This window comes from Amblyomma maculatum, chromosome 3 (assembly GCF_055883805.1).
Source record: "Amblyomma maculatum isolate TAMU_Amacu chromosome 3, ASM5588380v1, whole genome shotgun sequence".
Lineage (NCBI taxonomy): Eukaryota > Metazoa > Arthropoda > Arachnida > Ixodida > Ixodidae > Amblyomma > Amblyomma maculatum.
In genome coordinates, this window is record NC_139346.1 from 66943394 (window position 1) to 67015482 (window position 72089).

Here is a 72089-nt window from a genome sequence, read left to right on the forward strand (position 1 = left end):
TACACCAGACGTCAAGCCACAGCGTGATTGAGCAATTGCAAGAGAAATATGAACGAGTATTCTCAATAGAAATTCCAGGAAATGAAGGACCTCCAGACACACTGGAGTTGTTAAGCGGTGCGCAACCGAAGTTTTTGAAGGCCAGGCCGGTGCCCTTTGCTCTCCGAGCTCCAGTTGAAAGGGAGTTGGACAAACTGGAGCAGCAAGGTGTCATCGAGCCGACACAGCATTCACAATGGGCCACACCACTGGTTGTAGTTCGCAAGAAGAATGGAACCATATGCCTCTGCGGAGACTACCTGAGCACCATAAATCTTGAGACTAAAGCGTCGTCCTATCCTCTGCCGACACCTGGAAAAGTGTTCAGTGTGCTACGCGGCGCAAGAGTCTTCAGCACTCTAGACCTCACCCAGGCCTGTGAACAGCTGAAGGTGAGCGAACCGACTTCAGAATTACTGACAGTTACACACTGAAAGCCCTGTACAAAGTCAAGCGACTGCCCTTTGGCGTAGCTGCAGCCCCGGCCATATTTCAGAAGTTCATGAAAACAGTACTTCAGGTAATCCCTGGAGTTTGCGTCTACCTGGAGGACGTCATCATCAGTGGCGCTTCCCCAGAAGAGCATGCAGCGCGCCTAGAGCACGTTCTTGAAAGGATAACGCAAATTTGCGTTTAAGCAAAGAGAAATGCTGTTTTACGGTGTCAACCGGTGCAAGTTCTGGGACACTGAATTGATGCAGACGGCATCCACCCGACTGAAGACAAAGTGCGAGCGATCACCGAAGCACGGGCACCAACAAACAAACGAGCTACAGGCGTTTCTCGGATTCTTAACATTCTTCGATTGTGTCTTGGAACGAAGAGCTACTGTAGCCAACAAGTTATACCAGCTGCTGCGCAAAAATGTGAAATGAACATGGTCACCACGCCAGCAGCAAGCATTTCACACCCTAAAAGACCCGATTCAAAGGTGTACAGTGCTCAGCCACTACGACGAAAGGAAGCCCCTGCTTTTGTCTCGCGACGCATCTCTGTACGGAGTCGGAGCAGTTCTGTCGCAGACTTACGACCAAGGAAAGGAGGCCCCGATTGCCCTCGCTTCAATTACGTTGTCACAAGTGGAGTGCAACTACGTGCAACTGGACAAAGAAGGGCTAGCCATCAGCTATGCAGTGACACACTTTCACCAGTACATTGCCGGCGGAAAAGTGGCATTTATAACGGATCACCGACTACTACTGGGCATTTTGGGGCCACAAAAGCCTATGCCACCGACGTCTCCGCGAATGGCACGTTGGTGCATCAAGCTCTCAGCGTACGACTACGATCTGGTCTACCGCAATGGGACTAAACATCACAATGCCAACGCGCTAAGCTGCCTGCCACTGAACAAAACAGCTGACGAACCGCCTCCGCTCAGAGACATTGTTATGTTCGAAGCACTGCCAGAACCTCCGCTTGCAGCAGGCACAGTTGCAGCATCTACACAGAAGTGCGCAACTCTCCGGCAAGCTTACACAGCTGTTCAACAAGGCCAACGTGCACAAACTCGAAAGGAACAACTTCGATGCTTACCGCAGGCAAGCTATATCGTTGAGCACCCACCACGACTGCATCCTATTTGGATCCCGAGTTGTGATTCCGAGAGAGCTACACGCACTAGCTGTCACTCATCCATGGCGGACACAGGGGCATCGCTGCCATGAAAACGTGTGCCAGAAGCTACATGCGGTGGCCTAACATAGATCACGACACTGAAACGACAGTCCGAAATTGCAAGCCTTGGCAAAGCAGCCGGATCAATCCGCCGAGAGCTCCTCTTCCAGAATGAGAAAAGCCACACACACCTTGGCACACCCTGCAAATTGATTTTGCAAGCCCAATTGAAGGCTGCACATTCCTTGTGCTCTTAGATGCCTACACAAAATGGCTTGAGATAAGGGAAATGCGACAAACGACTTCAGCAGCAGTCATTGACAACCTTCAATCACTGCTCGCAACGTTCTGAATTCTCCGCAAGGTAGTGCCGGACAACGGAACACTATATATGTCTGCGGAGATTCTCAAGTTTTATCGCAACAACGGGATCTCATCAGTCACATCGGCCCCCTACCACCCAGCGACAAACGGACATGTCGAGCACTACATGGCAGAGCTAAAACGTGCCCTTGAAAGAGACTAGACAGGGTTGCTGCAGTGCCGCCTTGCACGTTTTCTTTTCAAGCAGCACACGACAGTTCAAAACTTGACAGGCTAGACCCCAGCAAAAATGATGTTCGAATGCGAAATGCGAACGCAGCTTACAGCTGTTCTCACTGAGCCAGAAACAGAGCTGACCCGGGAAGAAAAACCGATTCCGGAACACTTGTTGAGGGGCAGCGCGTCCTCGCCCGCCAGTTTCTCAGAAAACCACGCTAGGAGGAAGCTACTGTTGTGAGACGCATAGGCCTGCGGTCTTTGCTCATCAACATACATGGAACAGTGATGCGCCGACACCTCAACCAGCTGCGTGGATTTATGGCGCATTCCGAGAGCGGTCCAGCAGCAGCGAGGACATCTGAACCATCCTCCCACATAGCCACCATCCTCCTCAGGCACCCAGGGCAGACCTAGAAAGCACAGTGGACAACAACCAGTCTACAAATGGTTCTTCCCTGTGCGCCCAGAGCCAGCGCATCTCCACGCGTCCTCACCGACGCCCTGCATGCTATCAGGGAACTTTGTAAGGGGGAAGGAAGTGTTGTGTTTGAAGTGTTGTGTTCTCATTCTTTCTTTGACTAGAGCAGTGCGTGTTAATGGACAGACCCTGGAACCCCTCTCCGCACCGCGAGAACATGCCCCCTGTCCGCGCCCAGCAGGACAGCCCCACGGCAGGCTCCCTCACCCTCCCGTTGTTCGGGGAAGCAAGTCCCATTTGTGGACGTGCGTTCCCTCCGTTCTTCGGCCAACCAGTTCGGCTTTTGCTTCGGCCGACGCTGGTCACACCCTCTTGTCTGGTTAATAAACAAAGTTAACAGTAGCGCATATGTCTTTTCTACATTGACAACACGCGAACACGACACATACTTTGATGCAAACAGGAAACATGCCATTCATCACAGAAGGTGGCCCCGAGGAAATAGCAGGAGTGCTAGTCCAAGAAATGACAAGAGAAAGAGCATCCAATAGTAGAGCATTAACGCCATCTTAGAGGATTATCTAACCAATTTTCCTAACTATATTGCCATTTTTACAGACGCCTCCCTGCAAAATAAAAACACATGTATTGGCACATACTCCCGGACTCCCGATAGTAGTTATTCATTTTGGGCATGACTATACCCCTATTTCTGTCGCAGAGTTTCTTACCACTGAGTTGGGCGTAAAACGTTTTCATGCAATATCTCTAAAGTTACTATACTTTCAGACAGTCTGTCTCGACAGTGCAAAAGCATTCCGAGGGATACACCTCTCAGCCGTTACGGTCATATTTTTTTTTTATTCCACCACATAGACGTTCGCTTTCACTGGGCCCCTGGGCACTGTGGTATTGCGCCTAAGGAGAAGGCAGACTTTTTAGCAAAGTCTGCCGTTGGTGAACCTATTGTCCCGGGACAACCCAAAAACAGTATATCTACCTATAGCAAACTTAACGCTTCCAACATCTCCACTACCTGAGCCATGAGCCTCTCCGTGCTGCATCTGATTTGAAACCTGAAATTTTCTTACAGTGTGCGAATGTACAGTTCAAGGTAATGTGAGGTATCATGGCCCTCTTGCACTGCAGAATACTTATTTATGCCGTTCTGGGCTATCTATGACCGACCTTTGCGAGTTGTGGGAGAATCGAGTCCATACATCAAGTTTTCCTCTCCCGCTGGAGATTCACTTCTCTCCGCAGATTTTACTTGGAGGTTCCTCTCGCTTGTGTAGTGCCTGTTCTGTCCCGATTCTTTGCTCCTTCGAGGCAAGTGCCAAGAGACACACCCTAAAAGCAGTGTGTGATTCTGTTCATGACTATATAATTAGACAAGGTAGATTGCTACAATGAGAATTCACTGCCTTTTCGTTTTTTTTTAAAAATAAAATTCTAGTTTAAAACTCGTAATTATCAAAATAGTCAATTCCTTGTCCGCGAGCATTTTGCATCAGCTATATACCATGGCCTATTTCCAACCGTGGGTATGTGCCATTACGGCTGAATACATCATCAACGGGTATGATACATATGTGCATTCACAGGAGGAGACTGCTGTACTTCTGTGCCATATATGGTGCTGGCCTTTGGGGTGGGCGACCAGTGCGGTCGCATAGGGCGCCAGCATGAAGGGGGTGCCGATCTGCAGTTAGAGCTCCCCTTCCCCCCTCCATCTCCTCATCTTCCCCTTGTCTTTCGTCCTTCACAAGCGACATTAGCCGTGTGCTCTTTAAAAAGAGGAAAGGGGATAGTCTTGCAAGCAGTTCGCATAGTTGCATAGGGCGCCAAATAAGGTAAGACCAGCCCTGGCTATATAGAGGTATGCCATATGCCCAGATGTTCCATGAATAATTATGTGCATAGTTATTCACTGCAATACCAACTGTAGAGATTTTAAAAACCTCCAGCTTCCTCATAATGGCTTCACTTGTACAATAATTTCTGCAAACATTACGCCTTTTTATTGCAGGAAGGAAGAAGAATACAACACTAAAGTTGTATGCAGCACATGGTGACAAACACTGCCCCTTCAAGCTGAACTTGGACATGTGAAGATCAGCTGGTGAAATCTTTGCAATCAGTTGACAAGATACTGACTGCACTGATGAAAGAATGAAAGTTATGTTGGTACTATACCACATTGCAGGTAGCACCAGTTTATTTTCTCCAAAACTTTCGACCATGTTCAATTTGCCAATAAACCCAGATACATTTTGCAACACAAATGCTGTCAATCTGTTTCTGTTCTTGCATTTTATGGTGCATAAGTAGCTGAGGCCACAGTTTGGCAAACACAGGTATAAAACTATCTGCAATAGGCATTACAAAACATTCCATTTTCAATTACACATTTTAAAAAATATTTGCATTCTTATAATTGAAAACATACACAATGATTCAAAACAAAAATATGTACACAACCTTGCTCAAAACTCAGCCTCAGCTACAATGTTGAAAACACCGTTAGAGGCCTGTGGCCACTGCTTCACCAAAAGGAATTCAAAGTCGTGCCACATAGTGGTAAATGCTATGAGCATATCAGAGGCCAGTGTTTCTCAAATAGGGGCCTGTGAAGCGATTTTCAGGTTGCGTAAAACCCACAGCCGCAAAAAAAAAACAAAAAAAAACGATAGTTCCGGCCTGGCTATACAGTTTTGCAGGGTTAAAATTCGAGACACTCAAAGGAGACTTTCATTCATGGAAATTAAAAAAAGGAATGCAGAAACAGAGGGAGGAGCATCTATGGCACTGATGCCATGTTGGTGAAACTCGAGCTCTGGCTGCACTACTGGATGGGGCCGCAATGCAAAGCAACTCGGGCATGACATCTGCAGTTACGGGTGTGCGATAAGCGGGGAAGAAATTAAGAAGAAATGGGCATGGGCAGGACATGTAGTGCGAAGAGAGGATAACCGATGGTCGCTTAGGGTAACAAACTGGATTCCAAGAAAAGGAAAGCGTAGCAGGGGGCGGCAGAAAGTTAGGTTGGCGGATGAGGTAAAGTTCGCGGGGGTCAAGTGGATGCAGCTGGCACAGAACCGGGTTAAGTGGAGAAATATGGGACAGGCCTTCGCCCTGCAGTGGGTATAGTCAGGCTGATGATGATGATAAGCGGGTGGCACGGTGTTGGAAGAAGTCTAATCCCTTTTAACAACATGCATACCAATGCAGAGATGTAGCCTCTTCCCCACGTCCTCACCAGGCCGTGGTGCGCTTCTGGCTTATTGGGTGCATTTTTTACTCTCAATTCTGCGACGTGTTCTCGGTACTGCAGCAGCACAGCAAACCTCACAAATCCCATCCCCCCTCCCTCCCCCTGTTTGAAGAGGTTCTTCAGCACTTCTACTGGTCCACAAGTGGGGAGAAGTGGTTTTCATTGAGGGGCGCACTGACTGGGCAGAGCAGGAACTGTGATAGAACTTGAAGAGTACTCGTGAAAGAAAAAAAGAACGCCATGTATTTCAGAAAATCAGCAATATTTTTTAGGGTGCATTATTATCAAAAGTGGCCGAGTACTGAAGAGGACAGTAAGCAATTCTGAAGTTCTCTGAAGGCGTTTTCTTGCAATGTTTCCCATTTGAAAAAAAAAGAAAAAAATCTGCTTTTGTCAGCTATTTCAAGGACCAGTGTTGCAGGCAAATGTTTAGCGGTACGTAGAAAAGTCACACCCTAAGAAATCTGCCGATGGCTTTCTTGTTGCCAGGCATTGGTAGCGGCCTTGCCTTGCAGGGATAGACAGCCTTGCAGGTCATGTTATTCATGCAACAGTAGTTAAGCAAAATTGGATAAAGCCATCTTATTTGGTGACAATGACAACGAGGACAGCCAAAAGACTGCATTGGTTGAATGACACCTCGCTGAACCATGTCAGCCATCTGTTCGTCGATTATGATGTTCAGTCGCCGAGACGTGATTTAGGCATTGGCACAGCAGCGAGTAGGCGTCAGTGTTGATCCGATTGGTGACAATTGACGGACTGTCCAAACAATGATGCCAAGAGTCATTTCGGCATAAGCTTATCTTCAATGAAGCTGGCAAAGACAATGCGGGCTAGATGAGCGGAAGTAGTAAGCACAGCTACCGATTACGGGTAAGTGGCAAGAGTCGTCATCACTGCCGCAGTCGACCACAAAGGTGAAAGACTGAACATGTACCAGACATTTACCACAAAGAAAGAGGAGTAACTGAGGGGATTGATGATGGCTATTACACTGCAGCTAGTTTCTACAGTAAGCACGGCAAACGACAGGGGGTAAACTGTAAGGAGGTGTAAAGCCGTCAGATGACTCAAAGATGACAGGCCCTCCAAAAAGTCGCAGAAAAGAGATCATAGCAGCGTAGCAAAACATGACAGGGTCTCAGCATCATAAGTCAGAATTAATTTGGCACACATGTTAGAGGTACCAACTAACATGTTGCCAAAGGAAAGGGCTCAACTTCAGCACAAGTACAATGAAGGCCTGACACTGGTAGAAAATATCAGCCCATGTTGACATCATAACAGCTCAATGAAAGTACAATTCAGTTATGCACAGAAAAGTATGAATAATGACTCTAGCAGTGCATGCCCTCAAAGGGTATATGAGCTGTGAATTAGCGGCATGAAGTAAAAAACCATGAAATGGCATCATCACTTTTCGCATCTGGCAGCAAAAGTTCTCACTCAAGCCATCAGACAGCCTGACGATGACAGGCTGTGGTGGTTCGCCACCACGTTCGCCAAAGCAGATGCCACTTCACACACACATACACTTTTATAATTCCAATGCCACCTCTCCTTAATCTAGGCATTACACAACCGCGCACACAACTGTTTGGGTGAAGACGCAAGAGGCGGCCCATGCGGCACACTCAAGTACAGCGTTCGGACCGTTGGTTTAGTGCATATTTGCGGTCACAAGCGTCTTGTGCCACTCACGGTTCGAAGTCAGTGCTGGGAACAAGTGAAGCTGCTGGTCCAGAGCACTGCCACGGCCGCTCAATGGAGGCGCACTTGGTGCGGCCCGTCGCGTCGCGCCTCAATGGCTGGGGAAGCGCGTATTGGGAGAAGTTACAGTTTCTGCCGTCATTCTCTGCGAGGGCGCCACCACTCCATGACAACGCGCCGCCGGCACGGACGAGCAGACGGCACAGAAGGAGCGCGCTGGCTGGGTTGGCGCGTGTTATCGTTTTGACTACTCAGTATAACTGTGTGGTTCTGATAGTTCTGCATGCGTGTCATCGGTGCCTGTGTCAACAGCGTCCTAAGCGTATGCAGCACCATGCCAGGCAACTGCTGTGTGCTGCTGTGCACCACGAAAGCAGGAAAAGATCGGTTACTATGAGTTCCCGTGCGATTCACAACGTCGAGCAGCATGGCTGAAAAACATATCTCGGGGGGGCTAGGATGGAAAAGGAAACCGGTGGGAGCCGAGTGACAAGTCACTAGTATACTCACTGCCCTTCACAGATGACGATTACAGGAAGAACATAAAACTGAAGATCCTGCTTCCTTCAGCTGTCTCCTCCGTGTTCCCGAACTGCCCACATTACAAGTTAAGTTACTTACGCGGGCTCATGTTGAGCCAAACAACCTTGAAAAAATTAATGTGCGCAGGTCAATAGCTTTATTTTCCCCACTTGTTATAGCTACACTTCATTTCCTCCTGGACAACCCCCCATGTCATCCTGAAGCATGCGTGTTTCAAGATAGCTCCGCCACGATCACTTTTATGGCGATATCAAAATGGTATGCCTTGCCCAACATCGCATAAGTGTAGCCAGGGAGACACCAAGAGGAGCCGCTCTATTTGTCAGATGACAAGTGACTCTCTTGGTTAGAGTTGGACTTTGCCATATCGAAGACATTTAGGTCCAAGGAGGCACGTCGAAGCAAAGGCTAACCAAACAAACGTACGAAGCAACAATCATGACAACCAGATCCACAGTGGCGCAAATTAAGTACCATCTTGATCACATCAAGTATCTTACAACAATGTCTTCTGTGTGCCTTACTATAGTGCATTGCATTTAACTGAATCTTATTTTCAGCTTCCGATATGCCTTAAAGCAGGCTCTGAAAACGGGTCTCTAGTATCGCTTTTTAGCAGCCTAAGGCAATTCAAAGGCGGGAACGACAAAGTTGACGCAAGGGCTGCAGTTTTCACCTCGGAGAAAATAGTGAAGGTACCACTAGCGAAAAAAAATATATATATTTACTGAGATTATACACATTTTGCCATGCTTTGTGCAGGTTGGCATCTTGCAAGCATCAGTCTGCAAATGCACCTATCAACAATTAGGCAGCTATAAAACTTGGCATTCGTGATTATGAAAGTCGTACCTTGCCTGCTGCCATCACGTCTGCTGCGAGAGAGTTTCCAAAGTCAGCTTGGATTCATTCATTTGTGGTGTGAACCAGCAGTTGACATAGAGTTAGCACCGATTGGATTCTTGGCTGGTTACCTTGCACGTCCATTTGAAGAGAAAGTATCAATAGTTTTACAGAATCTCATGAAACATTCTTATTTATTCTGTTCTCAGTGCCTGCCCTGTTTTCATTATTTATATATTACCAAAGCTTCAATAACTTCTAGTGCTTACTTTAGAGTGTCAATAATTTTACTTTATTAGTCCCCATCCATTTATTAACTTTGTACCTTGTGATTCCTGCAAAATTCTTGATGATGGACGCCTAAGGTATCTGAAAATCCCCCTGCATCTTTGTTAGCAAGGTGATGAAGTGCCCGGAGGTCATAAGAAGCAGCAAGCTATGCAACATGCTAGTTTCGTCCCTTCTTCCATATTTTGTGCAATTTCCGGAGTTGATTTGCGAGAGAGAGAAGACTGCAGTCACATTAAGGACCTAACCACACTAATGCGACCACTGCTAACCTACTGGACAGGCAACATCAATCAGACAGTGGAAAAAATCACGCTTGCACATAAACCTTTTTCGAGGAAAGTTCTTCGCTTGTAAAATAAGCTTGCGTGTCTTCTGTGCATCACGCGGCTTCATAATCAAACGAGAAAAAAATTGCCTGAGCTTGCGGGCGTGCCGTTGAACTGGCTGTCTTGTGTTGTTTCTTTTGCAACAGTTTGTGTTAGTATGTTTTGGTGGTGGTACCAACTTGAATATTACTTCCAATGAAAACGGAGAAACAGGCTGAACAATAATGTTGAACGCTACGTCCTGAATTTTAAGTTTCCAGAAAAGTGCACGCTGAATAAATGCCCCAAACCGTGTCCCGATTTGAAGATTGTAATATCTAATACGTTAGTACAGTGGTTGAAACGCAACTAAATGGGTGCGCACTCAGCGAAGCACAAGACTGCCTCGTTCTCGTTGTAAACGGAAGACCACGAATGACTTGGAAAAGCCTAGTGATGATGACATGCCGCTATCACCTTATCAATAGCAAACTTGCACGTAGCATCACATAATGTGCGAAATGTCGATCATAATCATAAATTGAGCAAGCGCCGACCACGCGGACGCCGAAACGAAAGCACAGCTACGGCCACTGCGCGCAGCTCTCCGCCCGGACTCGTCCCGGAGCGGTGGCGATGAGAACTAGGCGCAATACGGCTCTTCTGGGTGACGCGACGAGCCGCACCCAAGTGCGCCTCCATTGAGCGGCCGTGGCACAGCTGTCAAAGGAGTATGGGAGACAACAGTGAACCGAAGTCGTCACATCCTTGAACTCGCCAAGTGGCGATATGGTAGACTGAAGCTGTCATATTACTACAGGGAAAGGGCTCAACTTGGGTACAAGTGCAATCAATGAGGTCATGACAGCTCAATGAACAAACAATAAATTCAGTGGTGTACAGAAAGCCCTAAATAATGACTCTAGCAGTACATGAGGCCAAAGGCTTGAGCTGTGAATTAGCAACACTAAGTGAAAAACCAGATAACGGCATCATCACTTTTTGCATCTGGCAGCACAGGTTCTCACTCAACATGGACACAGCAATACCAATATCAGAAAGGGGCAAGAGCATCAGTGCCCTCCATAGGAACTTTGATCACATTTGATGGTAAAGGCAAATCTCAACTGATCAACGAAAAGGCAATTGTTGCCTCCGGAACTGCAATCACTAGATTTCTTGTGGCAGTATCGGATGACAGTGTATGGAGGAAGCTGAGCAGCGACACATAAATATGGAACGGTGACAGACAAAGGGCACCTATGGTAGTCCAAGGGCTCAGGAGGTAAGATTCAAGTAATGTGATGAGAAGGGTCATAAGCGTATGCTCAATGGTCAGCTTTGTCAGCAGCAGGCAAGACACGGCAATGGCAGTGATGCATCACGTGTCCAGCGATGCTGAAGGCATAACACATAGGCACGTTGTCCAGAGTCCAGCATGGTTTAAAACGCTGGAGAGGTGGTAAGGCAGCAGCAATGATGGTTGCCCGAGGGGCGGTCAGAAACTGACAAATGTTGCCAGTGCCTGTTAGGCAACTTCGGCGTAAGTAAGCAGTGCAGCAACGGGAGGCGGGCTGAAAACTGACGGCAGGGCCTCAGACACTTGCTTCTGGACCATGTGCTGAAGGATCAATGCCGAGTTTAATGGTCGGCTCGGGAAGAAGCAACAGCTGCCAAGTGACCTCATGGACAAGCTGCTTTATGCGCATTCTGAGTGAAAGGGTGACCTCTGCCATCAAGTCAAGGGTGGCAAGAGCCTTGGTCTGCCCTGAGGCCAGCTATGAGAAGACACGTCAGTGCAGATCATAACCCCGACATAGACTGATTGACCAAAATGCAAATCGTAGGTTCGGGCTCATACAGCTGGTGGTGTCATCATCATTTTTAGGGCCAGCACACTGTCCCCAGGTCATCATTACACACTACTCAACAACACTGGTGCAATATTCTTGCAGTCGTCTTTACCTATCGTCATTGCACTGTCACCAGGTCATCATTACACACTACTAATGGCACTGGTGCAATATTCTTGCAATCATCTTTAACTATCGTCATGTCGTCATTGAAGCCCCTGTAGCAGATGCACCATCACCATTTGTCAGCACATCCTTATTACTTCACTGCAAATCAACCTCATCTCCATAATTTACTCACTACAGTTTCTCCTACAATGAGTGGGTACCTTCTTCAGATAGGCACAGTGTAGCTGTAGCCCAGTGACACAAATTGTGTGCTGATCGCTGATGGGGAACGGGATACATGACCTGATGACGCATGCTCTCCCCTGTGCAGGTAGTCAGCTGTATTTGGTGGCCGATGCGTGGCTTTAGGGCAGCAATGGCAGGATCAAGCATGCCTATACGTCTGTGCACAGATTCATCTGCAATGCCCCGAGGATGCCATCTAAGCATCATATTACTGGCCTACCTGTTCTGTGCCCCTCAATCTTTACGAGAAAGATAGTGGGAAATCAGAAAGCTTGGCGTCATATGGTTATAAGGTCACACAGAGTCGGACACGACTGAACAATTGAATTGAACCAATTTGTATGCAGAGGCATGACAATATGGCTGACCTCATCGCAGTGCAAGAACAAGAGGCAGTAGCTTGAAGTCCTCCATGCTTTGCATTTCCTTGGGCTTGGGCATCGCTTGTATGATAGAAGGGTGGGGCCTGGGAAGCGGCATTCTTTCAACAACTGGTTTAAGTCAAAGAGGGTCTGAAGTGCAGCTATGCGACCCAGACTGTGTACTATAGAGGCGTAAGTTATGGCTAGAGCTTCCACTGCAGTCAACGATGGCCAAGAGCTAAGTGCATGCTGGATTTCTTCACAGATGTCCATAAGCATTGCCACCTGAGGCTGTTGGAACAACAGTAGCAGCCAGTCAGCACAGCTCTTCCCGAATTATCTCACAAATACGATCCCACAGGTTATCTATCATAGTGGCTTCCAGAGCATTTGAAGTGGTTGGGTGAACTGGCGGATCCAGGCATCCATGGCCTTCTTATTAGTAGCTGCTGCTTTGAAGTTCGACACGCTTGCGTAGAAGACTCGCAAAATGTTACCCTTGGGCGCTGCGCACCAGGGAGTTCTTTCTTTTGCCATCTCTGGGCCAGCACGGCAGAGGAGAGGCTTTACCTTTTTGACATAAGAGAGAGAGGGTGAGTTGAGGAGTTCAATTTTGGATTTAAGAGACTGAACTCTCTTTTCTAACCATGGTTGAGAAAGCCTACCAAAGTTCCTTCTTGAAAGCATTCAAATTCTTGAAAAAGACTTCATGATTTTCATACCAGGTACTGGCATATCCCTGAAGTATGAAGTAAACTTGCCTCAATTTCGCTCACGCATTCAAAAAGATCAAGCCGTGTTCCGCATCAGATAGTCCACAGAAGATGGGGGAGATGAGACTGTAAAAAATCTAGATGCAGTGTCTGTGTGGCTTGCTCCATATTCAGGGGCATAAGGTACCTCAACAGGATTCAACACCACCATGCTATAGACAATCAGTTAGGAGACTGGCAGAGCTCCCAAATGAACTCCTTATTGGACTGACTTGCACCTACAAAAGACTAAACAAGTTGGCGGGAGATAATTAGGAACAAGCATGCTCAGTGGTCATCGAGCCATAGAATGCCTATGGCTCGCCGCTGTGCTCAACTTCAGACTGGCAAGAAAGCATCATGATAGAGCGTGGAGTGTTACAACAACAATCTGGAACAATGTGGACATAGTCAGGTACTGCTGCAATCATTAGAGATAAATCTTGCTGCCACCGTGCGTAAAAAAAAAATTCATAAAGCTGCATCTCGGCGGCAATGAGCATCAACAGATGAACAGCATAAATCTTTAGGCAGCATTGCTGCATGCAGTGATGCTCATCTTGGAAATGAAGTAACTGTTCCAGAAAACACGTAACAGAAACAGAAGTGGACAGGATGCACACAGGCTCACAACTGTATTTTACTAACTGAAAAATGACATATATACAGAAAGCAAAACTATAGCGTTGAGCACATGGCTTTGTCCACTCTATACGTGTCATCTTTACTTAGTTAAATCCAGTTGCGAGTTTGCGAGCCTCCTGTCCACTCGTTTTCCTAGCGCACTTACCCTATTTCTAACATGTGCATCACTGCGTGCTGCTATACTGCTGTAAGGAATACACAGATGAACTCTGCAACTAGTGACAGATGCCTTCAACTATGGAACTCGCTGCTTGCCAAGCCTGTCCATCTTTTGCTGAGAAAGGCAGCCTCAAAACATTTTTTTCCCAATTTTTTGACTGCAGGACGTAAGCTGACACTTAGGTCTGGAAAGGCACAAGGTACCCGCTCAATTGAGGTGGACACAAGTTAAAATACATAGAAACTTGGTTGCCGTACAAACATGTGCGGCAGTTTGTTAACAAAGTGGCAACTTTGTACATGCGGCCTACCTGTTGCCATCTCAACTTTTGATTTTTGAAATAATCAATAAAAGCGAAATCCCGTGCTACACTGCCGAACCCCCACTCCACGGCTTGCCTAACAGTGCTCATTGCCTTGTTGAAGGCAACGTGATGAGGCTGCAGTATGGCACCTCCAAATGGCTTGTAGAGTAGGGGCCGCAGGGGGTACGCTGGGTCACCATAAATCACATATTTCTGCCCCATGGTGAGCTTTTGAAGATTCTCATACAGCACAGTCTCCTTGAGGATCCCTAGAAGATAGCAAGAATTTAAAATATATCCAATTAGGATCCATACAGGTGCCTTTGTTTCTTTGCATAATGAGATGTAATTACAACTGCGAGTTTTTAGGTATTTTTCCCTACAAATTTATAAAATACCACATGCTAACACAACCTTGCATCACATAAGTGCCGTGTTTCTTTACACATGAAATGCCGTTTTTCATGAGGCCGGTCGTTGAGTATCCTTTTCCCAAAAACGAACTAAAAAATATAAAAGTACTTGTGGAATTTTTGTTGCAGAGATATTAGGCTTTAATCTGAAAATGCGCATCGCTGAATATGAAAAACATTATGGCTACTTACTGCAATGAAGACATGACTGAACAGGCTTACCTGCATCGTGACGCCTGCCTTTAAATGGTCCATCCAGCTGGCAGATTATGGCATTGGCACACAGAAGTGCCTGATACTTCTGCACGTGGTGCCTCTTGTGCCCTGAGAAGTTCTCCTTCTGACCTACAGAAGGTCGGCAAATTTGTCTTGCCGTTCCATCAATGAAGCCCCAGCAGTTGGGCAAAGGGGCCCCCTTTGCATGCACAGCCTGAGGAGGAAAAATTGAACTGGCTGCAAGCAATGATCGCTTACAGAGTCCCTACACAGTAGTCAGGAGAAAATAACCTTTCAGCGTGCACCTTCTTTACTCTGCCGTAGCATAATGCACTGCTCCCAAGGGAGTTCACTCGTACAGGCCCAACATTGCTAAGGCGAAATCCTTTAATGGCTCATAATGTTGGCATTCATTTGTTCGGCCATACTACAGCTGTCAATGAAATGACGTCATGATGATGCCATCAGAACAAATAAAAATCCTGTCTCCAATAGGAATCAAACCTTGATCCCTCAAATCACCAGCCGAGCGCTTTAGGCAACTGTGCCACGTCCGGGATCGCGAAACACATAATTCTCCTAGTCAAATGTAAACATGACATTAGCGATGACAATGACACTGCAATTAGTGATAATGACAATGATGGCATTAACAAAGATAATGACAGTGCAATCAGTTGATAATGATGATGAGAGCAAATGTGATGCACCGTGTGCACCAGCACCGGTTAGGCTTTAACATTTCTGCAGTGCAGATTCCATAGTCTCTTGGAATTTTTTCAATACTATCAAAGACACTTGAAGTTTTTTTATAAGCCAAATTTGTAGATCTAAACTAGCTTAACTTTTTTTTTTTAATTGGAGGATCATATATGCATCCTACCTTTGCAAACAGTTTGAGACAGTAAGGATGTCAATAAAAGCCAGGAATTGCGCAGAAATCTTGTGTGAAATAAAAAATTTGCCAGATTCTGCTGATGTGCAGATGGAAATGAGCAAAATCTATTCTATTCTTGACAGCTTTCTTTCTCAGCTTTAGCATGATAGGGTGGACTACTTTGGGTGTAAATTCAATTATTTCTTTTCCAGAGGTACTTCCTTATCAACTGCTTAGGATACGAAGAGATCAGAGCAAGATCTGAAGGCAGAAGACAAAACACCCGCAGCAGACGATGCAATTTGTGCATAAAGACAGGAAAATAACTTATAAAGACTGCATTTAGTTAAGCGTGTTGGCTGCAGCTTTCTGCATTTAGTAACATAAGCAAATAGCTGAAATTGGCAAAGAAACGAACTTGCCGCTGTCCTGTTGCTGTGCGTCCTATGTGCATCTACCATTCCCCGGCAATACAATGGTGCACTAAATTAAAATAGCTCTTCATTAAATACATTGCAGCTCATTTCTATCAATAGAAAACTGCCTCACATCTTTGCTTGAAGCCGAAGCACACTAAGCATTTGTCTGCTCACTTTAGAGCAAATGAGTATTTCAACTCTTCATCAGCTGTAATCAGAGTATGATCATTTACAGGTATTCTTTTCACAAAGAGAAACTATAAGCGGCTCTGAATTTTTTTTTTTTTTTTCAGTAAGAGTAGGGTCAAATATAGATTTTCGAGTAGACAAGGGCCCAATCCAAAATTGCTAACGATTGTTTAAATTATTGCATAAAATTTTGTTAAATTTTTGTGTTGAGTATCTGTATTATATGAAGCAAATTAAGAAATAATTTGTGCTGATAACAACCTTCTGCATATTTCTCAGTTCATGTTTTTATGGACTTGCCTCATTTTGGAAAAAAAAATGGCTTGTACATGTGATTGTGGAAGAGCTTATTGCTGCGCTAGTAGGTAAGATCAAAAAGTAGCACGGCACTGGTTGCATTAGGAACGTTGGCCAGTTTCACTAAATTCGATGTTGACACCTTCCCAGAGCTCTGCAACAGAGCTGGAGAGCAGGAGGGGTAAATGTGCTGCCTTCGCACATGTGTACCTAGGTAGATTGACGTGGGGAAAAAAAAAAAAGGAATTGAATTGAATGATTACAGCAGACGGTCGGTGACTGGCCACGGGTCAAACTGTAATCGTTTATATAAATTAGGCTGTACCGTCGTCAAAACAGCTCACCTGCTTGAAACGGCCTACACAACTAGCCTCCTGTCCTCCCTAGGAGCATGAGCTCTGATGCCTTTTGATTACGAAATTTTAACTTAGTCAAATCAAGTAGAAGGCACTGAAGCGTTTGAGCACACATGGAAGCTGATGGGGATGATGTGCAATGCACAGCGCGTGAGCGCGTTCCAGTGCGCACGCGGGGTGATACGACGTCGCGCACTCGCTTCAAACAAAGAATTTATCGCTTGGAATCCGCTCCGACTTCATTATTATTATTATTTTAATGAAAGCTCTACAGGCGGTCACAAAAGTGTCGGACTGTTTTGATAAGCTCTGAACCTTAGGATTAGCGCTAATGCGCATTCAAAGCTTTCTACTGATACGCCACAGCCAGTCAGCCTTGTTTTACATTTTTCGGCGGGCATATATATCTGAGACAGTTAAAGCACTACTGATATCATTAATTTGGTTTGTAACCGTCAAGCTACCACAGCCACATGCGCTACTTACCTCGGAGAAGCGTTGAAGGGCTTGCAGATCAAGCCACTTGTGGACTGTCAGATCGTACAGTAGGTGGCCGAAGTAAAACTCCAGATGTGCCAAGGTCTTGGACACGACGCTCGAAATGACCGAGCTGTGCCGATTAAACATATTTTCTAAATCGCACAGCCGATTAGGGTACGCAAGTCGGCGCAAGGTCATGCAAAGTGCCTCGGAGCCGGAGACCTTGACCCGCTGCGCACTGGTGACCTCACTTGGAATGAGAAGGCCTGACTGCAGCTCTCCAAGATCCTCTTTTTGAAATCTGAAATTTCTGAAGAAGACTGTGCTGTCGATGGCGTCGATGTTGAGGATGCCACGTTCACGCAGATTCCTCCGAGGCTTCGGAACGTCGCGCTCCCGCTGAAATCTCTGCATCTCCTCAATTTCTTCCCACGATAGCGTGCTTAGAAGTTGCCGGTCGTTAAGGACGCTGTAAGGCATGGTGTAGCGTGGACAAGTTGCACGGGTTGCACCGACCGCAAGATCAAGCTAGCACACAACCGCACACCAGTACACGAGCACAAAAAAGAACCTCAACGGTTTTAACGCAACGCGGCTTGGATTCTTCGGGCTTGCTGCAGGCGGCAAAGTGGTTAAAAGCGAGCTCAAATTAATAATTATTCGAAACACAGCCAAAACGCCAACATAATGACTTCGGGGGATCTGCATGTGTCATTTTTGTGGCATTATATGAAGTATTTATTACAAATAGCTTCTATTTTTTTTTATTGGATAGCCGTCATCATCATCCGCATGTACGTCTAGCGATACGTCTTACGTATGGGCGATACGTACAGCTAAAACGTGTTTTGCCCGGTGTCAGCCGAATACGTCTACATCAATTTTCACGCATGCGCAGTAGGCGTCCGATACGTCTACGTCTGTACGTCTCCGGGAGACGTAATACGTCTCCGGTAAGCTAAATCTCTCTAATAACGCGTTACCTGATGCTGCGTTTTTTATTCTTGCTTGCTCCTCAATATTTTTGCGGCGGCAACATGTTCATTGTATAACATTTAAGTTGTCCTCTGCAGCATGCTGAATATTCTGCGAGGCTCCATCCTTTAACACGCTGTCGACTTCTGTACAGTCAGAAATAGGGCACTATTATCTGCTTTTTGCTGTCAGAGATAACTGGAAAATTACAGTCTCTCGATTGCATTTGTCGCGATTATGCTAGGATCCCTGGCCTCCTTCACTAAAAATCAAAATTCGGGCTTGTAGAGGAGCTAGCCTTTCCAGCTTGTACTTGTAGTGTGCGTCGGTTACTTGGGAGCAATGAATGCTGGCCCTGAAAAACTCTGGCAAGTAAACCCGAGGTATTGCGGGTAATCTGCACTAGTTAGGTCGTACGGCATTTTTTTTTTCAATGCTTGAATGTGTCTTGCCGTGCTTCGACGCACGCGTGGGTTAAAAAATATGCGTTCGTTTTATCAGGGATACGGCCAATGTGCAGGAGGTGTTCATATGATCACACACGCTTCACTTTGACTATGACTACTAGGCGTTGGCAGGTTACCTTCGCTTTGAAAGCTGGAGCTCTAAAACCGCGATTCCGCGTATTCATTTATTGCGAGAAAAGTTATCCCATCGATGTCAAATCAGCCGGAATCATTGCATCAATTTTCTGTATTTACGAAACTTAAACAATCAATAATGATTATAGTTATGATGTAAAAATATGGGAACATTTTGCGAGCAACAATTCTTAACACTGTAACATATTACTCATTTCAATTGTATCCAAGAAGATTTTTTTTCACCTAGCCTGAGTGATTAACTTATCGCTCTATGTTCTAGCTACATTTCACTGAAGACCAGTTTGAGCCGCCAATATTACACGAACTCGAAAAAAAAAACAGGCCAAACGCAGTTCCATCAATTTTCTCTCACCGACCTGTCCTGAAGTAAAGGAAGCCTCCTCGACAGAGACATGAACCTCGCGCTGATAGTAGTCAGTTATTTCTGTGGCTTGCTCTTTTCCCACCTCCATTTTTGAGAAAACAAGAAAGTATAAGAATTAAAAGTCAATGTATAGTTGTCTCGTCAGATATAATGAGATAATAGAGATATGACTGACAACGAAGGTCAATGAAAATTGAAGTATATCAATGGGTCATGGGACGGCATCAGATTAAATAGTGATGGTTATGAATAGTGATAGGTAATGATGGTGACTGTTACGGATAATAATAGTAAATGATAGTAATAGGCCCGGATAGTGAGGTGATAGTGTTCGTTGCGGATAGTGACAGTTACGATAGGTCTCTGGCATTAGTAGATATAGTGATAGATAGGATAGCGATAGTTATTGAATTGACAGTTATATGCTTTCTCATTTCCGCACGTTGAAGACCTATGTGCACCTTGTAATTTTTTTATTTGATTGTTGCGTTCAATGAAATCAAGCTCTTTTACATAGCGCATGAGACCACAGCATGCTTGCCCCAGAACTTCAGTGTGTCGGCAATAGGGCCCACCACTTCTCCCAGTGTACCCTGCTGTCTTTTAACCACACGTGAAGTCAGTGAGGGGCCGCGTACTCAAAAAATTATTTAATTCCTCCATCAGCATCATATCAAGACTGCCGTGGCAAACCTGTTCTTTGCCTCGAAGCAGCAAGGAATAGCTCAAAATTTGGTTTTATACAAAATTAACTAATTAACTAAGTATATCGCGGATCGCTAACTAGCACAGTGCCATTACATTTGGCCTAAGCTTTCCAACGGTATACGGTTCGATGTTGCAGCTAAAATTTAAATTTTAATTGCAATTTACTAAATATCAAATTATTTGGCTCAGTAATTGATCGAAATACATGTACAATTAACCAATAATCCAATCTCATGGTTGATCACGTGACATATACTATGCTTAGAGAGATAGCTTGACAGTAGCGAAATAGACTAAGTCCTGCTTTGACCTTCTCTGATCTTGAACTTCAAAGCACCAGCCTGAATCGCTTTCTGAAGTTTTAACGCGGTGACAGATTTCACGCTCTAAAAAAACAAACACAAAGTAAGAGGCAGTACTAGATTAAGTGCACAAAGTAAAACCTTATCATGAGACTTAAAAAGTGTCTGTAGCACAGAACTCGCCTGAAAGCTTTGTTTATCAGTATTCCCCATTCAAACAGTTCTAAGAAGAAACCAATCAATTCATGAACTTTACTTTCGGCATTCTCAGTGCTTTTCTTGCAATTTTTCAAAAATTTTGTGCACTCCTAGAGCGCAGACCTGGCCCAAAAGCTCGCGCTTCACTCACTGCTGCGGCCGGCCGGCGGGCGTCAAGGAGAAAAAACGTGTCGTGCGCAACGCTTGCCGCCGCCGCGCGAGGAGAATCGAGGAGGAAAGCGCGGCGCGGAGGAGAGTGTCGCTACTTTCAAATTATCAAGGGATTTTAGTAAACTGCGGCCAGGGCGCGCGCGCGCGCGCGCAAGCAGTTTTCAACAACGCGAGCGACAAAGAACGCGAGCGCGCGCAAAGCGAGTTGCTCCAGCGTGCAGAAGCTGCAAAGACACGAAACTCTACAGGCGAGCTATTCACTCTACCCGACCAAATACATGGCGTTGCCCGGAGAGGACGCTGTTCACTGGCGCCCGCAGCGCCATTCTGCGATACTTGGGTCTCTGCGAGGGCGCGGCTGAGCGTAGGCACAGCCGGTCTCGATGGAGAGCGCGCTTCTCCCTCTAAACCGGTCGTGGCTTAGGTTTTGTAGATCCTCTCCGCTCCGCCAGAAACCAAGCTCTGGCGTCGCGGAGCAAACGCCAGCCACGGCCGGTCTCGAGGGAGATAACGCACGCTCTCGCTCGAGACCGGCCGTGCTCCAGCTTGGGTTCCCTGTACGATAGTGCAAGAAGAACACGCGGCCGGTGCGGGAGGGATCATCATTACTGTGTAATCTCTAAGTCCTCTGTAATCGTACAGATACTTAAATTATGATTAGTTTTCAGTAAAACACGCACGTACACAATCATCGTTCCGTCTGCAGCCGTTGTCGACGCGGGCTCAGACCGTTGCACGCCAGCCGCGCCAGACTGATGGTGCCCCAAGCCTTGGGTGCCCCAAGGCTTGGGGCACCCAAGGAAATAGCGTGCGGCGGCGCAAGGTGCTAGCCGAGTGCCGAGTTTTAAGGCCCCAATATAGTCCGACGTTTTCGACGCGACTCGCTGAGTCGGCTACGTCGGCCACGGCACGTCGGCTACGACGGGTGCGTCAAAAAACTGCCGCTTCTACAGTCTGGCGCGGCTGGCGTGCAACGGTCTGAGCCCGCGTCGACAACGGCTGCAGGCGGAACGATGATTGTGTACGTGCGTGTTTTACTGAAAACTAATCATAATTTAAGTATCTGTACGATTACAGAGGACTTAGAGATTACACAATAATGATGATCCCTTCATCAGTCGGCCGCAGTTCCTGTAGAATTCCATCAATTTCGCGAATTCCCTGGTTGTTGAACCGCTGACGTTCCGTGTGGCCAAATCGAGTACGGCCTTCGATTCCGGCGTGTACCAGTCACAACCCTATGCGAAGCCACTTAAGCAGTTTCTGGTATTCTTCCACTGAATGTACTGCAGATAAGGGAAACACCACCATCGTTACACCTTCTAGAGCACTGCATTTAAACGTGTATGGCACACGCACCGCAGCGAAGAACTCACAGCTGTGCACGGCCGCACTACTGACAGTTTGAATCCCAAGCATTTTTCTTTCCTCTGAACGTCTCTGTAGTGAATCCGCTTGGTATCATAGACGCAGGGCTGCCCTCGAATGCCTTCTAGCAGCTTTTCCGCAACAGTGTCTGAAATGCGCGCGCGGTCGCTGTCTACATGCAAGCCGCCATCTTCACTGCGCGTGAGGAATGCTGGGATGCGTGGCCGACGCGGCTGACGCGGTCGACGAGAAATAGGCGAGATTCTATTTGCGCGTCGGTGACGTTGGGCCGCGTCGGCTCGCGCTCGCTACGTCCATCACGCCGTGACGTAGGACTATAGATCTCGGTTTTTCGCCGACGTAACGTCGCGGAGGCCGACGTGCGTGCGCGCGTGCGTGTGATGTTATATATGGGCCCAGGTCCGTTCAGGAGCTCTGGGCAGGTAGCAGGGCAGGTTCACAGACACACGGACGCTTTTCTTTTCTTGACCAATTAACGTAACTGGCAACAGACATGCATACAGCCTAGCTTATCCTAATAGGATATGTCCCAACACAAAACCGTCCTACTTCTGGTTTTCCGCTCGTTGACTAGATGCCGGTGCAGGCGAGTCCGGTTGAGGCAAGACCAGCCAGTCGCCCGAGGACTCGGTAGCGCGGCAGGCCACGCTCCGGCGTCTGTGTCCGGCGTCTGCTTCACAGTCCGGGGTACTGCGGTGTACCGCGGGGTACCGCGTCACGCCCGGGTACTGCAAAGTGCGGCACCAGTGCGGCAGCACAAGTGCGGCGGCCAGGCACGATGTAGCGGTCGAGCTGCCTCCGCAAGCTGTTCGCCGGATGGCGAAGCGCTGGGCAGTACCAGCCCCCGGACCAGGTGCCCGGCAGGTGCTGGCGAGCCGGCCTTGTACGCCAGGCCCAGGACGATGAACTCCGCCGCCAGCGACGCCCAGGAACGTCCGACCCGTTCGCTTGCTGGAACAAACTCACGCGCACTGGCACGCCCCGCACGCGGCCACACTTCACTTCCTTTCGAGCCACCCGCCCACTCGCCACAATCACCATCATCACAACCTCCCCCCGTTCCAAGACAGTTTCTTGCAACTGTTCTGGCGCCGGGAGGGGGGAGACGTGGCGGGGAATAAATGCACAAACTACACAAATAACCACAAAGCAGAAACACACAAAAATTCGTCACAATCCACACACCATTCACAATCCACAATGCAACACACGAGTTCGTTTTTTTTTTCTAAATCCCGTTCCAGTCAGCAAAACACACTACTACACCTTTCACACACGGCTCATGTAATCGGCACCAACGTTATCGCTCCCTTTTATATAGTCTATGCTGAAGTTGTATTCCTGGAGGAATAAACTCCACCGCAACACTCGATTGTTCATATGCTTCGCGGATTGCAGGTACTGGAGCGGCTGGTGATCAGATTGGATGGTGAAATGTTTGCCATACACATAAATATGAAACTTCTGCACTGCCCAGACAAGAGCTAGACATTCTCGCTCAATCGTTGAATAGCGTGTTTCTCGGGGCAGCAGATTGCGACTAGCGTAGGCAACTGGATGTAAAATACTATTGTTGCCCGTTTGCAAGAGTACTGCTCCGAGACTTATGGTGGATGCGTCTGTACGAAGCATGAAGGTTTTCGAGAGATCAGGAGCCTGTAAAATAGGAGTCTCACTGAGTTTTGCTTTCAGGACTGTGAACGCATGTTCATGCACTGGTTGCCAAGAAATGGCATTAGGCTGTCCTTTCCTGATGAGATCTGTCAAGGGCTTGGTGATTTCGGCATAATGGGGAATAAACTTCCGGTAATAACCAGTCAATCCAAGAAAGGACTGCATAACTTTCTTTGTTGTCGGCCGTTTCGCCCCTAATATCTTGTCTAAGGTCTTTAGGAGGGGTTCTACCCTGCCGTTTCCAATACGGTGACCTAAGAAACACATAGACGGCTCTCCTATTTCACACTTGCTCGGTTTTATGGTCAAGTGTGCCCGCTTGATCCTCGCGAATACTGTTTTCAGCGTTTCCATATGTTCCTGCCATGTGTCAGTGGCGATGACAACATCATCGAAGTAGTGGTAAACGTTCTTCACATCGCCCAGCACAGTCCTCATGAGTCGCGCGAACACCGCAGGGGCAGTTTTGATTCCAAACGGCATGTATAGAAAATGGTACAGTCCTGACATGCTAGAAAACGCTGTTTTCTCACGACTGTTGTAGGCCATTGGCACTTGCCAGTACCCTTTTGTGAAGTCAAACTTGGAAAAGCAAGTCTTCGTGCCGACAAGAGTAAGAACTTCCTCAATGCGTGGTATTGGCTCGCTGTCCGAAATTAATACTTTGTTCAGCTCCCGAAAATCGATGCAGAGTCTAAGTGTCTGGTCAGGTTTCTTTACGACTACTATTGGAGCATGATAGGGGGATTTCGATTTCTCAATGATCCCCATCCTCAACATTTCCTGCACCTCTTTCTCTACACTTTCACGTAGAGAAAATGGAATAGGGTACTGCGGATTATGTATGGGTTCATTAGATGTCAATCTGAGAGCGCACTCTGTGAATGTGGTCTTTCCCGGCAAGTCTGAGAAAATCCCCTCGAATTCTTGGAGCAAGCCACGCACTTCTTCAGCTTGCAGTTCCGAGAGACTTGACGCCAACTTGACGTCCGTTGCGCACTGCGTTCGATGCAAGCTCACAGAAGGTAGTTCTACTGAGTCCTCTTCAGGTGTCTCTATGTCCAGTGAGGTGGAGTCGAGTTCAGCAGCTGCTGAGACTGGATGAATAGTCGGAGGGTTTCGTTCTTCGTACTTCTTCAACATGTTAATGTGAAAAATTTTCCTTTTATGTCCTAGGTCCACGATGTAGTCCCCATCGTTTCTACGGTCTATCACATCGTATGGACCTTTCCACTGCATGAGCAGCTTATTGGATTCAGTCGGTAACAAAATCAGAACCTTGTCACCTGGTAACAGTTTTCTGGGCCGACTTTTCCGGTTATAATACAGTTTCTGTTTCTGACGTGCTCGTGCTAGTTGTTCGTGAGCAATCTGGCACGTATCCTCCAAACGGTTTCTGAGCTGGACGAGGTAGGTGTACGTTGACCGAGTATCTCCATCGATATGCTGATTGGTCCAGAGCTCCTTCAGTACTGTTAGTGGTCCTCGCACATGACGGCCGTAAATCAACTCAAAAGGAGAAAACCCAAGGCTTGCTTGTGGAACTTCTCGGTATGCAAACAGTAACGGTGCCAGATACCGATCCCAAGACCTAGGTTTTTCTTGGCACATCCTCTTCAGCATAGTTTTCAATGTTCCATTGAACTTCTCCACAAGACCATTTGCCATGGCATGGTAAGGTGATGTCTTCAGAAGCTTGATGGAAAGAAGACGACCAACTTCACTCATGAGCTCTGAGGTGAACGTGGCTCCTTGATCGGTCACCATTTCTTTCGGTATGCCAATGCGGGAAAACATCTCAACGAGCGCTTCAGCAACATGCACAGCATCAATAGCTGGAAGGGCGACGGCGTCTGGGTACCGTGTTGCAAAGTCAATCAAGGTGAGCACATATCGGTTTCCTTCATCAGACGTAGGTGAGAAAGGTCCTATGAGATCGACGGCCACTCGTTCGAAAGGAGTGGTAATCAGTGGCATGTTGCCTAAAGGGGCAATGCCAACTTTGCCTTTCGGTGTTGTTCTCTGACACTTATCACATGACTTAACGAATCGTTTAACATCTCCATGTATGTCAGGCCAATAAAAGTCCTGAAGTATACGATCAGTAGTACGTCTGATCCCTTGATGTCCGGCCATAATACTTTCATGTGCTATTTGTAAGACTGATTGCCGGAGTTTTTGTGGAAGAACAACCTGCTTGAAGATCCTTCCCGATGTCATACAGTAATATCGATAAAGAATATCCTCTTCTTCACAAAAATTCTACGAATTACCTTTACCTGATCGGAATTCCTTATCTACCTTAAGGAAGAGCCGTTTTAAGGATACATCTTTCTGCTGCTCTTCTGCTAACTGGTCCTTTGTCATGTCACACAGAAGAATGGGTGGCACGCACAGCGGTGTTTTCTTTTCTGTTGGCTTGGCCAAGGCTGCAACACATCGTCTAAAATTCACAGGTCGCTCCTGTTCTCGGGAATCTTGCGAGGTATGAAGCTCTAGGCTGCTTGAGGTCATCCAGTCGTGATTGGGATCATCTGGGGCCCTGACACCTGGTATATTCCCAAGCACGAGATCATACAAGGGCCGCTTCATGCAAAGCGCGGTCACCTCGCCTTTGAAATATGGCGTGTCCACTGGTACTCTTGCCACCGGTAACTGGGCTACCGTACCATTGACAAGTACTATCCTCTCGGTCTGCCCTGTGAAGCAGTTCTTTGGGACCAAACCCCGGCGGACAATAACAACATTACTACCAGTGTCTGGAAGCACGCACACTTGTTTCCCCATCACAAACCCTTCTACAATGGGCATTCTTCCTGTTGAATTCTGAGGTGCGTCTTTACTGACCTGCGCCCAACTGCTAGAGTCGGATGGGCTCCGGGCCGTATGCCAGTCAAGAGGATCAGCACGTTTGGGAGCCTGAATTGCAGAGCATGCGGCACTCTGTTCTTCCTCTTGGTGTCGATTCCTGCAGTTTTCGGCCTTGTGTCCGACCTCTCCACACGAGTTGCACTTGAGCACCGGTCTAGTGGACGTGCGGCAATCGTAAGCCCGATGTCCTGGACGATTGCATAACATACACCGCAACTGGGGTTTATTCGGCAGGCTGACGGAACTCTTGGTGTGAGGTTTCTCTTCGTCAGGGACTTTACCGATGTTCGAATAGTTCTGAGCTTCCAAGTATCGATCGGTTGCGTCTGCCATGATGTCGAGTGTCTTGCACTTCCGTTCTTTCAGAAACACAACGGCAACACCGCAGGAGCTGTTCACCGATCACATGATCGCGCAGGTCTTCAAATGTCTTGGGAACACTCGCCATTTCGATCCAATGGTCGAAGTAACCCGAAAGCATGGCGGCTAACTGCCTTCCCGTCTCGCCATCTTCTGCTCGAGCTTTTCGAAATTTCTGATGGTAACCTTGAGCCGTGAATTTAAAGCGCTGCAGAAGAGCCTTTTTGACCTTTTGATAATCCAATGAATCTGCAGCTGACATCCTGCCGATCACGGTCAAAGCTTCCCCAGTTAGGCACATACTTACGGCCATCGCCCATTTATCTTGAGGCCAGTCCTGTCCCACTGCCACACGCTCAAACCGTTGCAAATAGGCATGCAGGTCATCTCGTCGCTCGTCAAATAGGGGTAGAAGTTTTTGAGGGTTGAAAAGCTGTACCTGTGGCGCTGACACTATGGGCTCGATATCATCTGTCGTGTTGCTCCTCGCTCCTTCTTGGAGTCTGAGTTTCAATTCCAAGATTTCTTTCTCTCTCTCCGCGGCTATGCGACTTTGCTCTCTTTCAGCAGCACGTTCGGCCCTTTGCTCCGCGCGTTCCTTATCTATCCAGTCTCTCAGCTCGGAGCCTGAGAAACCCAGCTGAGCGCCCAACGCGGCTAGACGCTCTAGGTCCATCCTTGCTCAAACGTCGCGATGCGTGTGAACCCGTCCTCGACTCTCTGCCCTCTCTATGAATGATTAGTTCCTTGAATCTACTAATTTCTAGGATCCTGGCAGGCTCGCCAAATTGTGATGTTATATATGGGCCCAGGTCCGTTCAGGAGCTCTGGGCAGGTAGCAGAGCAGGTTCACAGACACACGGACGCTTTTCTTTTCTTGACCAATTAACGTAACTGGCAACAGACATGCATACAGCCTAGCTTATCTTAATAGGATATGTCCCAACACAAAACCGTCCTACTTCTGGTTTTCCGCTCGTGGACTAGATGCCGGTGCAGGCGAGTCCGGTTGAGGCAAGACCAGCCAGTCGCCCGAGGACTCGGTAGCGCGGCAGGCCACGCTCCGGCGTGTGTGTCCGGCGTCTGCTTCACAGTCCGGGGTACTGCGGTGTACCGCGGGGTACCGCGTCACGCCCGGGTACTGCAAAGTGCGGCACCAGTGCGGCAGCACAAGTGCGGCGGCCAGGCACGATGTAGCGGTCGAGCTGCCTCCGCAAGCTGTTCGCCGGATGGCGAAGCGCTGGACAGTACCAGCCCCCGGACCAGGTGCCCGGCAGGTGCTGGCGAGCCGGCCTTGTACGCCAGGCCCAGGACGATGAACTCCGCCGCCAGCGACGCCCAGGAACGTCCGACCCGTTCGCTTGCTGGAACAAACTCACGCGAACTGGCACGCCCCGCACGCGGCCACACTTCACTTCATTTCGAGCCACACGCCCACTCGCCACAATCACCATCATCACAACCTCCCCCCGTTCCATTACGTCGGACTATATTGGGGCCTTTAGAATAGGGGTTTTCCCGACGCAGCGGAGCCGGGCTTGCGTTCTTCGATTGCAGTGCCACGACGGTAAACCAAGGAAAAGCGTTTAAATACATAAAAGCTAACAACGCTATTTTATTCATCAAAAAGTACTATTATTGTCAAAAACTATCTTAAAACTACCAGTTATATAAAACCGTTTTCGTCAGCCAAGCCGAAATCGGCCAGTTGTCAATCCATGCCGAGGCTGGGAAACCTCATTTGAACCTTCCGCGCTTTCCGCCGTCTGGTCCCCATGGCAACCAAAGGAGGCGAACTCGCTAAGCCTAGTAGCTCGGTAAATCCGGGAGCAATCTGAAAATATAGTGCGTTTTATCGCTAAAAGTTGGTGGTGCGGGCATCATGAGACACAGCATAAGCTTCGTTGGCCTTTCGTTTTCCATGAACGCGTGACAGCATGGAGCGGTGACGACGAATGTGTGCCGAGGCGAGTGGCCGCCGCTTGGCCGAACGCCGCCATGTTGCCGTGACCCACCGGCGGCTTCCGAAAAATAGGGGCCGCCCCTAGCATTAACCCAAGACCCCAAGCGCGGCTTACGTTCTGCGCATCCGCATTTCGACGCCCCAAGCTCCTTCGGGGCCCCAAAGCTTGGCACCCCCTATTCTAATCTGGCGGTTGGTAAGTGCGCTCTGCGCACCCCGTGACCCCCGTCGTCGAATCCTGTTTTGTCTTTATTTGCTTTTAAGCGCGCAGCGCCATCTATCGTGATAGCAGTGCACTATGGTCAAAAATGTGCTTGCAGCGAACTTCTTGATTGCTTTCATTTTCTGAAGTCGGCACCACTTGCAGTAAGTGTTTGCGGCTTGCTTTTTCTGTCAGTCTTGAACATGATTCAGTGATTGTCTGCAGCTGAAGGTGCACTGTGAGCAGGACGAACCATGTTCACGGTACTCAGAGTGATTAGGGCATGGGCACAGAAGTGGCCATACGCATTTGGAACGGTTATATGGTTTTGGTCATCTCTTCTGCATCGCCACTTTCCTCATCCTCTTGCCATCTTCCTCATCCCCTTGAATCTAGCGAAACGATGAGTGTTTGAATAATCCCGTTGTGTTTCTTTTTGAAATTTACCAATCTTGTGCTGATTGTTCACCATAAGCGAAAAGAATCGTACGTCTTGTGCTGCTTTGAGTCTCCCATCTGCTCGTGCTTCTACACTGTGTTGTGGCAGTGTGTCCTTTTTCCACCCTTCCATGTGTCACCGCTGCTATTTCTGCCCAGATCTGATAGACTGTAATTTTGTATAAGTGGAGCCAGGTGGGTATTCGTCTTTTTTTACCTGGTCTGAACATGCTTTTAGTGAAGATCCCCTGACCAGCATGCCGCTAGTGGACTGTCTGTCACTGTGCAAATGCATCAAGCGCTCCTAAGATGTGTTCATCAGCAGCATCAAATGCATCCTTGTTGTGACATTACACAGACATGTTCCTCAGCCTGTTCGCTGCATTATGTTGCCTTGTTTTTGGTGTGTTGAATGAAGTATCTTGATGTGTGTGAGAGGGCTCTGGCATCTTATCCAACTGTTCTGGGCTTGTCTCAGGGCTGATTTGAACACTGATCACCTGTTCAGGCAACCTCATAAATCCCGTCTTGAACATGATTCAGTAATTGTCTGCAGCTGAAGCGGGACTGTGCGCAGGGCCAACCATGTTCGCGGTAATCAGAGTGATTAGAGCATGGGCACAGGAGTGGCCATACGCATTTGGAACGGTTGTTGGACAAAAGTGTTTACATGGCAGTTTGTACTTTTTGAATTCTGTACATCTGGAGCTTGGTACAATATTGTTTATAGCGTCATATTGATCATATATGCTAGAGCTGTAACCATATTATTCTCACAAAATAGTTTATATCAGTTTTCCTGTAGTGCTGGCCAGTGTCCAGTCTTTGCATAATGTATTCTATCACTTGTGGTTGTCTGTTGTGCAAGAGTGGGCACGGCAAGCAGGCAGAGGCATGTGGCTTTATCACCCTTCTTCTGTCTGACCCAGGTGTCTGACCCAGGTGCCGAGTCCGTGGTCCCCTGGCAGGAGCTGCCAACTTGGACCTCTCGTTTCACATGGGACGGTTATGTCAGAATCAGCCTGCCAGCCTTCACGTTACCTCTATAGGCCACTAAAGCACGTTCATAAGGCTTGGTTGAAGCGGGGCTTTATATGTGGGCTGGGGAAGAAGAAAAAGACGAAGAACGCTCGGTCAGCCGCAGCTAATGCTTTCGCTCCATATTCGGTTCAGCAGCGTTGAACCCTTCTAATTTTTGCTGCTTGGTCACGCCGGAGCATGTTATCAGAACAATCTTCATCCCGAACTTTAGACGTCCCACTCCTGCCTACGTGGCCACAGCGCCACCGTACCAGCTTGTGACCACACCGGGGATAGCTTACCACAAACATTTCCCTTCAGTGAGTACGGCAGACCAAGCAGAGGCATGCGGCTTTTGCACCCTTCTTCTGTCTGATCTAGGCTGGTGCCTACTATCATACGCTCAAAAGTGACTGTCGTGGTGTCCTGGTTCTACCTTCTCCCGTCAGTGCTTTCTAATTGCATGTGGAGTGTACCTAGTATTCCAGTTACTGTTATGTGGAGTTGTCGAGCTTAATAACGACCGCGATGGTCTCGGGCAGTGTGAACACGCAGGGATCGTCGAAGCAACTACTTCTTGGACAGCAAAAAATTGACCGAATAAATGGCTGCATTAAGGACGCAAGATAGAAAAAAAGCTTTGAGCGTATATACCCTATAGCTTGAGCTTTTGAAAGAGCAATCAGCCCGTGCTGATAACTTGGAGAAAATAACCACGTTCTTTCGAGGAAAAAATCACCAACTTCGAGGATTGTAGTACGCCTTCTAACTTGGTTATCTGTGGTATACCAGTAGGTCCTGATTAACTAGATTCCGACCTTAGGAACAAAGTTATATCCGACGTTTTTCTATCTAAGCTTGGGGTGACGTGTAACTCAGTCGCCCGATCCATTGCATCCGCAAACCTGGAAAAAAGCGACCTGCCACACTAGTTTTTCATGATTTTAACTGAAAGCAAGAAGTCATGCGGAATGTTCACAAGCTCAAAGGTACAAATGCTTCCGTCCAAAACGTTTATTCACGGCCCACTCTGACAATAAGAAAGCTTTTATGGGAGAGTAATAAAATAGATACGGATCAAGGCTCTTAAGCAACCCAATCTACTACATAAAAATCTAAAAGTGGAGGCACAGTTTTGTGTGGGATGTGGCCAACTTATACAGGGTCAAGAGATGCGCGATAAAATGGGTAAAGAGTGACTCGGACTTCCATGTACAAGGAACTCGGGCTTCTGAACATAAATGCACGCAGCGTGGTTAATAAGAGCGATCGTCTTGATGCCGTACTTTGAGGTTATCAGCCCCACATCGTTGTTATTACCGAGACTTGGTTGTGAGAGGAAATTGACCATGAAGATGTCGAATTCCCTCCACTTTACCGGGTGTTCCCTCGCAACAAGCTGTCGAGAGGAGGTGGTGTTGCCATCTTAATAAAACATGAAATTTACGGGTCTTTTGGGTTCAAATCGAAAATTATAAAAGCCTCGCAATAAAGTTTCCTTTCTGGGGACGGTTCTTGTTACTAATCACAGTGTATAGAGCTCCTGATTCCCCACAGCAGTTTTTGCGTGAACTTTCCGATTTTATGAACAGTATACACCATAAAAGAATCTTATTACCTGCGGACTTCAACCACCATCAATCAACTGGGACAAGTTTGAAGTTTATTCTTAGTTTATTCGTACAGAAACTAAAGGATCCCGAACGAAAGGTGCGTACTTGCACCTGACTAGGTTCAGAGCCTCAGACAATCTGTACACAGGGGAGACAGCGCGGTACAGATGAAATTTTCTCCACTCAAAGATGCAAATAAACAATAGAAAATACAACAGTATTAAGTACTCAAAAAGTTGAACAAATTAAAAATAAAAAAAACATTAACAGGCACTCAAAAAGCTAAAGATTTTTTACATCGACGACATTTTTATTTAAAACACTTAGTTCCACATCTCGATCAGTGTACGTTTAAATACACCCAGTGATGCATGCAGTTCAAAAATTGTAGAGCACTGCAGAACCTGCATTGGAGTAATGCGAAAGCACGATTGCGTATTGCCAGTCCCCTAAAACTGCAGCAACGGAAGTGCCGGGTGGCGTTACTAAAAAATAAAACACCACAAAAAGGAAGTCAATAAAGCTATATGTGTTTTAGAGTATACATTGCAGTGCATAAACTAGAATGCGTGCACAATAAAATAGTTTGCTGTATTAAAATTACTTGCAGTAATCCTCTGATAATGCCAATTGCGTCCGTCGCGCCATATTCAGTACGTTGAATCAAAACGAATAAAAGTGCATTTAAAGACCGCACTACCCGTCGCTTCTGCTGCGCAATGGATTAACACTGCGCATCGGATTGCAAGACATGTGTTCGATTCCTGTAGGTACGTACAATTTTTTTTTAAAATTCACAACATTCAAATAAATTACTACTGAAAGGGGGTTTTTACAGTGTTTTAACAGGGATAATAGCCCTCTCGAAGTTACACGGCGAACCACACAAGAAAACAGCAGTCTAGGTATCCACAAGTGAGCTCGAGCAGCGCAGCGGCACTTCGTCGTCCTTATCCTCGTCTTCGTGATATTCTCGCCTACTTCATCCTCGTCTTCGTATATTCTCGTGTAGTTCACTACAATTTCCCCCGTAGCGAGGAGGAGCCATCCTGGCGACCTATGGTGAGGGCAAGAGGAGCGGATCGTAGTACGTTTTGAGGCGGCTCACGTGCACAGTTTCGCGGCCGCGATGACGCATGTCCGAAGAGGTAGTAAGTGGCTCCACGATGTAATTCACAGGGGAGGTTTGACGGATAATGACGGATAATGCATCCTGGTCAACATGATACGTCTCCATCTGACCTGGCACTCCAACAACATTATCCAAGATTGGCGATGTGGCCCTGAAACTATGGGCAGTGATCATTACCCTATATGGATACAGCTCCAGTCCAATCTACGCCGCCGCAAACGAAATACTCGTACCATCAATTGGAAAAACTTCCGACAAGCTTTAGACGATCATCTCGCCGAACTTCCAGTCGAAACACTCCTTCAACGCGCCCGCGATTCAGCCACTGCAATCACACAAGTAACAGAAGACGTTCCTGTACCTGACCCTCACCTGCTTAACCTATGGGAAAGCAGAAAACAAGCCGAACTCGATTATCTCCAATCTGGAAGAGAATACAAAAAGCTTCTAAAACTTCGTCGCCTCACTGCTGAGGCATGCCGCTATAGCAAACGCCTTAGCAGAAGTCGATGGCTTGACTTTTGTAGCACTTTATCATATAGGACCAACACCAGCAAGCTGTGGAGAGTATTCCGGGCCATGAACGGCAAGAGCAAATCCACAAATACCGGAGAAATCCTTCTCCTCCGCACTAGTCAGACTGCTGCCGAGCTTGAACAGGAGGCAGCCCGCACTTTCTTTCCGCAACCCGCCTCACCACCCCCCCCCTGACACCTATGCACCTGTTCCATCCACAGACTCTACTGGCATTAACGCCCCCTTTGACACATTTGAATTCGAATATGCTCTTTCACAAGTTAAAAAGAACAGCGCTCCCGGCAAAGATGGCATCACTTGGAGCTGCTCCGGAACTCCAGCACACCTACTAAGGAAAAACTGCTTGACCTCATCAACCAGCACTGGGATACGGGCTGCCTACCACCACATTGGAAACACTCGGTAGTCGTCCCCATTCCCAAGCCTGGAAAACACCCCACGCAACTTGCCAACTTGCGACCGATCTCTCTAACCTCAACCGTCTGTAAGCTAATGGAACGCATGGCCACCAATCGACTTACACATTACCTTGAGACCTCAAATTACTTTCACCCGTTCCAGACTGGCTTCCGCCCTCAGCTAGGAACACAGGACAGCCTTTATCTTCTACACACCAACCTGAACAGAGCACGCCGATGGTGCAAAGGCCGTCCTGACATACTCGTAGCTGTCGATTTACACAAGGCGTTCGATACCATCAGCCATCAAGCCATTGTCGACGCGCTCATCCACACTGGAGTTGGAGCCCGTGTCATCAACTTTGTGAAATCCTTCCTGAGTAATAGAACCTATGAAATTCAAATCCATACCAATCACACGGCACAACATTTTACAAACCGCAGGGGTGTGCCTCAGGGCTCAGTCATTTCCCCCACCTTATTTAACATCGTCATGGCGAACATCGCATGGCAACTAGACAAAATCGATGGCCTATGGTTCACAATATATGTGGACGACATCACGCTCTGGACCACGTACCGTAATACGGCTCGAGAACAAACGGAGACGCTGCAACTAGCACTAGATACAATCGAGATTGAACTTCATTCTACTGGCATGCGTCCATCCCCAGAAAAAACTAAATTTCTGGTCATACATCCACCGCCTCGCGGCGTGGACGTCAACCTTCACTTCGGCGGCCAAAACATCGCACAACCCCCGGAAGGTTATCTCCGGATACTTGGCGTTCCCATCAATCAGCATGGTACTGCTAAGGATTGGATCCAACAGCTAAAATCTCAATGGAGGCCAACGCTCCACTTAATCAAACGGCTCAGCAGCAAGAGTGGGCGCAGGGACGGAGGTAGCGCGTCGCCTCAGCGTCGCTATTCTGCTCGCTAAGCTCCGCTACGGTGCCCCTTACTTTGACTTGACCGCAGCCAATTACAAGACACTTGGCTTATAGGGTTATAACTGGTCTACCCGTACACACGCGCATCACGGCGCTCCACAGATTCGCTCAGCTCCCACCAGTGGATGCACTTATTGCTACGCACCGAGCCAATCATGAAACTCGCCTGCGTCACACACCCAACGGGCATCGCCTCCTCACTCGAATCTTTGACGAAGCTAACCTACACTTGCCCATATTGGACCACCTTACAGCACCATGGACAGAAACATTGGTAACAGATCCAAAACCCCTTCCAACCAATACCAAAGGGCCAGGAAGAGATCACCGACAACGCCACATAATTGATACACAAGACCAGCACATCGGTCTCCGCATTTATACCGACGCCGCCCTATATCATGACGATGACACCGGCATCACGTTTGCAACCACCGCTTACTACCAAGAGGGTTCACAGCTGCACGCTACTAGCCACAGTGGTCGCAGGTACTAGTCCGCAACTGAAATCGAATTAACAGCCATCGACGAGGCCCTTCAACACTGCACCAAAGGAACAGATCGTTTCATCCACATCTACACCACTGTCAAGAGGCTATAAAAACCCTGCAAGCCCGTTCTTACAAGACCACAGTACAACACAGCATCAAAGAGCGCTGCCGATACCTGCGAGAGACCTCACAAGTCTCGGTACATTGGACACCTGGACATCACACACAAGGAACTGGGAACAGAATGGCCCACTAGGCCGCTGGCGCGCAGCTAGAGGAAGACCGCCGGCACAGCCTTGATGTGGGCCCGTCCAACTCGGACCACCCTTACTGTTCTCCCGTATCCTTTATCATACCGGACTCTGTCATCACGCGGCTTAAACATGAGCGGAGGGGTTTGTTGCGGGACCTTGTCCCCGGTATTAATCCTCCGATCCCTTCCGGCCTCTCTCGTCCAGCCCAAGTTCTAACTCACAAGGCGCGAGCCGGTTCAGCGTACACACCGGACATCCTGAGTCAATGGCGCCGAACCAAGATCAGCTGCCCCAACTGCCCTGCTGACTCCGTTGACCTGCAGCACTTGGTCTGGACCTGTCCTGGCACGGCTGGCCTGCGCGCGCGCTACACATCTGCTCACCACATTCAGAGTTACGAAGACTGGAGAGCCCCCAATACCAACGCCAAGCGCAAGCTTAGTGCCCTGCTAGACTTCGTGTCGGAGTCTGGCGCCCTCAACCTCACCTAAGCCACCCCCTTCCCCTCTAGGCCTCAGGTCATTCTCATGAATAAAGATTTATGAATGAGTAGGGGCCGTGATACTCGGTTCGAAATTTTGATGACAATCCCGGTGGGGTGCCGGGAACCCGAAAGCAAACAAGGGATCCTGCAGGAAAAACGTGTGGCGTCTGATCTTTGTCGTGGCGATGCTTTTGGCGGCCTTGAGATTCCGATGTAAAACACCGGGCCAACTGGCGACATTCCTACGCATGTTTGGCAACGTCTGAAAGGAGAGTACACTCGGAGGAGTCGGGACGATATGGTAAAATAGTGTCCATCGTGGACGACGCCTCACGCCCATAAAGGAGGAAGAAAGGGCTAAATCCAGTAGTTGACTGCGTGGCGGTGTTGTAAGCGTATGTCGCGAAAGGAAGAACAGCGTCCCAGTTAGTCTGATCGGCGGCAACGTACATCGTCAGCATATCTCCGAGAGTACGATTGAAGCGCTCAGTCAGCCCGTTAGTTTGAGGGTGGTAGGCTGTTGGGGTCCGATGTATGATGCGACATTCGGCCAGTAGAGCTTCAACGATGTTGGAAAGGAAGACGCGTCCTCGGTCACTCAGCAGCTCTCGCGGTGTGCCGTGGCGAAGAACAAAATGACGTAGCAAGAACAGGGCAACTTCACGGGCAGTAGCGGCGGGTAAAGCGGTGGTCTCGGCATACCGGGTGAGGTGGTCGATGCCGACGATAATCCACCGGTTCCCAGAAACCGTGCAGGGAAGTGGCCCGTAAAGGTCAACGCCAATGCGGTCAAAAGGGCGGGCCGGGCATGGAAGTGGTTGTAAGGGGCCAGAAGCACGAGGTGTGGATGGCTTCCGGCGCTGACAGGCGATGCAGGAGCGGACGTATTTGCGAATATAACCGTACATGCCGCGCCAATAGTAGCGTTGAGAGATTCTTTGAAACGTCTTGACTACACCAGGATGGGCACACTGAGGGTCGGCATGGAAAGAGGCGCAAATTTCAAGTAAATGGCGGGGAATGACGAGAAGCCACCATCGACCATCAGTCATATAATTGCGGCGGTAGAGAAGACCGTCTCGTAGGGCAAAGTGTGGTGCCTGACGGCGTAAAGCCCGAGAAGGCGCAGCAGCTTTAGGAGAAGTGGACACGACGTCGATAAGAGATGCGAGCCACGGGTCTTTGCGCTGCTCCGCAGGCATGTCAGCGATGATTAGAGAGGAGAGGACGGGATCAGCCGTCGTGGAGCAAGCAGGTTCGTTGGAGAGGGGAGAACGAGACAGTGCGTCGGCGTCCATGTGTTTTCGGCCAGAGCGATATATAACGCGGATGTCAAATTCCTGTAGGCGGAGAGCCCATCGTGCGAGGCGGCCGGACGGGTCTTTAAGCCAACATAACGCGTGGTGGTCCGTGACGACGTCAAACTGGCGACCATAAAGGTAGGGTCGGAATTTCGTTAATGCCCACAAAATTGCCAAACACTCCTTTCCCGTAACTGAGTAGTTGCATTCAGCTTTAGAGAGGGCACGACTCGCGTACGCGACGACGTATTCGTGAAAACCGTTGTTCCGTTGTGCCAAGACAGCTCCGAGGCCAACGCCACTCGCATCAGTATGGACCTCGGTGGGTGCTGTCAGGTCGTAGTGGCGAAGTCAGAAGACGGCGCAATGCGTTGAACGCTTCGTCGCACTCGACCGACCACGCAGTTAAGTCACTGTTTCCTCCGAGTAGTTTCGTCAGGGGTGCAATTATCGAAGCAAAATTCTGCACGAAGCGCCGAAAATAGGAGCATAGACCTATGAAGCTTCGAAGTTGCTTGAGCGAAACCGGCTTAGGAAACTCCGCCACTGCGCGCAGCTTGGCCGGATCATGGCGAACACCTTCCTTAGAGACGATGTGCCCCAAATAGTCAACTCCCTGACACCGAAGTGACACTTCTTGAGATTCAGTTGCAGGCCGGCGTCAGTAAGGCAAACCAAAACTTGCCGCAAGCGCTCTAGGTGCGTAGCGAAGTCGGTGGAAACGACAACAATGCATAGTCCGATAAATGTGCTTATAGAGTTCACAGCGTGAAAAATGCTGAAGGATAACATTCAAGGTGAACTTAAAGTTTGTCTAAAAGTCCAATGTCTTTAAAATGCATAAATAAAAAGTTCGTTGCGAGTCTCTGTTGCATTGGGCAGGCTAAGGGACCTAAAACAATGCCCATTGTTAAAGGCACTGGGGAGAGCTTTTCCATGCTATGTTCGTAGTATGCACGCTCGTCAGGGTACGCAGGACACTCAAAAGACATGCACATGTTTATTCAAACCTTTAGGCACTAAAAAAATCACTACTGCTTAGAAGTGTGCTTCCTGTCGTAGCAAGTATGCGCACACATGCATGTCTTATTAAGAACCAGCTAGCAGTAAATTTACTACCAGTAGATTATTATACCTACTGCTGTATGCGCTCACATTTTCCGTGATTCAGTTAACTTTCTTTTTACCCGTATAATGTGCTACTCCTGTGTGGGTAAAGAAAGATCACTTGGGGTTTACTTCTTTAGTTAATGGGTTTAACATCTCAAAGCAATTCAGGCTATGAGAGACGCCATAGTAGAATGGTCCAGAAATTTCAACCTTCTGGGTTTTATAACGTGCACTGACATCACACAACCCAAGGGTGCCTTGGTTTATCCATCACAAAAGTGGTCGCCGTAGCGCGGAACTAAGGGTCTACCTCAGTCTTTTTGTGAGCCTAAGTATTCAATGAAAGTGTAGTTAATGCAAAAATGGTCATACTTAGATCTGTACTTTAACAAAGAGATGCCTCTCTTTTGCTGTTATATACACCTGAAAAAAGGCTTAATGTGGGAAATTTAATAAAGCAAGCAAGAACAAAGACCCCTAAGGCATGGGGTCTTTAGACCAACCGTGCAGGTAACCTGCATGCAACAAGTGTGCTACGAAAGCTCTAGTAAATGTTCACGAAAAATCTGTGCTTGGCTTACTGACTACTGCTATCAAGCCTTATGGACCACAATGTCATGCAAAAGGTGCTGTCACAGATACCAAAGCCAAGGGAGTAAGTAGACTAGGCATTCCGACAAAAGCAAGCATTTTTGAAGAGTAACAAAATCATAGGAAGTGCCAGGCAACTCTACTCTCTGCTCTTGCAGAGAATCAGGGATGCTGTTATGGTACTCTTGGTGGAGTGGCACAAAGAAAAAAAGGGGGAGAGTACTGCTCTTCATAAACATAATTAAAAAAAACAACAAAACAATTGTAACAATGAGAGCTTCACATGCTTACCAGGAAGGAGGCATTATGAAAGTGTTCTTTCTGTCAGGGCCCGAAAGGGGCTATTGGATAGCTTTGCAGATGGTGGCCGCCTGCCACCGTCTCTCGTCTTCCTTTGCCATAGTCATTGCATACAGTGCATTAGCAGTGCGCAGTAACTGTTTAAGCTTTGCAACCTGTCACCAAAGTTGCAAGATCACTTAACTGGGTGGCAGCAGTGCCCTGAGCACTGCATGGGCTAAGATGGACTTAGAGCTTAGGTTTAAAGTTGCGGCTCCATACGCAGAATTTCAATGTCTATTTACATGGGGTTTTATGGCGCATAAGCAACTGTGGCTATCATGCACCAAACACAAATGTTTTGACTTTTGATTCAACATTGTCAAGTGAAGTACACTTAGGGTGTTACAGCAGAGACAAGGATGAAATAAACTATGGTGTGTGCCGAGAAAAAAGTCAAGGTTTATATACCTATTTTTTTACTTTTACCCCGCCACAGTGGCTCGGTGGTTAAGATGCTCAACCACTGAACCAGGGTACCATGGTTTGATCATGGCCGTGGCAGCCATGTTTGGATTGATGCAGAAAGCATAGCACCCGTGTACTATGCACAGTCAGTACCTGTTAAAGAAGTTAAAGGTGATCGAAATTATCCAGAGCCCTCCCCTACAGTGTCGCTCATAGCCCAAGTTGGTCTGGAATGTATACAGCTGTTGTGCTTTTCGTCCGGTTCGATCATGAGTTCAACCCATAAAGCTATTAATAAAAAATGTAATTCCACTGGCTGCGCGGATGTTTTAATATTCAGACATAGTAGGTCAAAAAATATGACTGAATAAACATGTTTAGTAAATGCTAAGTAATTTAACTGTATATGTATGCAACATTCTCTATTTAGGCTCTTGGAACGTCTGATCACTGTTAAAAAGGGAGCTGATCAGTATCATGCCTTAGCAAAGGAGCACTATTTAATTATTTGTTTCATGGAAATCTAAGTAAAACCAGATAACCTTGTTGGTGGAAAGTCGTCCTAATAAATGGCGTCGCTGGTCAGCTCCGGACCAGAATGGGGAGACTCGACTATTCCTCCAGTAGGTGCGCTGAATGGAGCTTGTAAGGCCGCGGTGGCCCTTTTTTTAATGTTTCGGCGCGCGCGCCGCAGAAAACGGCGATGGAAGCTTCCCCAAGCTACGAGAAATCGACGCGACCAATTGCGTCATCTCGGCCACCGTGCTGCGCCTCCTCGCCCTCGTCGCCATGCGCGGAGTCAAGCGTGCATCCCCCCGCACGGTCCCGGCCCTCCTCCTTGCTTCTCGCGGGAGGGCCGCCCGTGTTGACCAGGTTCGAGAATGTTCGAGGCTTCTCCTGAAGGCCAAGGGGGGAAGGCATAGCTTTGGCAGGGCTAAGCTGTTTTTCCGTTCCTCCCCCGCTTCTAGAAGGCTCGGCGTTGGCTATTTAAGAGCGCGCCGCGCAGTTACTGACGGTTCTGGCTCTTGTGCTAAGGCTAGTCGTTGATGGAGATAGCGTAGCAGGCAGGCCCCGACTGAGAAGTCGTTAAAAAGAGCGATGCGCGCGTTTTGCTGTTAGTGTTTAGCTCAGTCTCTTTTGTAAAGTATGTCGCCTCTCTGTCTCGTGTGAATAAGTTTTCTGTACCCTGTGCTTCGTGTTCTTGTTATATAAAGTTAATGTTCGTTTTGTTACTACAAGTCCGTTGGCCTTCGTCTCAGTGTGCTTGCGTGTGAACTGCACGTCGCCTGCCGAATCGAGGAGCACCTAGCTTGGAGAGGTGCGGAAGATTTAAAGAAGAACAACCTGCGTGATTTTTACTGGCGCAGCCGACAGTACGATTCGGCAACTGCAGCACTCCGCAAGCCCAGCCCGTTACTCGAGCCGTCGCAACGTTATCGGCGCTCACCGAAGTCTGCCGGCCGTTCAAGGTGGAAGAGCTTCGTCGTGTGCAAGGACCTAGGGACCCCAAGAGGAGACGGTCAGAGGCAGCGGCGAATAGGAGTGCCCACCAGCGAGGAGCGCCGCGGCAAGGAGGGAGCAACCGTGTCTGAGGTGCTGAGATCTCCATGTCGTTCGGGGTAGGAACTTCATCGACGCGTGCAAGAACCCAGGGACCCCCAGCGGTGACGGTCAGAGGCAGCGACGATCGGAAGTGCCCCACAGCGAGGAGCGACGCGGCGAGAAAGGCGGAACCGTTGCTCAGGTGAGCGGGATTTCTTGCGTCCGTTGGTGTGCGTGGCTCGGGCATAAGGAGCGAGAAGTGCGCGGTGTCGACGTGTAGTTAGTTCGGTTAGTAAACATGAACACCAGAAAGCCAGTGTTTTCCGGATGGACCAGAGTGTCCGTAAGAGTCCCCATAGCCTCACTGAGACGGAAGAATTGCGTAACAAAGACGAATAGTAAGGACCTAGCGAAGCGTCGAGAGACAGAGGCGAAAGCAGAGGCTGAATTAGAAATTAGAGAGATGGAAGCCGAGCTGGAAATGAGAAAGATAGCAGCTAAATTGGAAATCGCAAAGATGGAGGCAGAATTGAGAACGATGGAGGCAGAATTGAGAAAGTACGAACTGGAAACTCAAAAAGCGATAGCTGAAGCTCTAATTGTACCAGCAGAGGTCGAGCTATTAGAAGACAAATGCCCCTCGGACGCCAAATTGAAGCAAGTGAAGTAGAAGAAACTACAAGGAGCGTTTCGAAAGAGCGGCCCCGAACAGCACATGTAGGGAGCGTGTCGGGTGACGAAGCCGCAGGGTCCGACGCAGCAGCGAGCGATCCGGCGGAGACGACCTTTGCCGAGGAGAGAAATTCGGTCGGCGTGTGCGGCGCGTCGCCGGCCAAGGAAGTAAAGAACGTCAAAACAACTGCGGAAGCTGTAGCTACAGAAGTGCTCGCGTGTGATCAAATTAGCGAAGGCGTCAGCGGTCAGCCAGGTGCGCCGGAAGGCGCGCGGCAGCAGAAGACCGAACTAAAACTCGCTGTAGACGAGGCATTCGAAGAGCGTAAAGCTGCCGCGTGTTTACAAACTGATCCTGACGCGTTTAATGTAGGAAATGCGGGCGAAACAGTGGCACCGGGCGCGAGCGCTTATCAAGAACAGGGCGCCATAGTTAATTCAGTGACAGTGGACGCGAGTGATGCGATCGGCGGGACCAGCAATCTTACGTTGACCGCTACAGATGCGGTTTGTAGGGAAGAAGTCTCAGCAGCTCTCGCGGACATCAAAGTAAGCACCGCAACAGTCGCGGAAGTGGCCGCCGCGCGCACTCTTGAACCCGAGACGCTCAATAAAGGGACGAGTCCCCCATTCGAAGGCGAGTGTTTAGCATGCTGCATTTTTGCAGACCTACACGAACCGCATAATACCGCGCCCCTCCCTAGTTCTAACGAGTGTAGAGATGGAATAAAGTCTCCACTTGTGCCTGAGCAGCGTAGCGCCGGCGGGCGTGAGCGGTCCTGCTCGCCTGTGCATGAAAGTGTGTGCGCTCGCGAGCACGAAGTGACAAGCGAAGCGCGCGAAGAACACTTGCCGGACTTGACCACATATAATGTGTGTGGACCACCAGGACCTGGGACCTATCATGAACGTTTTGCATGCTGTGCAGTGACTGTGCGCGAGAGAAGTGCTTTTGAACTTTGTGCTTGTGAGCTTTCTGCACCAGGAACTGCGACCAACTTTGAATGTCATTCGTGCCACCCTGAGACTGTGAGCAAAGGGAACAGTGCATGTAGACCGTGTGTCAGCGGACGAAGGGCCGCGGCCTTTAGTGTGTATTCGGTTTGGCTGGGCAAAAAGGCCCAGCAATCCTCTTATGGTGGGGCGTGTAAGGCCGCGGTGGCCCTTTTTTTAATGTTTCGGCGCGCGCGCCGCAGAAAACGGCGATGGAAGCTTCCCCAAGCTACGAGAAATCGACGCGACCGATTGCGTCATCTAGGCCACCGTGCTGCGCCTCCTCGCCCTCGTCGCCATGCGCGGAGTCAAGCGTGCATCCCCCCGCACGGTCCCGGCCCTCCTCCTCGCTTCTCGCGGGAGGGCCGCCCATGTTGACTACGTTCGAGAATATTCGAGGCTACTCCAGAAGGCCAAGGGGGGAAGGCATAGCTTTGGCAGGGCTAAGCTGTTTTTCCGTTCCTCCCCCGCTTCTAGAAGGCTCGGCGTTGGCTATTTAAGTGCGCGCCGCGCAGTTACTGACGGTTCTGGCTCTTGTGCTAAGGCTAGCCGTTGATGGAGATAGCGTAGCAGGCAGGCCCCGACTGAGAAGTCGTTAAAAAGAGCGATGCGCGCGTTTTGCTGTTAGTGTTTAGCTCAGTCTCTTTTGTAAAGTGTGTCGCCTCTCTGTCTCGTGTGAATAAGTTTTCTGTACCCTGTGCTTCGTGTTCTTGTTATATAAAGTTAATGTTCGTTCTGTTACTACAAGTCCGTTGGCCTTCGTCTCAGTGTGCCTGCATGTGAACTGCACGTCGCCTGCCGAACCGAGGAGCACCTAGCTTGGAGAGGTGCGGAAGATTTAAAGAAGAAGAAGAAGAACAACCTGTGTGATTTTTACTGAGCTCCTCTGCAACTTGCTTCTGCTCTAGCCACTGGCATTAGAGCTTCAGCGCTCTTGTACGATCAGTCGAGAAGCACTGATCCGGGCAGGCACACAACGTTAAGTCTTATGCAAGGCATCTGGCCATGAACTAGGATGGCCGGTGCGATTTTTGTCGTGGCATGTGGCGCACAGTGGTAGACTCAGAGTTATAATAGCTGTACGTAGGTCACGTCGCTCGCGAAGAGCCATCTGAACATATGCCCTGAAAACCCTATTAAACTGTCCTACAAGTCCATTGGCTTAAGGGTCATGAACTGAGGAGTAGCAGTTACGTATACCCCCAAGGATGATAATTGTGGTCCGTGATCCGACACTATCTCTTCAGGGTAGCATTTGTGAAAAAATGTACCTAGAAGCAATTCTTGAACTGTGGCAGTTGTGAAAGAAGCCTCCGGCCATTTACTGTAATAGTCAATGAGAGTTATTGCAAAGCGACATTTACTTGGAGCTTAGTCGAAACGCCCCACGATGTCAATAGCGGGCTTATCCCAAAGCTTGTCTGGCAAAGCAACAGGTTGCAGAGAAACAGTAGAGACCTGTACAATAGCAGCACTGCTGGAGGAATCATTTTCGACTTTCTGCACTTCACTGAAACGATCAGACGACTTGCAGACAGATTCCAAATGGCCCACTTTGCCGCACCGACGACACTTTCGTTTGCGAGATTGCCATGTGGAGTCGTTCGCCAAGTGGGCAGGAGAACCGTAGCGACAGCACGAACGCTCTGGAAGTGCAGATGAAGATTTACATACGTGGCAACTGCATTTAATGCAAGGGACCTGAGGGACCCTTTCTGATGTGCACTCGCATCCCACGCGCTGTACTAGAGCGACCTCTTCTGACAGCTCCTTTGCTTCACCGGAAGCTTGCTGGCACTGTCTAGCAAAGGCCAGGGCGAGCGACAGTCAAGAAGGAAATGAGGAAATGACGTTCACTGAAATAGTGACTAATGATGATGTAGTCCGCGAAGCTCCCAAAACCGCAGTCGCCGACAAGGCTGCGAAGGGCAGCAATGTACTCATATGCTATCTCTCCGGCAGTTTGTACTCGGCGGTGAAAACGGTGGCGTGCGGCGATCACATTTACGGGTAGAGCGTCGGCAGTATAGAGATAGCATCGTCACCGGAGTGTGAGGCAGCAGCGGTAGGCGCTGAAGGAGACGACAGCGACATTGTGTAGAAACTTCGCTGGCAGGATAGCCCTCTCCGGTTAGCAGAAAGTGTGGAGGTATATAGTGGAGGCACCAGACGCCAGCCTGTAGTTGTGGAACGCCAGCTCCCATTACTCCCACGGAAGGACGGTGGCGGCTGAAGACCCGAAAAGCTCATGATGGACGGTCAGCAGTCCACGCTGAGGTCCTGGTTTAAGCTAACATCCTCGTCGCCAGACTCCCGTGGCAGCTCGGAACGCGTGCGAACGTACCTCGTATGGGATCCGTATTTTTCAGCGCCGGGATTTCATATTTCGCCTCGGATACTCACCCATTTTTGTGAGCAAGCCCGTGAAGGTGTAAGGATTCACCTGACACCTTATTTGCCTTCATCCAACCGACCGCCGGTCGACTAGGACCTCATCTTTGACCCGCCACGAAGCAACCGAGCTAAGCTTAACGCTCGTCGTAGCACCGCTTTGTCCGCAGCGCAGAGCTGCGTCTCACGCTGCCCCTGCGGCCGCTGAGCCATCGCCGTAGCTGCTGTAGCCTCGAAGACGTCGACATGGAGAACCAAGTCGACGGTACGCCCATCACTTCAGAAGAATTTGATGACGACCACCGCTGGACCCGAATTGTTAAGGCCCAGTGTTCGGCCTACCCTAGAGGAGACGCTACTCCTCAAAGCGACCCCCACAAGTCCGTCATAGTGCCCCCGCCATCACTGAAGACTCCCAGATTACGTCACGATGTCCCTCTACCTCGGCTTCCACAAGAAGACTACAAGATCGTGTTCCGCCCCGGCGGCGGCCTCGACCTCCGCACCACTACCAAAGGGGCTCTCATGACCTCACTTTGTGCCATCGCCAAAGTTGACTATGCCACCGCCCGTGCCAAGGATCGCGTACATATCAACCCATACAACAACTCATTCACTGTTAGTTCACCCTCAGACTAACGCACCCGGTTATATGTCCGAACCTCTGAGCTGCGTCTCGCAACCAATTCGTACCCCCTGCGCGCTTATGTTGCCGCTCCTGACAACGCTCTCCGCGGTGCAATCTACAACGCCGCGGACAAACAAGAGGAGATCATAACAGACCTTCAAGCTATGAACCCCAGCAACACCTACGCCATTGCCGATGCAAGACAGATGGGACGTACGCAGTCCATTGTGATCACCTTCGTCGGCACAAAAGAACTATCCCGCACCGTGATATTCACTGCGGCCTTTTTATCTGCCACCCTTTCCGCCGCAAGGCCGAAGCCTGCACCAATTGTTGGAGCTACGGCCATCGCTCCGACGTATGCACCCAGCCCAGATCCGGACGCTGCACTCGCTGCGGAGCCGTGCACGAGATTCGGGAGCCCCCCGACTGCACACCTAAATGCATCTTGTGCCAAGGCACTCATGTCACGGGATCCCGCCCGTGTGGACTTCGCTACGCGCGGACCGGTTCCTCTCCAACCAACTCCAGCCTTAAGTCAATGTCATCCACCCCACCGCAATCAAAACCCTCCACCGAAGACTCCCGCCCATCTAGACCCCGCCAGCGGTCCAACTCCCGGACCCGCCAAGAACGCAGTCCCCACCACCGCTCCGTCTCTTTTCCGCCACCGCCCAGTCAAGACACCTCATCGACTTCTTCCCAGGTGAGCCGGCCTTTGCAGCCTCCCACCCCCGACCCCAAAAAAGAAGAGCTCAAAGCTCAAGTCGCTGCCTAAAACAGGGAGATTACCCTGCTAAAACAACAGCTGCAAGCGTTGTTAGGGCACCCCCAACTCCCCAGCCCTTCTCCACAATGCCCCCCACCACCTGTCACTCAAAAGCCCCGGCTGCCCCTACCCGCCCCCAAGTCCATCTCCTCCAATGCTCCCTCCCGCGCCACCTCCCCTTCCCGCACCCCTCCACAAAAGAGGCGATCACCAACCAGCCCACATCCACCCCGGAGGTGGAGGCCGCAATCCGCCACACAGCCTCGTTTCTTGATGCCCATGAGCAACGCCTCATGGCCGCAATTTCTACCCTGCGTACCAACGCGCAGAATGGATGGAACAAATTAACGAACGCGTAGCCAGAATTTAGGCCCGCCAGAGTGCCCACGAAGCCGAACTTGCCCAGACGACCCTAATGGTTTAATCCCTCCTCCCCTCCTCCTCATCTCCCAACCCCCCTGCACCAGCAGGGGCACCCAGGCCTTGTGATGGCCAGACACCCCTCACGCCTTAATTTCTGGCAGTGGAACTGCCGTGGTTTCCGCGGAAAGCGGAACGCGCTGCAGATTCACCTCCAGAACATCCCTCCCTCCGAGCTCCCCGCTTTAATCGCCCTCCAAGAAACTTTCTCCCCAGTTAAGCTGCGGGACTTCACTGCTTCCATACTCCTTCCGCATCCCCCCGAACATTGCCACTCTGGTTCATCGCAACTACACGGCGACAGAGCATCCTCTCGACGTTCCAGAGTGCACGCACCTTTTCCTAGAACTCCTCCCCCGGCGGCAACAGGATGCCAGTCTCTTTGTTCTTAATGTCTACAGCCCTCCTCGTACACCTTCAGCTCCTCTCCTCTTCCTTCTACGCAAAGCCCTTTCTCGCGCACATCGCAACGCGCTCCTCATTCTTGGGCATTTCAGTGCAATCACGTCAGCTGGGGTTATCCCGGGAACAGTAGGAAAGGTCTCGCGCTGTGGACATTCATCCAGAACGAACAGTTATCCGTCCTTAATGATTTTTCTGACCCAACCCGCATCGGCTCCAGCGTCCAACGCAACACTAATCCGGACCTTTCCATCTGCAAAAACGTCGTGGACGCAGCGTGGACGAACACCGGAGTCTTTCTCGGCAGCTACCACTATATCCTGTCCATCTCTTTCTCTCTTCCTAGCCTATCCTCCCGTCAGCGTCTGAGCCAGGTAGTCGACTGGGATCGGTTCCACTACTCACGGCAACATGCCCCCACCTCCATCTCAGACCTTTCTCAATGGACTTCCACCTTGCTCAAAGATGTTTCATACGCCATCTCTACCGTCCCTACCCCTCCTCACTCCTCCACGGCTGACAGCCGCCTCCTTCACCTATGGGAGGCGCATCATTCCCTGCACCGCCGCTGGCTTTCACAAAAACACAACGCCTTGCCCGCCTGGGTATGGAAATTGAGGAGCACTGCTCATACCTCACCAGGCGGCAGTAGGGCCAGACATGCGACCGCATGGCCGGTAACCTCGGGCTGAGGGATACGTGGGCGCTCCTACGTGTCCTCCTTGACTCGTCGCATACCAAGGCCACGCAACGCAGGGATGTGACGCGCCTCCTACAATCCTCACCGCTATCCGATTCCGATTTCCTTCTTGCACTCCGAGATTGCTATCTCTGCACTTCCCCTCCGTCCCCCCTCCCTTACATCGGCACCATTAATTCTGCGCTTGACGCAGATATCACTTTGGAGGAGGTTTGTGCAGCGCTACATAAGCTCCGCACCACTTCCGCACCAGGAGCAGACCAAATTTCTAACAAGGCCCTCCATAACCTGGACACATCATCCCTAGAGGCCATTACGGACCTCTTTAATAAACATTGGCACGAAGGCACTCTGAATTCTGAGTGGACCCACGCTAAGGTGACCTTCATTCCCAAGCCCGGCAAACCCATAGACATTCAAAATCTCCGTCCTATTTCCCTCACCTCTTGTCTCGGTAAGCTCTTTGAGCACGTCGTTCTAGACTGCTTACAGAGCTTCCTCGAGGACAACCATCTTTTCCGCGATTCGATGTTCGGCTTTCGCCCATCCCTCTCTACACAGGATGTCATGCTCCAGCTCTCCGAAGAGGTCTTTCACCCTCTTCACGCCAAGCGCACTCGCGCGATCATGGCACTGGACTTGACGAAATCATTTGATAATGTCTTCCATACTGCCATCCTAGCCGCCCTTTCTACCCTTAATGTGGGTTTCCGAATCCATAGTTACATCAAGGCTTTTCTTGCCCATCGCATGGCTGAGATCTCATTCGGCACCCTCTCCTCTCCCGCTTTCCCTCTTGGAAATCGAGGTAACCCCAGGGTACTGTTCTCTCCCTCCCTTCTCTTCAACATCACCCTTTTCCCTATGGCACGTGCTCTAGCTATCATTCCCAACCTCTCCCATGCTTTCTACGCTGATGATATCACCCTCTGGGTGACTACCGGCAATCTTGGTAAGATGGAAGCCGCTTTCCAGGAGGGCGCTAAAACGGTCGCCGATTATACTCGCACGGTCGGGCTAGCTTGTTCCCCGTCCAAGCTGGAGCTCCTGCTCCTCCTGGCTCGAGACATAGTTAAAACCTCATCTTCTAACCTTAACGTCACTATCGACGGACATCCCATCCCTTCTGTCTCTTGCATCCGTATTCTCGGTCTCTTTCTCCAATCAAATGGCAAACACACTACTGTCCTTTCCCGCCTTACTACCACCGTCCAGCAGATGGTACAGCTGATCCGACGGGTCGCTAACCGACACTACGGCATGCGCGAGCACGATCGACCTCCGTCGTCTTGTTCACGCCTTTGTGCTAAGCCGCCTTGTCTACTCCCTCCCCTACCTTTTTCTGTCTCGTACCGAGGAAGACAAGGTCAACTGTCTCATCCGCCAAACCTATAAGTTGGCTCTAGAGCTTCCCACTTCCACCCCCACTTCTGGTCTACTGGTGATGGGCGTCCACAATACTCTTTCAGAACTTGTGCAGGCCCATCGCGTGGCACAACTCGATCGTTTATCTCGCACCACCCCTGGCAGAGCCCTTCTTACTTCCTTTCGCTTGACCCCTGTCTCCCCTATCTGTGTCACCCATCCCTTGCCCAGCTCCCTCTTCTCCATGCTCACTGTCAAGCCCCTTCCCAAGAACATGCACCCTGAGCATCATGCCGCTCGCCAATCTGCCCGCGCCTCCACCCTCTGGTGCAAGTACGGTACACGGTCTGACGCCGTGTATGTTGATGCGGCACCCTACCTTTCGCATCTCGCTTATGCCCTGGCCACTGTCTCTAATACACGAGCCTCCCTCTCCGTCGCCACTATCCATGCTCTCACTTCCACTGCCGCAGAGGAAGCAGCCATCGCACTCGCCATTATCAGCACACCAGCCCTGTTCATATTTAGCGACCCTAAGACCGCAGTCCGCAACTTTGCAAAGGGTAGAATCTCTTCCTCTGCGCTCAATATCCTTAAGCACTCCCCCTTCCCCTTCTCGATCTATCCAACTCTTGGGCTCCGGCTCACGCGGGGCACCCTGGAAATGAGGCGGCAAATTCTATCGCTCGCGAAATGACCCACCGAGCTGGCCCCCTCCACCCCGGGATGGACACACGTGACTCCCTCCTCACCTTCCATGACATCACCCTCCACTACCGCAACTCCCGAGTATCCCTCCCTCCCCCTCACAAGTCCCTATCTAAAATCGAACAGAATACGTGGCGCCATTTACAGGCCCACACTTTCCTCTCCCCTGCACGCCTTACCCTTATTCACCCCGGTGCCTTCTCGCCCCAATGCACGCTTTGCAGCTCTCCCCGAGCAGACTATGCTCACATTCTTTACTCTTGTCCGGCGCACGTTCCCCCCGTGCTTCTAGATGGCGGTTGAAGCAGGCGGACACGCGTCACTTCAGCTCCGCAAATTTTGACCGATTTCACCGGACCAACGCTTTTTCGCCACCGGATTTCATTCGGAACTGGAAGACATCAAGTGCTGGATCCCCTGGATGCCATATTTCAAGCGGTAGGACCATTTTTTCGGATCTTTACCGGACTTGAAAGTTCCAAAGCGGGCGCCAGCCCGCTAACCCTGACGGGACGCCCAGCACGACATCGGGAGAGAATGGGACGCTAGGCTTATTGACCACGGCGGCGCCTAGCACCGACTCTTCTTCAAAGGGAGACCATATGGCAGGGCCAAGCCAAGCCCCAAGTGCGTCGCCACAACCACCAAATGCCCTCCTTGACGAATTCCAAGGGATGGATGAAGACGACTTTGGAGACGCCGAGTCAGGAAGCGAAGACGGAATGCCGTCAGATTCCTCATCGGAGCGCGTCGGGTACAACAACGATGCCAGTTGGGAGCTTGTTCAATCCAAGCGCCAGAAAAAAAAACTTCAGAGACAAGGACAACGGAAAAGCACGGAAACCGGCCCGGACGCCCAACCTCATGATCGAAAATCACAGGGTAATGCGACCGGCTGCAACAAGACCGGAGAGGTGGAGCAGAGGAGGCCTAGGCGAAGACTGCCGCCACTCCCCAAAAATGACATCAAAATAATTTTTCGACCCAAGAAAGGACTCATGGTGAAATCACTCACCACACACCAAGTAGCGCGCGCCGTTATCATGGCGTGCGGCCAACAATGCAAGGACGAGGACATACTTGTAAGGCTTCGCACAGGATCAAATATCATTATCGTTAGCACCCCACATGAAGAAACGGCTCACCTGGTGCGGCGCATTACCCGCCTTAAGTTCGCCGGAAAGTCGTACGAGGTCAACGCTTACGTGGCAGCTCCGGAGGACGTCTTTCGCGGCGTAATTCACGGTGTTGACCCAGGTACGTCTCCCGAAGAGCTGAAAGCACACCTACGAGTCAGAACTCAAGGAGTAACCATTCTCCAGGCAAGGATGCTTGGAAAATCCAAGACCGCCGTGATCACGTTCGACGGCCCGATCTTGCCGAAATTCGTAATATACTACGGAGGTGAACTACCGTGCTACCAGTACCGCCCCACGAGGCAAGTGTGCTACGTCTGTTTCCAGCAAGGACACCGCTCCGACGTGTGCCCCACACCGGACATTATTGTGTGCGGACTGTGCGGAGATAAAAATCCGACGAAAGACCATGTGTGCGAGCTCAAGTGCCTAATATGCGGTGAGGCACATCGCACCGGATCCAAAGAGTGCCCCGAGAGACTGAAAAAAGCAAGACCAAAGCCCAGCGGGGAAAGAGGGCGCAGTGGCCAACGCGGGCGACCACGCAAGCGATGGTTCAGCTCAGAAGGAGAGACCTCAAGGAGCCGATCAAGGTCCAATTCCTTCCCACCTCTGTCGCCGGCCGGTTCACAGGAGGGGAACAAAGAAGAAAAGCAGAAAACGAAGCTTTCCCAGAAAGGCGGCAGCAAGGTAAGCTGGGCATCTACCATTGATCCGCACTCGGTAGAAAATAGTAACACAAACAATACAAACAACAAAAATATTCCTGTCAAAGAAGCTAAAGACGCGAGCAGTGATGCACTCAGACGCGAGCTTGAACTCGCGAGCTTGAACCGACCATTGTAAAAAGTGGACGAAGTCGACGGAGAAGACTCTTGTGGATACAACAAGCAGACATCTCTGAAGACGTCCAAAAACCGCCAAATAATATAGGACTAAATAAAGTTTTTCCTCCTCCTCCTCCTCCTCCCCCCGTCTCCTGGCAAATAAACAGTCCGCAGCTGTGGGAGGCTGCGTTGGCCAGCTCGGAGCCGCATATTCAACAGCGGCTTACGACCTGGGCAGCGGAAGTCGCCGCCAGGCGTGACCTGGAGGCCACGACCAGCAGCCGGAAGGCCACCCACGAAACGGCGGCAACATATTTACTTTTTTAAATTTTTTTTGGCCTTCACTGAATAAAGGTTGTACCACCACCACCTCGTCGCCAAAATATGTAGTATCTTACATGACAGGAACGCAGCTGTTTTTTCTTACTGCGCGCGTGCAACACTTCGTCTTTACCTCACAACTCACAACACAAAATAACTCATGCGTACCAATAGCAATAATTAACACCGCCGCAACAAAATTAACGGCTTTAAAGCTATGACAACGAGCAGATTTCACACAGATGAAACACCGCTCGACTACGGTCTTAGTACCACGGTGGTACAGAGCACTTGCAGAGCGCCATTTTAAACGGAAACGCGCATCCATTGACGTCATCATGCATGGGTCACGTGAGTGTGACGTATTTCCGCGCATGGCAGCAAGTAAAACGTGTGTGGGGTCGGCTGCTGCCACGGGCGTGACTCCAGCCTCGGCCTTTTTCTTCCTCCATGCTAGAGTCTATCCATGCCATTCCCAATGCATTGGAGAAAGTTTGGCAGAAGTGACGTCAAAATTTAGGGTTAGCCAAGTCGGGCCATTAGCAACGGCGACGCTGTTGCTATGAAAACTCGGCCCACTAGCAACAACGTTGCTAAGGGCCCTAGGTACGTGAGCGTCGCGGAGAAAGAAAATGCGGAGTCTAAAGGAGGACAAATGTTGCAGCGTCAGGTCGCGGCGCGGCCGCGCCGGCTTCAAAAAAATGACGTCAGGGCCTCTCCTAATAGAAGCGTTTCGGGGTAGCTCGGCTGGAAACGCTGATTGGTGGACACGCCGCGGCCTGGCGTGACGTTTTTTGCGTCGGGCTCGATGCATAACCGGACGTGACGTAGTCAAAAACTGGGTTTGCTTGTTTTTTTCGTCCCTAGACGCTCTAGGGAATCGCTAGGTGCCCCCCCCCCCCCTCCGCTCTGGCAACGCGCGCGATTCCGGCATTCGGTTCGTGGATCTCGCTGCTGCATGGCTGCGGCGCGTTCGGTCACCGAGGTGCTCGACGATGGCGGGCCTGCGCGTTTACGTGAATGCGCTTTCAGCAGGCCGATCCGTTCTGTACGTTGGGCGGAATGACGTTGATAATGGCGACGACCTGCGGGAGATCGCAAGCACCCTCAAGGTAAGTATAAATTGCGCAAAATTGTCTCGCATTTTGTTTATTTATAAGTGCTGTGTCGCTTGTCTCTCCCCACGTGCTTCCAGGACCTCGTGCAGCAGCAGCTCGTGGCATGGACGCTCCTTGTGTTCAAAAAAAAAAAAATACGTCACGGCTATGGAGACCTCCACGAAAACTCCGAAGACCTCCGACGCTGCATGGTTATACGCAAAAAAACAATACACACAAAAGAGAATTGAACCAGGACGTTAAAACAGATGATGCGCTCGCTGCCAACTGCCAGTTTTTTTGGGTACGAAGAAGAAGAAAGCTTCACGCAAAACGTGTGGTTGCGATATGAAGAAAAAGTAAACAAAAGATTCAGAAAAAAGAAACGAAAATGAAATGAAAATAATGACAAATTAGATCTAACTTTTTGTCACATTGTCCAAACGTCTTGTCAAATTGTCCAAACGGAGAAGTATAATCTCTTTGCTGTTGACCGTCTTGTGTGTGTATTGTTATTTTGTGTATAACCATGCAGCGCCGGAGGTCTTCGGAGTCGTATAGCCAACTAGCCCGCTCGCAAGTACCACTAAGCTCCACGAAAACATCCGCCGTCGGCACCTAACCGCTGCCTGACTGCTATGCTGAGGCACACGTCTGCCGTGCGCATTCTCAACCCTGATTGAGGAGCAAGAACACAGATTTCTTTCTCGAAAGTTCTGTCATATGTTGCGCATTCATCAAGTCGCTATGTTCACAATGCAACTTTTTTCTACCCTTTTACAGCACCGTTTCCTGTATGCTGCGAAGAGGCCGAGGATTTTCTTTGTACGCAGCAGCCCATGTCAGGGATAGCGGCATCGATCAGCTCTACAAGATCATCGCCGCAACCCTCGTAAATGTCTGCAGTGGAAGCATCGCTACAGCATCCAGGGCAGCGCAACCAGGCGCTGTGTACGACGTAGTGCACCACTGTTGACGGTGCACGGCAAAGGGCCACGGACGAGTGCAGGGCGTTGTGTTCGCCACGCCGTCACGTCGCTGCGCATCCAAACGGCCCTTTTCAGGGCCGCCCCAATGTTTCCTGGCAGCCCGCAGACCTGCACATCCCGTACTCCTCTTCCCTCTCTATGTTTGACGTGGCTTCGTATCAATCGCCGCGACCACCAAAATAACTTGCGCGATATAGGCCTCTTTACCAGGCTATACGTAAATACACGCATGCATAATCGTGTCAAATTTGATTTAATAAAGTGCTACAGGGCTTATTACCTGCTTCCCTCACGCATCCTTCCGAGTCTTCGTGCAGCAGTTGCAGAACACGTGGCAAGCGTCACTCTGCTGCCGCGACGAAAGCTAACTAAGCCTTATACAACAGGGTTAACAGCTGGAGTATTCTCAGTGTGGTGCGGCTTTGTTCAGCGATGTTAATGGAAGTATCGACATTTTATATAACAACTGCATAATCGTCTTGAATATTGCTTCATAAAGTACTGTACTGCTTAATTCCCACTTACCTCGTGCATTCCACAGCTGCTGCAGCTAGCACGTGGCCAGCGTCGTTCTCTCCAGTGCTGACGACAAACTATAGGCTTCGTGATAGCCTGCAATATACAGCGCGGCTTTGTGCCGCTGTGTATTTTTATTTTATAAATGCATCACATTTCGAAGGTTATAGTCATCATCCAAGGATCACTTAACTCGAGAGCACAGGAAAAGGCAGAAGTGTACGCACCTGGATTCGATGCCATGTACAACGCCGTGTTTTTTTTTTCTTTTACGAAAGCATCCGACGCGCTAGGCGTCCTAGACAAGGTTCAAGTGCAGTGTGTCTTTGTATAGTAACCATGCATGGGGTGAGCGGTTGCCATGTTCTCAGTTAACTTTTGTTTGCTGTTTCTTAAATAAAAATTGTCATTGGTCTCTATGTCTGTCACTTTGTTAAAGAGCTGCTCTGGCCCAACCACGTACGTAGCGATGGATTGCACCGCGGCAGTATGGCTTTGTTCCAAGTTTAACAAAACAGTTGAGGCCAAATCATGTGGTTTCTACGTGGACATAGACCACCAGCCACCGCGGGTTCGAGCGTCGCGCGAGCCGAAGCCCCGATCAGCCGTCACCACGCGCTCACTGAAACACCGCAGCGCGCACTCAATCTCCACCGGGAGGGGAGCACTGCGCTGCAAGGACACAAACCTCCAAGTTCACAAAGGAGACGTTTATTGAAACGCCATCCTCCAGCGGCACACACACACACACACACACACACACACACACACACACACACACACACACACACACACACACACACACACACACACACACACACACACACACACACACACACACGCACGCACGCACACACACGCACATACACACATATACAAAACGCACATACAAACACACTCAGTCACCGTGTCAAGGGAGCGCGCGAGGAGCAAGGCTCCCCTGCGCGCACGATGTGACACGGGGTTCGCGCCGCAAGCACGCAAAGGCGTGCTGTGATCTCTCTCTCGCAGTGACCAGAGGGTTCCTTTGAGAGAGAGTGGGCAACCACCTCAAGGTACGCCTGTCGCGGATCGTTGGATCACGATCGACAGGCTCGAGCTGTGCTCTCAGGTACGACCCGGAGTGGACGAACTCGAGTACACGCCGGTCTGCGCGGACAAAGGCCAGCAGACAAGAACAGTTGCGTACGCACCTTACGATGTCTCGGAGGGGTCTCTCTCTCAGCTCCGCTCGGACAGTCACGCGAGCGCGGCCGTCGAAGCGGTGCCGTGTTCCCGCCAAAAGGCGCCAATTTGAACAGCCACTGGGACGCCAGGGCGGAGCTGTGGCCCGAACGACAGTGACAAGTCGTCCGAGCCTCTCTCCGCCGCCTCAGGCGGCAGAAAGGGAATGAGAACAACTGAGAAGCGGGCGGCGGCCGCGCAAAGGGCAGCCGCAGCAAGCCCGAATCCCACAATCAAAATCAGAAATGACCACTTCCAACTTGGATATTGGCCCCCAGTCAACAATTTGGAGTCCAATTCAATGGCAACAGTTCAGCTCTGTGCCAACATTTCGTACGATTAAGGGAGTCGAAATTGTGGAAATGGCATACATTTGTGAACATCAAACAAACATGCTCCACATCCAATTAACATGTCATGCAATGCTAATATAAACGCTCAATATTCTATCAGGGAACTCTATGCAATCTGCTAGACCATGGAGCACACGTTCGTAGAGATATTTTCATGAATTACCAGCACTCGCAAAGGTATTGGAAATAATTGAATCAAGTCCCATCCAAGGAATCAGATGAACAGTAACAAAAACAAATCATCCTTTATATATTTTGTTTACTACCTCAATAAAGAGTATTAGGCACACTTCTGCTGAATTTGTACATAAATGACAGAATTCATATTGACAACAGTGTTCAGCTCATCATGTATGCTGATAATAGTGTGTTTATTACTGGCTTTCATCTCAATGAGACTGTTTTACATTGAAATTATTTACTTGAAAAATCGTTTGCCTGGTCCAATTTTATGAAGAAATAAACACAGAAAAACTATTTTGTTTTGAGCCTGAAATAAGAAAATGCTGTAAGAGATGGCTACCGATCTATAATAAGAATGTTGACCTTGTAGAAACTCGCATAAGTCTTAGTGTGAATTCTTTTTCATTTGAGATAGAAAATTCTGATAAACAACACTGCAAAAAAAATTCTTCAATGAGTGAGCTTTATCTTGATGTGGTACTGCCCTTGCCTTTAATTATGCAAGTCCCCACAGATCAGGTATGGCAGTTTTATGTGGGCAAGCACCACAAGAGCAAATATCAACAAAATAATAATTCTCAGTAAATTAAATGTGTGTTTCTTACATAACCAATACTGACCGCCGGTTGACGACATGACACCTCCTTGCAGAATACAGTATAAGTATCTTTAACTATGAGTACCACTTGTTGCCTGTTTACGATTTTTCTTGGCAGGACAGTAAAAGCTTTCTTTACTCGATGGCACTGCTGCAATTTAGAGCCACTCCGTTTTTAACTCAAAACTCCAACCTCTGGTTTCTCCCGCACTTTCACACTTGGTGCAACCTGAAATCAATAAAACACAATCTAATGGTCTCACTGAATGAACTTAAACAGTGTACTGTGATAGTCAGCACTTCAGCCATCGACATGCACCTGTGCGTTGTGCGACGAAGACAAAGAAGAAGTACGCTGGGCTCGCCGTTGCAAGGTCCTGTCCTCACAGCTCTCCATCTGAGCGTCAATAAACGCCCTATTACAATTGGTGGAGGTGCTGGGTACGATCCCACCCAAACTGGAACTGCGAAGCCGTACACTACCCTCTACGACCGCCATGCAAGACGAGTCCACTTCGACGCTGCCGGCCGTTCCACCCACGATCATGTGTGCTGGCGTCGTGCGCCAGCGTGACCCTTGCCTGTTCAGCGGCACGGCCGATCAAGATGTCGACGACTGGCTGTCATCGTATGAAAGAGTAAGCAGCTACAACAAGTGGGATGACTCATACAAGCTCAGTAACGTCATATTCTATCTGACGGACGTGGCGAACCTCTGGTTTCACAACCATGAGGCTGACCTGTCATCTTGGTCGACATTTAAAAAGAATTTCGCGGAAGTGTTCGGCCGCCCGGCAGTGCTTAAGCTTCGTGCCGAACAACGTTTACACGATCGTGTTCAGCGCGCTGATGAGACCTTTACCAGCTACATAGAAGACGTCGTTGATCTCTGCAAACGAGTCGACCCGGCCATGCCGGAAGCAAACAAAATCCGCTATATCCTCGAAGGCATTTCTGAGGACGCCTTCCAGATGCTGGTAGCGAAAGATCCCACCAGCGTTACTGAACTCGTGAAGCTTTGCCAGAGCTACGACGAGCTCTGCAAGCGGCGCGCTTCTAGGCGCCGCTCCAGTGTGTGCGACGAAGGCGTATCCACATTAGCCCTGGGTGGTTCGCCAACTTCTGAAGGGAGCCCGCTGAATCAAAAGATCAAAGATTTTATTCGTGAAGAGGTCGCACGTCAGATCTCACTCCTTCCCCATTTTCAAGACTCGGGCCGCCTCGTTCCTGAACTGGCTCCATCTTTGGCCCCTGCTATACGCCGTGTCGTGCAAGAACACGTCGCTGATGTCTTGCCGTCCAACCCCGTGGTTCCGCCTGTGACGGCACCTCTCATGTATGCCCAAGTAACGGCTAGGCCACCACCTTCGCCCACGTCTGGCTCCTATGTGCAGGTCCCTGCCTACCGTTCACCGCCGCATGCTGAGCCTTCGTTTCAAGCCCCACCCTCAAGGTTCCGCCCACATCCTATGAAACCTTGGCGTACTACGGACAACCTTCCGATTTGCTATGCCTGCGGTCGGCCGGGCCATGTTGCGCGCCTTTGTCGCCAGCGCCTCCAACCTTCACAGCCTGACATTCACTTTACCCGTACGATACCGACTCACGCTCGCAAATGATTCCGCCCGGTTCTCAATTTGTCCCACAAGATCGCCAAACCTATACCACTCGTCGATCACATTCTCCTCGGCGCCGATCGCTTTCTCCAATGCAGCGACGTTCTACCAGCACCGTTGAGGGAAACTAACAGTCGCAGTTCCGGGGGCAAGAACTGCGCTTGTTTCGAATTCCTCAAGTCCTCCATGTCGTCCCGCTAATGTTATCAAGGTTTCTGTAGAAGGCGCCACAGTTCTCGCTCTCGTCGATACCGGTGCAGCCGTCTCCGTCATCAGTGAAGCGCTCTGCCGTCGAATTCGCAAAGTGACCACTCCGATTTCCGACTTTTCGCTCCGCACCGCCTCATCACAGCACATTCACCCCTCCGCATCTTGCACAGCCCGTGTGCTCATTCAAGACGTCTTGTACCCCATCGAGTTTATTGTTCTGCCAAACTGCTCGCATGATATCATCCTCGGATACGATTTTCTATCGACTCTTCAAGCCGTTATTGACTGTGCTCGTGCGCAAATTGCCTTCGCCCCCCTCTGTGATGCCCCCTTCTGTGATACCCCTCCCCGAACTGCAAAACTTCTCGTCGCCCATGACACCGACATTCCTCCGTTTTCTGCTGCCCTCGTACCATTGTCTTGTGAGTGGGTAACTCCTTTGACTGCGATGTTTACACCTTCCGAAGCCACCTCCCGTCATCCCTGCCTCCTTTTTCCGTTCGCAGTTCTCGAAATTCAAGACGGCAAGAGTGCACTTTACGCCTCGAACCCATTTTCTTGCCCAGCAGTCCTGCTCCGTGGCGAATGCATTGGACGTCTTGAAGAGCTTGATCCCAGTCATATCACCACTCTTGCTGACTCAACCCCTTCCTTCGACGTTAGTCTGTGCTCTTGCGATGTTGCGACCGCTTCGACGCCCTCCGACGTTTTCCAACATGCTATTGATGCTGATCTTCCACTTGCGCAACGTGATCAACTTGTCGCCCTCTTGCAGAACTTCGCTTCTTCATTCGACTTTCCTCAAACTGACTTGGGCCGCACGTCTGTCGTAGAGCACACCATCGACACCGGTAAAACTGCACCTTTGCGCCAGCGCCCCTATCGCGTGTCGGCTTCGGAGCGCCAAGTAATTGCTGATCATGTGGACGACATGCTCCGTCGTGGTGTCATTCGGCCATCCCACAGTCCCTGGGCGTCTCCAGTTGTGTTGGTACCTAAGAAAGATGGCTCCATCCGGTTTTGTGTCGACTACCGCCGGCTCAACAAGATCACGCGCAAGGACGTCTATCCTCTGCCACGCATCGATGACGCACTAGACTGCTTGCAGGGCGCCGAGTTTTTCTCCTCGTTGGATTTACGATCTGCCTACTGGCAGGTGCCAATGGCTGACGTTGACCGCTCTAAAACTGCCTTCATCACACCAGATGGATTATATGAATTCAACGTCATGCCCTTTGGGCTTTGCAACGCCCCGGCCACATTTGAACGCCTCATGGACACTGTGCTTCGTGGATTCAAGTGGCGAACCTGTCTTTGCTATCTCGATGATATCGTAGTCTTTTCTACCGATTTTCAATCCCACCTGCTCCGACTGAAGGACGTTCTCACTTGTCTCGCTACCGCCGGCCTCCAACTGAATCTGAAGAAGTGCCGCTTTGCTGCTCGCCGACTAACAATTCTAGGTCATGTCGTTTCTAAGGATGGCATTCTTCCCGTTCGTTTGGTGGGATCGGAAACTTCGTTTGGTGGGATCCCCCGCTATCCGATGCCGTCACGTACGCAGAAGAATGCCGTCAGCTCGCCCGCTCTCTCACAACAGAAAATCAGTGGCAACAAAAATACCTCCGTGATACCGGCGAAGCTTCGTCATATCTCCCGAACACACTGGTGTGGCTCTGGGTGCCCTCCACAACCCCTGGCCTTTCAAAGAAGTTTCTTGCTCGCTACCACGGGCCATATAGGGTCCTCCAGCAAACATCTGCAGTCAACTACGTAGTTGACCCCTTCACGCCCTCTGCGGACTTGCGTCGACGTGGTCGTGAAACAGTTCACGTGAACCGATTGAAGCCATTCTATGACCCCGCTGTGCTTTCCGCGCCATAAGTCGCCAGGATGGCTCCTTTTTTTTTACCCGGGGGGAAATGTACTGTGATAGTCAGCACTTCAGCCATCGACATGCACCTGTGCGTTGTGCGACGAAGACAAAGAAGAAGTACGCTGGGCTCGCCGTTGCAAGGTCCTGTCCTCACAGCTCTCCATCTGAGCGTCAATAAACGCCCTATTACAACAGGTATTCCTGAAATTGTGAAAACAGCTACGAATACACTCTTTAGGGTTGTAAAATCAGAAATGTTGCAAAACTTAAAGAGCACTGCAGAATCTGCATTGGAGCAATGCAAAAGAACGGATGCTGCTGCAACATTACATCACCCTCCATCGATTGACACCACTCATTAACCTCTACCACTTCTCAATTACTCACAACTGCTGCGGACATGATTTTGTAGACACGTTCTGCGGATGCGGTGTGCAGACGCGGTCTGCGGACAGAAATCTGTGAACATAGCGAAGTAATACTTTCGCATTATTAGATCTTCTAGACACAGGGTCTCTAATTCTTGCACTTTTTTTTAAATAATGTGTAATTTTGTTTATCCTACTCTGCAGCTAACGTCTGCTGCTCCATTGTAAATGGGTCCAGGACCTAAGTGCATGAGTTGCTCTCTGAAACATTTAATTTAGCTCTTGAGACTATCTAATATGCTCGAATTGAAATCATTGACTCCAGATTGGACTTTGAAATTAGTTGCAAAATTTGTAACTGCAAATCCTATTGAAACCTAATATGTTTGGGTGTATTTTTACTAGAAAGCGAAATGCACCAGCTTCCTTTAACATCTTAGCCAGCACACACACAATGCATCATTGAAATGTAGTTTGAATTTCAGTTTCACCATGCATAACAATTGTCCATTCAGGTTGGGTGTTCATTAGGAATAACAATTCTAACCGGTAAGATGACCATAACTTAGCAGCCCATAATAAAAATAAATTGCTTGTTTACAGAGTGTTAAAACTATGCAGTTGGGACTAAGTGCTTATTCCAGCTGGGAGGTCATCTGGAAACTGGAAGACATTTGAATATGGGAATTCAATTAGGACTGAAAATTCTAATTGGAAAGAATGAAAAGATGCCTAAATGGAATGAGGGCTTCTAGAGAAAGTGTAAATTCTGGAAACTCAATTGGATGATGCAAGACTCTTTAGCAGGATTTAGAACACACCTTTTACAAATGAACACTTGAAGCTTAAAGAGCACTGGCTGATGCTCACCGCCGCAGATCTCAGAATAACTGACAGCATGGGCAAAACTACAGTAGGTGTTAGTGCAGTATACACCAGTGTTGTCACTGCGAAGTGAAGAGCCACAAAGCAGAGGACTGCCATATCCTTACTGCTGCCAATATAAAAGTCCTTCTCAGAGCCACCCTATTGTTTCCTGGCAGATCATGGGCCTTCAGCTTCATCGTCATGTTTTCTCCTCTTTAGTCTTTTGTAGGATGTATTGGGCCTTCGGTGGTCTGTCATGCAACACTGCATGACTAATCCGCTGATTGCAAAGCCGTTAACCAACAGAGATATCTTTTCACTTCATGTGCGGCACAAAAACATCATGCATAAAAGAGGCCACATGTCACTATTGCATCTTTCTTTACACTTTCTTTCTTTAGCACAATCTAAACCCATTCCTGCAAAAAGCTATAGCTTCTTTTACGCAAAGCGAGATGGCAATTATTGTAGCTTGAAACATTTTCAAAACGAAAAAATAAATGCATGAGGCGGCTCACAACCATTGTTTCTTTTGTAAAATTGTGTTGCTTCATAGGCAGTAATTTGAACAACACTGACAAACAACCCAGGCAAAAATCCTATCTGGTGTAACTGGTTTAGGAAACAAACTTCCAGTTCATACCAGTTGGATAACAATGGATCCCCAACTGGAATTCAACTGGGATCAACGTTCATGCGTATAAGGTACCAGTTGCATGCGAGCCTTGCTACTTGTTGATGGTTTACAACTCAGAAAGAACACAAAAACGAGGGCACAAGTGCAGATAAGGTGCATGTTTGCAGTCTCCATGACCGGTTGTATTCGTTCCTCTGTATCCCACGAAAGCACTCCATTTCAAACCCCCAATGGCGTAGGTCTGCAACATCCGGAGCAATAACGCGGGGAACCCCCCCCCCCCCCCCCCTCATGAACACACCTGAACGCAATACCATCACCTACTTTGTCGTCAAGGCTTTCTTTGATGGGGGAAGTTCGTTTTTCGTATCGCAGAACATTGTGCAAGCCGAAGCATTTTTTTCCTTCATTTCTTAAGACTTCAACGTAACACGCATACCCCACAACTGAGAGTTTGCTATATTACGAGGGGCATGTCATATTTTCTTTTGTTAAGGAAGGCGCATTTGTGAAGAACTAAGTAGAGGTTTTTGACAGATCAATTTCTAGATTGGGACCACACAAATAAAAGGCATATAAAAACCACAAGAATTGCAAACTTTGACCATGTAGAAATACTTGGTAAAACGTACAGTAACTAAAAAGTAGCAAACTGGCAGATACGACCAGGATTATTGTGAACTATTTCGTTTACATCAGGCATAGCGCAGTGCCAGCAAAAGCCTCGAGAACTGGCCAATGTGCTGTATTGCTGTTCATATTTTTTATGCTTCCAGAAACTCTTCATAAGGACTGTTGAAAGCTTTGAACATGCACTAAACAACTGCAATTTCATCGGCCACAGTGACAAAAAATGAAGTAAATACGAACCAGCTAGAATGTTAGACTGAGCGTTCACATGCAAATGTGGGCATAGAAATGCCAATTGAGAAGTAAGCATGCTAATAGGAAAGGACAACTCGAACGCGCAGAGAAGAACGGAAGTTACAAAAACAAACAAGCAGCCATAATTGAGGCCTTCAACGACTATGCTGTAAAAGACAAAGTTTGCAGAGGGACAAGCGCATAATTAAGCCTGCCGCACAAACGAATTAAGCATACCCCTCAATCGATTAATCGCTTGTGTACAAAAAGAGGGAAACACTGAAGTCATCTTACTTTGAGCAACTAATTTAAGATATTATAAATCTTGTTTTGAAAGCGGGTATTGATCTAAAGAGCATAAAGCAAAAAAAATAGAAAGAAACAACCCGAAATGCCAAAATTTTCATTTTCCGGTCTTTAAGGCGTCAAAGCTGCTACTCGGTTTGTCAAAATCAATGTTTTTTGCCAGCTCACCCTCGAGAGATGATAATGCAAGATCTGAAAGCGTGCACTGACCCATACTGGGTCCGCCTCTTCACAGGGTACAACCTCCTCCTCTCACAGGAGAAAACAGACACTCATATATTAGGAATAGCTGCAGGCTGGGGAGAGGCTCTAGAAAATCTCAATCTGGGGAACTCCAATGCTGCCCAACTGTTGGCCTCTTCGAGTCCAATGCTTGCCACTTTAATTTGAGGTGTCTCCTCAACCAAGGAATTTCGATGAAATGTGCTCTATCAGACAGCTTGTCGTAGAAGGATGTAAGCTTCGGAATACATACTCTAAGGCTTGACGGGTTTCTCAGTAGAGTAAAGAAATCTCTTCACTTCAGGAGGACCAGATATGTTCTGCGGCTTCTAAAATCGCTTTTGATTTAATGCAGAGCACGGCATAAAATCTACCAGTGCAGTCAAGCATCCCCCCTTTTATTTTCTTCCTGCAATGAAAACCCTGAACCTCAGACACATTCCCCTACCATACTCTTTTTTAACTTCTGGGGCCTGTCTACTGATATTCTGAGCTCATTTCATTTTATGAATTTCTGCTCGATAGCGTTACACACTGTGGCCACACATCATCTTTGGGAAAGAGCTTTAAATCGTCCAAATTTGCCGCCACTTTGTCAAGGTATAGGTGCTTTGTCTGCAAATGAAGTTGTGCAGCCTTTACTACTTCAGGTACTGCATGCTATAAGTGCAAGCAACATAGAAAAGCAGTGTCACAGACTACTGTAGCCTCCTTGCAAATAAAAAAGGTACCAATGAGCAGTGATGCCTTGCTAACAGAATACATTTAGTCTCAAAGTGGCCTTCAGCAGCGGAGTGATAGTGGGGGTCGTCAGGTTTGATTTCATGATGAACTGACTTGTATCTCTCATTTGAACAATAACCTTCTCTTATAGCAACAAAAGAAAGCATTCTCTTGAGGAAAAGAACTTAAGGCCCACAGTATTGCAGCATGTGAATTGTCTTGCATATATTTCTCTCACTGCACTTCATAAAAAAGCATCCGTGCCTACTCATTTCTCTTGAATTCTCACCCTCTCTACCCCCCCCCCCCCCCCGCCCTTCCCAGCCACACTTCCCTGAGCACTGCACCCGGTGCAGTCCACACACCCTTATAGGGACAGCAAGGTTTTTAATCCCTCCTTTATGCTAAAACAATGCCTTTTTATAACCTGAAAAGCAATCCCACAATGTCTGGACAGCATGAAATTCAGCAAATATTCATTTCACTCATCTTTGCACCTTAGTAATGTGTAAGAGAGTTTTTTTTTTTTTTTTTGCTGTTGACATATTAGTTGCATAAAAGGTGGCATATGCCTAGAAAATTTTGTTAAAAATTGGCTATAGCACATGCCACCTTTCTCTTTCATAAGTCGTTTGCAAGCTGAAGTGGTGGACCCCATTAACTTATTCTTCATTGCATTATGCCATCATTGTGCAATTAAAAAAGTGTCCACTTGGATATATTCACAAGTGCTGTTTGATAAATAATTGTCTTTAAACTCTGAGGTTGTGTGAAAGAGATACTAAATGGAAGGAAAAATAGTGTAGCACATATATAACTTTATATGTGTTTGTAAGTGTAAGGTATAGCCAAATAAGAATGTGAAGAATTTCTGGACTGCAAGCAATCAATGTAACGAATGACAAACATTTACTCAAGGCAATGAAATTTATTAAAGCATTTCAATGCTTTTATAAAAAAAATAAATGCAGTGTTTGAATATATAACAAACAAATTTGTGATGGCAGTCAGCAGTCTGTTTCAGCTAGCTACAGGTCCAGTTAAAAATCGCAATTGACACATATGACGGATGCAAAACTTGTTGCCGTGAAAGAAATGCAGAAGATGTAAGACGCTGTTTATTACATATTAGACATGCGAAGGCACGACAAGCTGAAATGGTCCATGCGTTGCATTAGAACAAACACTAAGTCATTAAAAGATGCATGCATCACACGGATCTCAATTTGACAGCAAACATATGCCGACACTTACAAAACATACAATGCCATTACTCTTCATGTGATATACATTGCAATATTTTCATGTTTTCTAAAGGCTACGCGGAGTTCTGTACTACTTAAAAAGTACATATCTTATAATGCCCCTATAGTTGCCCAAATATAACATGACCGCCTTAGTAACAATGTACAACATTTCTTCTTGTTAGCCTGAAATCCTGAAGCTGAATGTTCTGAAATCCGGTTGTATTGATTGCGACTTTATGATATGCTCCATCAACTTTATTTGAGGTATGAAGGCATTATGCTCTAAGTGCGAGATGAGGATTTGCTTTAGTAAACTTAATCTAAAACAAGCCCTAATAATGTGAAATGACTTACATAGTTTTATAATAATCATAGCCCAAATGAGACTAAGATATTCATTAGGCACCTAATTGTTTTTGGCAACAGGGTAACCAAAACAGTGAGAGGTCATCCTTTAATACTACAGCTTATTTAGTTTCTTTTTTTGCTAATTAACATATCACTCCCAGCATCCCAATTTTGACCTGAAAAATTTGTAGAGTTGAATGACCTAGTACCGTATCTCTATTCCCTTTGTCCTCAAGGCTTTTTTTTTTTTGCCCCTTACAGTCATCGACCAGCTAGCTATTGCAGCTAGGATGTGCTTATAATAGCGCCAGCGCCGCGGTGTTGCCGGCCGGCATCATATGCATTCGCCGGCGCATTAGTTTGGAGTGAGGAAATTAGGCCCTTTTTAGCCAATAAAAGCGGTCACCGAGAGCATTTCTGGTTAAAACAATTCATAATGAACTATTTCGCTTAGAAAAAGACCGAATTATATGAAGACGCGTGGCAACGGGACGGACGACCGTTGCCGACAGCCTGCGCGCCTGAAGGACGTCGCACCGAGAAAGCTATTTTACAAGGAAGCATTTTGCAAATATACGAAATGTGCAGAAGAGCGGAATCACCGCAAACATGGTGTGCAGTTGTCACTGGAAAATTCGCCCGGCCGGCCTACGAACAGGTCAAACCGCTTTGGCGAACCTTGATTGTTTTTGCCGCCGAAAGGTCTCACACAGATCTAGATACAGGATCGCAATTAAACTGTGATTTCCCCGGCAATTCATATAGTGTGACAAGCTGGTTCGGAAACCTCTTCGCGGCTCGAAGCGTGCATATGTTATTTGACGTCGCTGCGTTTCCACGGTGTCTGCATCGCACGCAAGCTAGGCCTGGCGCCTCTCCGCCGACGGCCATCGGCTGGGCAGCTGCCGTTTGCTTGCGGCGCGCCGCCGACGCGCGATTCCGTTTCCTCAACGATGGATGGATGGATGGAATATAGGAGCGTCCCCTTTGAAACGGGGTGGTAGCAGTAGCTAGCATGCTCATTTTTCTCCCTATATCTTAATTATTGATTTAGAATGGTTAACTAAACCATAATTCTATTTATTAAATTTTTGTTCCTACAATACTAACATTATGCCACTTCTCTGCTTTTAAGCCACCAATCTTCCAGTCGTTTTTTGCTAGTTTCCACCGCCGGTTTATTCACCCGGCCACTGGTATCTCTAAACCCCAGAGCTTCAGGAACAGGTACTGCGCCTGCATCAACTTCCGGACGGATACCATTACGTTCGAGTATAATATGGTCAATTATTTCACTGGACTGGAGTTACCACATACAGCACATGCGGTATGGATGGATGAATTAATGGATGGAATATAGGAGCGTCCCCTTTGAAACGGGGTGGTAGCAGTAGCTATCATGCTCATTTTTCTCCCTATATCTCAATTATTGATTTGGAATGGTTAACTAAACCATCATTCTATTCCTTAAATTTTTTGTTTCTACATTACTAACATTATGTTACTTCTCTGCTTTTAAGCCACCAATCTTCCAGTCGTTTTTTTGCTAGTTTCCACCGCTGGTTTATTCACCCGGCCGCTGGTATCTCTAAACCCCAGAGCTTCAGGAACAGTTACTGCGCCTGTATCAACTTCCGGATGGATACCATTATATTCGAGTATAATATGGTCAATTGTTTCACTGGACTGGAGTTACCAAATACAGCACATGCGGTATGGATGGATGGAATATAGGAGCGTCCCCTTTGAAACGGGGTGGTAGCAGTAGCTATAATGCTCATTTTTCTCCCTATATCTTAATTATTGATTTAGAATGGTTAACTAAACCAAAATTCTATTTATTAAATTTTTGTTCCTACAATACTAACATTATGCCACTTCTCTGCTTTTAAGCCACCAATCTTCCAGTCGTTTTTTGCTAGTTTCTACCGCCGGTTTATTCACCCGGCCACTGTTATCTCTAAACCCCAGAGGTTCAGGAACAGTGATTGCGCCTGCATCAACTTCCGGATGGATACCATTACATTCGAGTATAATATGGTCAATTGTTTCACTGGAGTTTCCACATACAGCACATGCGTCATCTCCATTGTTAAATTTCTTTTTGTAGCTGCGTGTTCTAAGGCACCTTGATCTAGCTTCGAAAAGTAGGGCACTGCCTCTTGAGTTATCAAAGAAATCTTCCTTCCTGATCTGCATTTTCCACTTTCGGTATAATTCCACACTCTGATTCTTTTCCATCGAATTTGTCCAATTTTAACCTTGTGTGTTTTTCACCTGTTGCTTAATGCTCTTTATTTCTCCGTCCTTGTGACTAGCATACTTGCTAGTTAGTTTCCTAGTTCTTTTCCTCCATTTTGTGCCAACGCTTTTTAAGTACAGGTATTTAAATACTTTAGCTGCCCATCTGTTACTGTCCAATTCCCTCAGGCGTTTCATATAATATTTTACTCTGAGCTTCCCGTACTTCGAAAGATGCCCAGCCCATATCTCCCTGTACGGCCTCATTTGTAGTTTTGCCGTGGGCACCTAGTGCTAATCGTCCAACGGATCTCTGATTTATTTCTAATGTCTACTGTACCTCTGATTTTAGGCGCAAAACCGCATTTCCGAAAGTAAGTCCAGGCACCATAATTCCTTTCCAAATACCCCTCAAAACCTCATACCTATTGTATCCCCACGATGCCTTATGCTTCATTATCCCGGCATTCCTTCGCCCTTTGGCCTTAAGTGATTGCTCATGCTTTCCAATGTATGCCAATCCTTCGTTTACCCATACCCCCAGATATTTATATTCTGCTACTCTAGGTATTTCATGGCCTTGTATTTTAAGACTCTGATCAATTGAGCCTTTGAAAATCATCAGACCCGACTTAACTGCGCTGAAACTGAAGCCTAGAGTGTCCCCTTCGTCTCCGCAATACTTAACTAGAGTTTGCAATTCTTCCAGACTCTCAGCTAGCAGCACAATATCGTCTGCATACATCAAACCGGGGAGGCGCTGCTCTACCGCCTTTCCACCTAATCTATATGACAGGTTAAAACCTAGGTTACTGTCTTGTATCCTCCGTTCCAGGTTTATCATATAAAGCATGAACAGCACCGGTGATAGAGGACAGCCTTGTCTTAATTCTTTGCATACTTTGACATCCTCCGTACTTCTTATCCCTTCCCACGTAATTTCTACTGTGTTATCCCGGTATATTTCCTGTATGAACTGTATTATCTCATAACCGTTACCTTCTTCTTTTAATATGTTCCACAGGAGTTCCCTGCTTACGTTGTCGTACGCCCCGTTTATGTCCAGGAAGGCCAAATACAAAGGTCTATTTTCCACTCTAGATATTTCGATGCATTGGGTAAGCACGAACAGGCAATCATCTAAGCGCCTACCATTTCTAAAGCCATTCTGAAGTTCTCCGAGTATCTTGTTACTTTCTACCCATGCTTGCACCTTTAATTTCACCGCCTGCATGGCTAACCTGTACATAACAGATGTTATGGTAATCGCCCTGTAGGATTTTACGTGAATCCTGTCTCCTTTCCCTTTATAAATCAAATTCATTTTACTCTGCCGCCAGCTGTCCGGAATTTGCTTATTCGTTATGGCTAATTCCAGAGCTTTTAACAACGTTTCCTTACCTTTTGGACCGAGTTCATTAATCAGCTTGATCGGAATTCCATCTAGTCCTGTAGATGTGTTTTTAGGAAAATTTTTTTCTGCCTTTTTCCAGTTTAGATTGGTCAGTTCTAAGCTGCTTTGTATTCTGCTACCTTGTGTTGCTTCCTGATTTGCGGAGATTACCCTATCGTCGTTCTTAAATGACTCGGCTATAACTGATGTAATGTAGTTCACTACGTTGTCTCCCTTTAAACAATTTCCCTTGTTAACTTGAATCCGATCCTGTTTTCTTTGATTCTTCTTCCCTAGCCAGCTTATATGGTTCCAGAATTTTCTTGCTCCGCCTCTAGAGGCATCGTGTATGTCAGCCATCCAGCGATCGGTGGACTGCCTTATTTTACTTTGGACGAGGGACTGCACCTGAATTTTCTTTTGTCGATATGATGCCCATTTTTGGTCGATTTCCTCCTGAGATACCGGTGCTTTCTTTGCCATTCGGTGTTCTCTTGAAGCAGCCTGTCGTTGTTCAATAGCTTTCCTGATGTCCTTATTCCACCAGCTCCGTGGCTTCCTCTTTCCATTCCAGAGGTTTGCTACTTTAACCTCCTGAATTTTCCTCCTTATGAGTAGTTCTACCTGTTCATAATCCCAGTCTTCCATGGGGCTTTTCTCTATTGCTTCCTCTATGTCTGCTGCTATCTGCGCTATTTGATCGTCGTTTAATTTTTCGTTTACGTTTTGTCTAAGTTCCATTTCTCTTTTCATCAAGGGCCCCTTCTGCAGACTAATACGTTTGTGATCACTTCCCAGACTACACTCCCCTTCTTCGTCTATTTCCATTTTTGTGACCTTGCTATAAATTTCCTGCGACGTTAGACAATAGTCAATGGTCGTCTGCCTGTTGCGGAATTCCCACGTGAATTGGCCTTCACATTTTGTTTCTGTATTTACTATAACTAGATCGTGTCGCTACAGAAATCTAGCATTAGCTTCAAGTTACAATCCGTGTATCCATCCAGATCGTCGATGTGGGTGTTCATGACCCCCAGTAGAATAATATTGGCCCCGTTTCCAAACTGTCTTATATCTTCACTGAGACATTCAAAAATGTCCTTGTTTTCTTGCCTGCATTGATGTCCTGTTCCTAAATAAACTACCCCTAGCCATGTCCTTATGCCGGCAATTGTTCCTGAAACCCAGATATGTTCTTTAAAGATGATTTAATTCTTTGCCAA

At 48.4% G+C, this 72089-nt stretch overlaps 1 protein-coding gene across 1 annotated transcript; it reads right to left on the reverse strand.

The window, feature by feature from the left end:
• Window positions 1–13859: 13859 nt before the first annotated feature.
• LOC146194891 (uncharacterized) lies at window positions 13860–17743 on the reverse strand. The gene is made up of 3 exons (XM_084596145.1): window positions 17270–17743; window positions 14652–14859; window positions 13860–14285 (listed from the first exon to the last, which is right to left on the reverse strand). The coding sequence occupies exons 1-3, from the start codon at window positions 17741–17743 to the stop codon at window positions 13891–13893; spliced, it is 1077 nt and encodes a 358-aa protein (XP_084452271.1). The 3' UTR covers window positions 13860–13890.
• Window positions 17744–72089: the final 54346 nt, after the last annotated feature.

Bases quoted from the DNA above. Each gene is read 5' to 3' on its own strand.
- LOC146194891 (XM_084596145.1), bottom strand. From the start codon at position 17,743: ATGCCTTACAGCGTCCTTAACGACCGGCAACTTCTAAGCACGCTATCG. The intron at 14,860-17,269 runs GTAAGTAGCGCA...TTTCCTCCTCAG, and splicing joins CCCTTCAACGCTTCTCCGAG to GCTGTGCATGCAAAGGGGGC. The intron at 14,286-14,651 runs GTAAGCCTGTTC...GCTATCTTCTAG, and splicing joins AGGCAGGCGTCACGATGCAG to GGATCCTCAAGGAGACTGTG.